The 70,460-nt window shown below is 48.2% G+C and overlaps 5 protein-coding genes across 5 annotated transcripts; 2 read left to right on the top strand and 3 right to left on the bottom strand.

Moving 5' to 3' along the window:
* The first annotated feature begins 15,826 nt into the window (after positions 1-15,826).
* Positions 15,827-21,901, top strand: LOC125543202 (ABC transporter C family member 3-like). The gene is made up of 10 exons (XM_048706469.1): positions 15,827-18,379; positions 18,452-18,538; positions 18,623-19,252; positions 19,338-19,502; positions 19,588-19,882; positions 19,986-20,200; positions 20,415-20,720; positions 20,827-20,890; positions 21,062-21,301; positions 21,416-21,901. Exons 1-10 carry the CDS (start codon positions 15,995-15,997, stop codon positions 21,517-21,519), a joined length of 4,491 nt encoding a protein of 1,496 aa, XP_048562426.1. The 5' UTR covers positions 15,827-15,994; the 3' UTR covers positions 21,520-21,901.
* Positions 21,902-22,490: 589 nt separating this feature from the next.
* Positions 22,491-23,823, bottom strand: LOC125543203 (transcription factor HY5-like). The gene is made up of 3 exons (XM_048706470.1): positions 23,421-23,823; positions 22,956-23,287; positions 22,491-22,862 (listed from the first exon to the last, which is right to left on the bottom strand). Exons 1-3 carry the CDS (start codon positions 23,527-23,529, stop codon positions 22,767-22,769), a joined length of 537 nt encoding a protein of 178 aa, XP_048562427.1. The 5' UTR covers positions 23,530-23,823; the 3' UTR covers positions 22,491-22,766.
* Positions 23,824-32,732: 8,909 nt separating this feature from the next.
* LOC125543201 (MAPK kinase substrate protein At1g80180-like) lies at positions 32,733-33,486 on the bottom strand. The gene has a single exon (XM_048706468.1). The coding sequence runs from the start codon at positions 33,425-33,427 to the stop codon at positions 33,098-33,100; it is 330 nt and encodes a 109-aa protein (XP_048562425.1). The 5' UTR covers positions 33,428-33,486; the 3' UTR covers positions 32,733-33,097.
* A 950-nt stretch (positions 33,487-34,436) lies between these two features.
* Positions 34,437-36,455, bottom strand: LOC125543200 (FBD-associated F-box protein At4g10400-like). Its single transcript, XM_048706466.1, has 3 exons — positions 35,457-36,455; positions 35,136-35,279; positions 34,437-35,017 (listed from the first exon to the last, which is right to left on the bottom strand). Exons 1-3 carry the CDS (start codon positions 36,381-36,383, stop codon positions 34,622-34,624), a joined length of 1,467 nt encoding a protein of 488 aa, XP_048562423.1. The 5' UTR covers positions 36,384-36,455; the 3' UTR covers positions 34,437-34,621.
* Positions 36,456-39,488: 3,033 nt separating this feature from the next.
* LOC125548124 (BTB/POZ and MATH domain-containing protein 1-like) lies at positions 39,489-40,898 on the top strand. The gene is made up of 2 exons (XM_048711801.1): positions 39,489-40,539; positions 40,597-40,898. The coding sequence occupies exons 1-2, from the start codon at positions 39,589-39,591 to the stop codon at positions 40,681-40,683; spliced, it is 1,038 nt and encodes a 345-aa protein (XP_048567758.1). The 5' UTR covers positions 39,489-39,588; the 3' UTR covers positions 40,684-40,898.
* The last annotated feature ends 29,562 nt before the right edge of the window (positions 40,899-70,460 follow it).

Genomic DNA, 70,460 nt, shown 5'->3' with positions numbered 1-70,460 from the left:
ATTCCTTTGCAGCAACCCATGTCGTTTTGGGGTACTGCTCAGGTTTCCAGTAAGAGCCATCAGCATTCATTTTCCTTACGAACCCAACACCCTCTTTCCTCGGGTTTCGGTTCAAGATCTGCTTTTTGAGGACATCACACAGTGTCTGATGCCCTTTAAGACTTTTGTACATCCCTGTTTCAAGCAATGTCTTCAACCTAGCATTCTCATCAGCAATAGCAGTGGAATCCTCAGTAGAGGGGTTAGTTCCCACATCAACAGTTGAAGATATTGCAACAGTAGTAGCAGTAGAACATTCAGCAACAGTAGTAGCATTATCACGCTCAATGCATTTAAGACATGGTGGTTCAAATCCTTCCTGAGTGGAACTGATCTGTTTGGCGTGAAGTGACTCATTTTCCTTTTGAAGATCTTCATGAGCCGCTCTCAATTTCTCAAGACCTTGCTTCCTTTGAAGATAATCATAGGAAAGCTTTTCATGAGTTGTTGAGAGCGTTTCATGATGACTTTCAAGTTCCTCATACTTAACGTGAAGATTTTTTATGTCTTCAATTAAGGACTCGGATCGAGTCATTTCAGCGCCTAACAGATCATCGCTTTTGTCTAACAGTTTTTGAATATGTTCCATGGCTTTCTGTTGTTCAGTTGCAATTTTAGCAAGTGTTTTGTAGCTGGGTTTTGAACCACAATCAGAGTCATCGTCACTGGATGTTTGATAGTGAGTAGTGCGTGTGTTTACCTTGGCACCGCGTGCCATGAAGTAGTAGGTAGGAGCGGAGTAGTCCTTGTCATTTGCATCGGTGTCGGTGATGAGGTCATTGTCTTCAGTGTTGAAGATGGACTTGGCAACGTATGCTGTAGCCAGACTTGCGACGCCAGAATCGGACTCCTCCTCAGACTCCACCTCCGCCTCCTCAGAAGCGGACTCCTCCTCTGAATCCATTTCTTTGCCAACAAACGCACGTGCCTTGCCAGATGAGCTCTTCTTGTGTGATGAAGACTTTGAAGAAGACTTGGAAGAAGACTTTGAGTATTTCTTCTTCTTCTTGTCGTCAGAGTCATATTCCTTGCTCTTCTTCTTCTTTTTGTTCTCATTGTCCCACTGCGGACATTCAGAGATGAAGTGGCCGGGTTTCTTGCACTTGTGACATGTTTTCTTCTTGTAGTCATGAGCAAAAACTTCATCATTTCTTGAGCTTGATCGGGAAGACTTTCTGAAGCCTTTCTTCTTGGTGAATTTTTGGAACTTCTTCACAAGCATAGCAAGTTCCCTTCCAATGTCTTCAGGATCATCAGAACTGCTGTCAGATTCTTCTTCAGATGAGGAGACAGCTTTTGCCTTCAAGGCACGAGTTCGCCCGTAGTTTGGACCGTAGATATCTCTTTTCTCAGAAAGCTGAAACTCATGTGTGTTGAGCCTCTCAAGTATGTCAGACGGATCGAGTGTCTTGAAATCAGTACGTTCTTGAATCATCAGGGCTAGGGTGTCAAACGAACTGTCAAGTGATCTCAGTAGTGTCTTGACGACTTCATGCTTGGTGATCTCAGTAGCGCCAAGGGCTTGAAGCTCATTTGTGATGTCAGTGAGTCGATCAAATGTAAGCTGGACATTCTCATTGTCATTTCTCTTGAAGCGGTTGAAGAGGTTGCGAAGGACACTGATTCTCTGATCTCTCTGGGTTGAGACGCCTTCGTTGACCTTGGAGAGCCAGTCCCAGACTAGCTTAGAAGTTTCCAAAGCACTTACGCGGCCATACTGTCCTTTGGTCAGATGACCATAGATGATATTCTTGGCAGTAGAGTCCAGTTGAACGAACTTCTTGACGTCAGCAGCAGTGACACCTTCTCTAGCCTTGGGAACGCCGTTCTTGACGACATACCATAGGTCGACGTCAATGGCTTCAAGATGCATGCGCATCTTATTCTTCCAGTAGGGATATTCAGTTCCATCGAAGACGGGGCACGCAGCGGAGACTTTGATTATCCCTGCAGTCGACATAGCTAAAACTCCAGGTGGTTAAACTGAATCACACAGAACAAGGGAGTACCTTGCTCTGATACCAATTGAAAGTGCGTATATCGACTAGAGGGGGGTAAATAGGCGATTTTTATGAAAGTCTTCAAAACATGGAAGTTATGAAGACAAACGATAGAAATAAACCTATTACCCTGCAGCGGAAGGTAGACTACACTAGGCAAGCCATAGTCAAGTATTCAATAGAGTAAAAGCACAATGGCTAATAGCAGCAATGTAGTAAGGATCAGGTAGGAAGATATTATGAAGCCAAACAGAACACGCAGTCACTCAGTGAAGATAAAAGATAGTGCAATCATACAATGACTTCACAAGGAGTAACAGTAAGTAAAGAGAAGGGAAGGATGAAACCAGTGACTCGTTGAAGATAATGATGTGTTGGACCAGTTTCAGTTGTTGTGACAACTGTACGTCTGGTTAGGGCGGCTAGGTATTTAAACCTGAGGACACACAGTCCCGGACACCCAGTCCTGAACACGCAGCTCAGGACACCCAGTCCTCACCGTATTCCCCTTGAGCTAAGGTCACACAGACCTCGCCCAATCACTCTGGTAAGTCTTCAAGGTAGACTCCCAAACCTTCACAGACTTCGTTCATCGGCAATCCACAATGTCTCTTGGATGCTCAGAACGCGACGCCTAACCGGCTGGAGGATTCACAGTCCTCAAGTGTAATAAGTCTTCAGATCAGACAAGAAGACTTAAGTGATGCCTAATTCTCTTTGGCTCTGGGTGGTTAGGGCTTTATCCTCGCAAGGAATTCTCTCTCAAAGGCTTCGAGGTGGGTTGCTCTCAAACGACAAAAGCCGTATATTAACTCTGAGCAGCCAACCGTTTATGGTTGCAGGGGGTGGGCTATTTATAGCCACTAGGCAACCCGACCTGATTTGTCCGAAATGACCCTGGGTCACTAAGGAACTGACACGTGTTCCAACGGTCAGATTTCAAACTCACACGGTAACTTTACTTGGGCTACAAGCAAAGCTGACTTGTCCGACTCTGGACAAGATTCGCTCTCATAGTCTTCACTCGAAGACATAGGTTTTGGTTAGGCATCACTTCAGTCATTCTGACTGGTTCTCTTGGACCCCACTTAACAGTACGGTGGTTCCTATGACTCAACAAAGAAGAAGAAAAAGAACTACGAAAGATCTAAGTCTTCGAGCTTCATAGGCTTCATGCGATGTCTTCTCTTGTCATAGTCTTCAATGTGAATATCTTCATATACCACCTTTGACTTCAATGTCTTCATACATTTTTAGGGGTCATCTCTGGTAGGAAAACCGAATCAATGAGGGACTTCTACCTGTGTTATCCTGCAATTCTCACAAACACATTAGTCCCTCAACTAGGTTTGCCGTCAATACTCCAAAACCAACTAGGGGTGGCACTAGATGCACTTACAAACCCCAAGAGTTGCTACACCCCCGTCTCACCAAGAAGCTATTCTCGAGGAGAACGTGTCTGTGCCTGACCCTCCAGCTCATCAAGTGGAGGTAGAAAATTTTGAGGCTGTCACCACCAACACGAATGAAGCCAATGACGTAGTCATGGCTGAAGCAAATGTGGAGTCTACACCAACCCATGAACCAGAAGTCAGTGAAGCCAATGACGCTACTGCTTCTGTTCCTGCGCCTGCTGCTGGTCCTCAGTTTGACTATCATGTTGAGCATAGGCCTCAGGTACAGAAGCCAATGCCAAGATTGCCCAGGTTTCCAGGTCCTGCATCGGCACCTGGATCATTTAATGTCAACGGCTTCAAAGAAGACAACACCTTTTTCAATAGCTCCAAGAACCCCTACTCAAGGGAAAGAATATCTTCTGATCGGTTCTAGAGCTATCCGCAGCGAAGTTATTACTCATGCATTCTGTACAATCAAGGTCGCATCTTCCCTCATATGCGTCTTGACACCGAAGCAATAACTGGTCTGCCCTGCTTGGAAGAAGCTCTGGATTGCTTCAAAGAGGTTGGATTGTTGCCTTTCGTCACCGACCAAGAGCACTGGAACGAAGAGTTGCTGCTCCAATTTTATGCCACTCTTCACATTCGTGGCTACAACAGAGATCCGAAGACTTGGGTCCTTGAGTGGATGACCGGAAATGTTCATCACTGAAAGTGCAACTATCCCTAGGTGGTTTTGGTAATTCATAACAACATATAGCTCATTGAGCTAATGCTATTCCAAGATGACTATTTTAGGAAAGCTCAATGATTGGCATGGCATGGATGTAAAAATGGAACCCTCAAAATGCTAAGGACAAAGGATTGGCTCCAGCTCAAAAGCTCAAGACTCTTCATTTTATATTTTAGTGATCCAAGATCACATTGAGTCTTTAGGAAAATCCAATACTATCAAGGAGGGATGAGGTGTTGCTTAATGAGCCTCTTGCTTCATGTGCCTAGTGATATGCTCCAAAACCCTCAACTACTTTCCCATATCCACATATGACCTAAACCCTAAGCCAAACTCGGTCCTACCGATTCTTTCTATCCGGTGCCATCGAGTTTCACTTGTCATAAGCCACTGCCAAACCCTAGCAAATCGTTTCTACCGATAGGGATCTCGGTCTCACCGAGATGGGATTGCAAACTCTCTGTTTCCCTTTCGTAAATTTTCGGTCTCACCGAAAGAGCGGATCGGTCCCACCGAGATTGCAATGTAAATTCAGTGTTTCCTTTTTGTAACTTTTCGGTCTCACCGAAAGAGCAAATCGGTCCCACCGAGTTTGCCTGACCAACTCTCTGGTTAGCTAATTACCAAAATCGGTCTCACCGAGTTGCATGTCAGTCCCACCGAAAATCTCTAACGGTCACTAGGTTTACCTTTTCGGTCCGACCGAGTTTGTTGATTCGGTCCCACCGAGATTGGAAAACTGTGTGTAACGGTTGGATTTTGTGTGGAGGCTATATATACCCCTCCACCTCCTCTTCATTCGTGGAGAGAACCATCAGAACACATACACAATTCCAACTCATATGTTCTGAGAGAGAACCACCTACTCATGTGTTGAGACCAAGATATTCCATTCCTACCATATGAATCTTGATCTCTAGCCTTCCCCAAGTTGCTTTCCACTCAAATCTTCTTTCCACAAAATCCAAATACTATGAGAGAGAGTTGAGTGTTGGGGAGACTATCATTTGAAGCACAAGAGCAAGGAGTTCATTACCTGCACACCATTTGTTACTTCTTGGAGAGTGGTGTCTCCTAGATTGGCTAGGTGTCACTTGGGAGCCTCCGACAAGATTGTGGAGTTGAACCAAGGAGTTTGTAAGGGCAAGGAGATCGCCTACTTCGTGAAGATCTACCGCTAGTGAGGCAAGTCCTTCATGGGCGATGGCCATGGTGGGATAGACAAGGTTGCTTCTTCCTGGACCCTTCGTGGGTGGTTGCTTCTTCATGGACCCTTCGTGGGTGGAGCCCTTCGTGGACTCGCGCAACCATTGCCCTTCGTGGGTGGAGCCCTCCGTGGACTCGCGCAACCGTTATCCTTCGTGGGTTGAAGTCTCCATCAACGTGGATGTAGGATAGCACCACCTATCCGAACCACGGGAAAAACATCCGTGTCTCCACTTGCGTTTGAATTCTCCAAACCCTTCCCTTTACATTCTTGCAAGTTGCATGCTTTACTTTCCGCTGCCAATATACTTTTTGCATGCTTGCTTGAATTGTGTGATGATTGCTTGACTTGTCCTACAATAGCTAAAATCTGCCAAGAACTAAAATTGGGAAAAGGTTAAGTTTTTATTTGGTCAAGTAGTCTAATCACCCCCCCTCTAGACATACTTTCGATCCTACAATCACGAAGCCAAAGCCTTTGATATTATTGAGCTCACTGGTCTGCCCACTCCTGGAGATCTCTATGAACTTGGCTGTCAGCTTCACAGTGAAGCTATGCAGAGCATCTTTCAGAAGTCTGAACCGAACATGAGTCAGATGCTCAGTATGATGAAGCCTTTGCCTCCAGATGCTGCATATCCTAAGGAGTTCTTTGTTGAAGACCTTGAGTATCTGCCACGGACTATCTATCACATTATAAGGTGAACTCTCTGGCCCATCTAAGGACATTCTTCACATGCAAAGCTGGAAGGTGCAATGAAGACTTTGGTCTTCTATATTCTTCACGGCAAATGCTTCAACGCACAAGACTTCTTCATCCGCCAACTTGCTGCATCAGGATCTGATCTTTTTGGCTTGAAGTTCTACGCTCCATGGATAATGCGGCTGATTAAACTCCACTCATCTATCTCATATCAGCCATCTGCTCGCAATCATCGGATCTTTCTGCCTGACGTGGATATGTCCGTTGAAGCCATTTATCCAGAGCCTGCCAAGGAGCCTCTTAGTCTTCAGAATGCTGAGCATCAAAGTTTCTCTCAGAACATTGAAGGAGTTGAAGCAGTCACTTGTGTTTATCCTCTAGCTGGTACTACACGTGCACCTCATCGTGCCCTCACTGAAGCCACTGAAAGCACTATTGCCCAACGGCCCAAGAAGCGATCTCGTGTTCTCAATGACCGAGAGCTTCTGGTTGCTCTTCATCAGAAACAGGATAGGCATCATGACTGGCTGAAGCGCCAAATGCAAAGCCTCTTGGTGGATGTCAACCGCATTCGCAATCTTGCCACCAAGAATGCCTTTGTTGCCCATGAAACCTGTCGGCGTACATGGAAAGGGCTGACTCTTATGTGTTCTGAGGATGATCTTCAAGAGGATGGCTTCTCTGAACGTTTCAAGTTTGACTCCACACCTCCCCGAAGGACTGTGTTGTGACGAACTCCATCTCTTGAAGACTCTGAGTTCTCTTCCTCTGCGGCAACTGTGAATGCCAGAGTGATCGAGGACGAAGACGATGCTACTTCACCGCCCCCTACTTCTGCACGCATCGACACTGCTCCAAGTTCTTCTGCACCGCCGAACACCACCGACGACCTTGCTGCTTCACCTACTCTTCATGGGAACGAGTAGATGCTCTATGTCTTCAAACCTTTTTGGTCCTCACTGACAAAAGGGGGAGAAGCATATGAGTTTGATAGTCTTCAAGCGGGTCCATATGGGCGGTTACTTTATGTTTTGCCTAGTGTTTACAACTCCCGTTTTGATACATTTGGTTCTTTGAGTTGTAACACTTAAACTCGATGATCGTCTGCTACTTATTTGCTATTTTGTGATGCGACGATAAATTCCGCATGTGCGACGATAAATTCCGCACTTAGATCATTTTGCAGACGTCCATTATGCATGTCATTATCTTCACATACTTTTCATGCATGATGAATTGTCATCATAAGTTGAAGAGGATCTCCACAAGTACAACCTGCCATGTGCATTTGCATTCCAAAAGCAAATTACTTATATGCACATCTTCAGGGGGAGCCCTTGCAACTTATGAAGACAATTCATTATCCTTTACAATTTCACATATTATATTCCCCGTTGAAAACTTCAACTAGTTTGTCATCAATCACCAAAAAGGGGGAGATTGTAAGTGCATCTAGTGCCACCCCTAGTTGGTTTTGGAGTATTGACGACAAACCTAGTTGAGGGATTAATGAGTTTATGAGAATTGCAGGATAACACAGGTAGAAGTCCCTTATTGATTCGGTTTTCCTACCAGAGATGACCCCTAAAAATGTATGAAGACATTGAAGTCAAAGGTGGTATGTGAAGACATTCACATTAAAGACTATGACAAGAGAAGACATCGCATGAAGACTATGGAGCGCGAAGACTTAGATCTTTCGTAGTTCTTTTTCTTCTTTGTTGAGTCATAGGAACCACCGTACTGTTAAGTGGGGTCCAAGAAAACCAGTCAGAATGACTGAAGTGATGCTTAAATAAAATCCTATGTCTTCGAGTGAAGACTATGAGAGCGAATATTGTTCAGAGTTGGACAAGTCAGCTTTGCTTGTAGCCCAAGTAAAGTTGTCGTGTGTGTTTGAAATCTGACCGTTAGAACACGTGTCAGTTCCTTAGTGACCCAGGGTCATTTCGGACAAATCAGGTCGGGTTGCCTAGTGGCTATAAATAGCCCACCCCCTACAACCATAAACGGTTGGCTGCTCAGAGTTAAAGTACGGCTTTTGTCGTTTGAGAGCAACCCACCTCGAAGCCTTTGAGAGAGAATTCCTTAAGAGGATAAAGCCCTAACCACCCAGAGCCAAAGAGTGTTAGGCATCACTTAAGTCTTCTTGTCTGTGTGATCTGAAGACTTATTACACTTGAGGACTGTGAATCCTCCAGCCGGTTAGGCGTCGCGTTCTGAGCATCCAAGAGTCATTGTGGATCGCTGGTGAACGAAGTCTGTGATGGTTTGGAAGTCTATCTTGAAGACTTACCAAAGTGATTGGGCGAGGTCTGTGTGACCTTAGTTCAAGGGGAATACGGTGAGGACTAAGTGTCTTGAGATGCGTGCTCAGGACTAAGTGTCCGGAACTGAGTGTCCTCAGGTTTAAATACCTATCCGCCCTAACCAGACGTACAACTGTCACCGCAGTTGGAACTGGTCTACCAAACCTTTGTCTTCATCACGCACACTGGTTCTATTCTTCTCATCTCTTTATTTACAGTTGGCCTTGTGAAGTCAGTGCTTATTTTCTTTATCTATTTGTCTTCATTGTGTACCTGATCCTTACTACCTAGCTGCTATTAGTCATTGTGGTTTCACTTTATTGAATGCTTGACTATGGTCTGCCTAGTGTAGTCTACCTTCTGCTGCATGGTAATAGGTTCATTTCTATCATTTGTCTTCGAAACTTCCATGTTTTGAAGACTTTCATAAAAATCGCCTATTCGACCCCCCCCCTCTAGTCGATATAACACACTTTCAACCAGACGAAGGGTTAGAGGGACACTGCAGCAGGAATGAGCATCGTCGCTTATGTCAGGACAACCAAGAGGACGGGGGAGAAAGCACCATCTCTCCACACATGTTGCCGGAGGGGAGACCACTATCTCCAGTCGCCCCAAACAAGAGCACCATCACCGACCAGCATCCCCACAGTGTCGATGTACAACAAACCACAACGGCAGAAGCGGGAAGGTGATCTCACGCCCACCACCAATGACGCTCAACAGGAAACACTCTGGCGCCGCCGACACAGATGACTCAGAGCACATCCACTACACTCTACCCATCCCAAGGCAGCATCTTCAAGAAGATCACGACGCCGGAGCGCCGCCGTCGCCCGACCACACAAGGCCAAGGTTTTTACTCGGGATTTGGGGGGAGGAGGTGGGGGGAGGAGAGGAATCAAGCGCCCCCTCAAGAGAGGAATGTTGCCGGAGCCACTGCCGGCGTCAAGGTCGATGGGAGGTCGACCATGGGTTTCTCCCATCCCAAGCCATCCCCACAGGTCGGAGGGATCCACAGCCGGTGAGAACGGATGATGCAGAGAAGAAGCATCAGGATCCAGATCCGATGCAGCTGCCGGAGCAGAGCACGCCATGAGGAGCCATCGCTGCCCAACCGCTGCCCACCCCACCGGAGGAGCCAGCGCCAACACCCGCAAGGCCGCAACGCCACCTGTCGGACGAGGTCAATGCTGCCATCACACCCAGGGCCGCCGCCCTGGCATCCAGAGCTCCCCGAAGTGACTCGGGGTAGCAAAAGCCTCGCCGCCACTTTCACCGACAGCCGCGCGGGGCGACCACCTCGGGGGGGGGGGGGGGGGGGGGGGAGGGAGGGAGAGGGCTAGGGGGTCTAGGGTTCGTCATCCTCGAGTCACCCGTGAGGGGAATAGATATACCTAGTTCAAAAGTTTACTAATCTGGTCGATTCATATTCCTATGTAGGTATGTAGGATAGAAATCAATCCTTCACTTTTCAAAGAAAAAAAACATCAGCATAAACTCAATGGAAAAAAATCCTATCATATGTAAATAAATGGCATCTCTTTTCCTATAGAAATTGAGAGACATGTTATCTCATTTTTTTTATGATTTATGTATTCCTACTATCTTATGTTTAGTCCTTCGTTGATGATCTACTGATATATCTTTACTTAACTATAGCCATATTAGATTATGGGACGAAGGGAGTGCTGAATAAACTAACAAAAGCTGAGCAAGTGACGGGTACGTTATATCGGGACAACCCGCATGTGGTTGCAGCGTCAGATGAACTCGCGGACACGGAGTGGGACACGCGCGCACCTACTACATTTGGAAGCTGCTGCTACTTGACGCAGAGTGACGGATACTCCACCACTGAACTTGTCTTTTTTTTCCTTTTGTAGTTCCAGATTCTCCTCTGATCAAAGCTGCCTCCGATCAAGGCCCCGATCGAAGCTGCATTAATTTTTATGCACAGAGCACTACACGCACACTGACACAGAAGCGTCTCGTCGTCGCATTTTGGAAGGAGTACACATTTTTGTTTTTCAAACCGAAGAAGAACAGTACGGCTCCTGGGGGCGGAAGAGGCGAGTCAGAACCCCGGACTCCGGGATAATTAATCTCCTCGACTGCCGCCACCGCTTGTTTCCGGGGCCAAAAACGGTTCAATCGGTCGGGAGGCTTCCTTCAATTGCAGGAATTTAAAATACGAAAACGTAATATTGAAATGCCATGTCATATGAATTTCTACAGAAAATTTAGACCCTGAAAGTTTTTTCCGAGAAAATTTGCAACCCATACATCGAAAGTAAAAATTACATTCAGGTCCATAGACCACCTAGCGACGATTACAAGCACTAGAGCGAGCCGAAGGCGTGCCGCCGTCATTGACCCTACCTCATGGAAGTCGGACAAGCATTGTTGTAGTAGACAATCGGAATGCCGTCGTGCTAGGGCCCAGAGAAACTGTGCATCAGAACAGCAACCGGCGCCAATGAAGAGAAGCGTAGATCGGAAGGGTCCAACCTGAAGACACACATATGTAGATGAACGAAGACTGGATCCCGACGGATCCACCAAAGACAAACGCCGACCGGATCCCACGAGATCCAAAGACACACCTCCACACGCCCTCCGATGATGCTAGAAGCATCGCCTGGACGGGGGCTAGATGGGAAGAACCTTATTCCATCTTCAAGAAGCCGTCGCCGCCTCGTCTTCTTAAGCATGACACAAACCCTAACAAAACTCGAAAAAACACCTAAAAATGCAGCCGTCCTGTCGACAAGGGCTGGGATCCACCGCATCTCCATGGTCCAAGGACGATATGAGACGAGGCGGACCGACGCCGATGAGAGGCAGGGAAACCCTATATGAGAGTTCGCAGAGGCAGAAGTGAAGAAGTACAAGGCGGTCAAAACGTCGAATTTTATAAGATGTATCTATAGATGGTGTACATGAAATGAACATGGAAATTTGAAGGAATTGAGTAAAAAGACAGAGTGTCAATGCATTATAGACTTCTCAAATAAAATGACACTTGAGTCATGTTTAGGGATTCTTTGGTTCGCATGGTTCTAAAAGCGCAAAAATGGGAAAAACACATAAATATGGTAGAAATGCATGCTTAAAACATAGGATTTCTGTCAACTTGGATTTTTGGTTCATAGGATTTGAAAAAACACAAAAGTCCTAAAAAACATGGTCCAAATCAAAATCAAACCACATGAAAATGTAGAAATTTTATATAATAGGATTCCTATAATAAAATTTCGTTTTGAGCTCTTTGGTTTGTAGGAATGGATTTCTATTTCTATGTAGGATTTGTTCCAGTCCTTCACATTTCAAAGAAAACAAAACATTAGCTCAGGCATGACAAAAAAATCTTATCATGTGAAGCAAATGATATCTCTTTTCCTATAGGAATGGGGATACGTGTCATCTCATTTCCTATGATGTTCCAATTCTTATGATACTCCTATCTTATGAACCAAAGGACACCATATAAATAGAATGTTATTATGCCACTAAGTATCTTAGTCTCGTTCTTCATGCATAGAAAGTTGGAAAGGAGATACAGGTGGATGTCAGAATTACTATGTTTTCCCTCTGAAATTGAGATCAAAGAAACTTTTTATCCTTTTTTCCCTTTAGCCCATTCCTTTAAATCAAAGACATGAATAGTACACCATAAGAAAATTTGTTATTTCTACTGTTCTCCTAAACTACTATTTGAAGGGCTCCTTTGGTTCAAAGGAAATTCATAGGAATTTGGGGGCATTTAGATCCTCATGATTTTTTTCATACGACGACCGTTTTATCGCGTGATTGGAATCCTTAGTTTTTTCATATGATTCATTTGCACTACATTTTAGAGGAAAATTACCATCTACTCAACCCTCTTGGTAGAATTCCTTTGTTTTTCATATACTATCAAACACCTTTCGTCCAAATTCTTGTAGTTTTGTAATCCTGTAGGAGTCAAGAGGTCATGGCACACTGAGAGTCTCTTTGATTCAAAGGATCTTTATAGAATTTTTGAAGGATTGGAATCCTTAGGAATTTTTCCTACGTTGGTTGTTTGATTCGTAGGATTGAATCTTGTAGGATTTTTTCCTAAGGATTTATTTGTACTACATTTCACAGGAATTCTAACATCCACTCCAACCTCTTGGAAGAAATCCTTTGCTTTCCCCATGCCACAATCAAACAAACTCAAATCCTATAGGGATGCAATGGACATGCCATTTCAATCCTACGTTTTTCCTATTCCTGTGTTTTTGCAATCCTACAAATCAAAGAGGCCCTGATTCCTACGCCTTTTCTATTCCTATGTTTTGAGAATCCTAATCAAGAGGCATGAACCTAAGGAGCCTTTGGATTTCTATGGAATGGTGGGTACATGAATCTATTCCATAACATCTTGGTGAACCATTCCTGTGATACAAAGGGCTTCCATAGAGAAAATTCATATGGATTGGAATCCTACAAGATTTATATGAAATTCCTACAAGCCAAATAAGGCCTCCCCCCTTCCGCCGCTTTGATCCCATCAATCACCCCCTCCTCCATCCTCCCCAATTGTATTGGATTAATCGAGGCGCAGAGGTGAAAAGGGATCCTCCGTCGCAGCCCCCCTTCATCGCAGCCAACCTAGGTGGGTGGCCACACTAGTAAAACGAACGGAGGGTAGGGAGGTGTTTTGCACCCCAAGGAGATGGCCCCACGTTGCAACCACCCCCTTGACTGCCATCGTTGTCACAATCCTCCCCCACTCCTGCCATGCATGCGGCGCCGGCTATATAACACTAAGAGATGAAGTGGTGAAGGCTCCACTTTGGCGATGTCCTCTAAGTGGAACTAAGCGCAATCATGGAAGGTGTGTCGTTAACCTCGCGACGATCGGAGCTTCCTGTCCACCTGAAACAGACACGACTGTTGCTTTGCAAGCTCTCACTAGCATTTCACTGGTTGGGTCTAGGAATAGCCATTTGATGGCTGAGATCAAGTCTTTCTTGGAGAATCAAGCTTTTTATCCCCCGTAAAACTAGTCATGGTCAAAATAGAGTGGCTCATGAATTAGCTATATGTGTTAGAATTGGGGTGCACCTGTGTTTGGTTGCATAATACTCCCTCCGTTCGGAATTATTTGTCGCAAAAATGAATGTATCTAGATGTAGTTTAGTTCTAGATACATCCATATCCGAGACAAGTAATTCCGAACGGAGGGAATACACCCGATTGGAAAAAACAAGCAGAAAAACTGTTATATACTACTCCTAGTAGTACATTTACAGAAGAAGTGAGAACCGACAAAGCTGGGCAGCGATATTATCAGGAGAGAGTCTCTATCGTACGAACCCGCATGTGGTTCCAGCGTGAGATCGATCGATGAACTTTTTTTTGAAAGATCCGGGGTCACCGGCTTCATTGATTTAGAAGAAAGCAACGGGAAATACAAGGATAATCAAGTGATCGTGGTTTACCAGAAATTGGGAGATCTCGCTTCCCAAACTAAAAGAAACGAAGGGTTTTATCTCGCTACATTTTCCCCGAACGGGGGCTCAAGACATCTTGCTCCTACAAGCCGTCAGAGCTCCAGCGTGCTCCTAATGGCTCACAGAACATCCTCCGTCTGTGGCGTTTTTCCCCTGAAGACACATGCGTTCCTCTCTTTCCAAAGCTCCCAGGTGATCAACAGCAACATTGTCTTGAGGCCCTTTCTGCAGCTCTGAGGCGTCATGGAGACGAGCCGTTCCCAGTGTCTAAGAGAGCTGTGGTTCGATTCCCGCTCTTCTTTCAGTGTTGCACAGCCGAATCTAGTAGACGTCGTCTGCCAGACTGATCGAGCGATGAACTGACTTGCCTTCCTTTTTCCCGATTACAAGAGGGGCACACACTACGTTCACCAATACAGTATGGTGGAAACAAAAATGTCGCTGGACTTAACTTGTGGGAAAAAAAGCAGATGCAAGGATGCTGCTGGACTTGCTACCTCTAGCTGACGATCATCATGAAGCTGCAAGGCGCCCAACATTATTTTGGAAGGACAGATGGATCGAGAGACAGTCTGTGGCTGATGTTGCACCCTTGGTTCTCGCGCTAGTACGCACACAAATCATCAACAGGCGAACGGTCAGTGAAGCTCTATCTTCTCACCGTTGGGCTGACGACATATCTGGAAGCCCTTCCGCGGATGCCATGATCCAGATCATTCACCTCTGGGAAATCATGATTGAGATTATCCTGGTGCCGACACAAACTAATGTCCCCATCTGGAGATGGAATACTGGAGGCTCATACACCTCAAAATCAGCCTATGAGATGATGTGGCAGGGAAGCATCCGTTTTGCACCAGCTATGGCGATTTGGAAATGTTGGGCGCCTTTGTCGTGCAAGCTATTCATGTGGCTGGCCACTCATTACAGACTATGGACATCAGATCGGCGCCTGCGTCACGGACTGCAAGACCAAATCTCACCTTGCTACATTTATGATCAGGAGGAAGACTCAGTGGACCACATCTTGCTCCGATGTGTCTTCGCTCGGCAAGTCTGGCACTGCTGCTTCTTGAGAGCCAGCATCAACATCATGCTTGTGCCTACAACCAACGACTCCATTATATCTTGGTGGATGGAGACCCGCAAGAGGATGCCGAAGGAGAACAGAAAGGGGTTTGACTCACTTATCATGATTGTTTGTTGGCACCTTTGGAAGCATCGCAACGGAATGGTCTTCGGCCCTAGGAGAGAAGTGTCTACTGTAGCAACTTTCATCTCTCAAGTGTTCGATGAGCTGCAAACTTGGGTTAGGGCGGGAGGTACCGGAGTCAATGTATTTTGTGAGTAGTCGAGTTTAGTGCTAGGAGTGGAGTCTTCGGGCCGGAGGGTGGCCTAGTGTGTGCCGCCTGGACTCTTTGTATCACATTCTTGTACATATTTCTGCCTTCTATAAAGCTAAGGTACGCGATTGCGTACTCTTAAAAAAAATTAAAAAAAACTGCGCACAGTCCATATTAAACTGAGGTAATAATTACACAAAGCCATTATATCTGGGCTACGGTAATAACAGGATGCTAGTGCCACATTTCGGGGGGGGGGGGGGACCCAACAGAGCCACCACCTTTTATTATCTCGTCGTCGGATTTTGCGAAGGAGATTTTTAAACCGTGCGGTGGAAGATACTCTTAACAAATTGCTCTTGGGGCGGGGGAGGGAGGCGTGGTCAAAACCCCGGCCGTGCCGGGCCGGGATTCTGCAGCTCATTTATCTCGACTGCCGCCCCGCCAGTCGCCACCGCTTGTTCCGATCGCCCGGGGGCACCGCCACAACCAAAACCCCAATTTTGATTCACTCACCTCTCCCCCCTCCGCTCTCCGGCGATCCTCCATCCTTGGCTCCCCTCCGGCGCGGCCGCGGCGGGACGTGGGTGGGTGGGGACGCGGGGGGTGGTGGGGTGGGCTGGAGGGAGGTGTCTTGGACCCCAAGGACCCGCGCCGCGCCGCAGCCGCAGCCGCCCCGTCGCCGTCACGACTCTTCCCCGCGCACGTGTCGCCGCCCGGCCCCCTATATAACCCCCGCCCGCCCGCTCCGGCGCTCCACTCACCCAGCCTGCGCCCGTCCATGCCCACCGCGGCGTCGTCGTCGTCGTCGCCTTTCGCGGCAGCGATGGCGGAGCCGGCCGCCCTCCCCGTCTTCCTGCGGCCGCTTCTCCTCCACGGCCTCGGCGCCGGGGCCCACCTCCTGCTCGCACTCGCCGTCGCGGCCCGCCTCCTCTTCGCCGCCGCCCCCCGCGGCAAGGAATCAGCCGCTGCGGCGAGAGGCGGCCGCGCCGGGTTCCGGTGGGGCCTGTTCGCGGTGCGCGCCACGTGGGCTCTGGCGGCGTCCGAGGTCTTCCTCGGCGCGTACTCGCTCGTCTCGTGGTACCTCGACAACAGCGGGGCCGGGTGGGGGGCGCCCGACGCGGTGGCCGACCAGGCGGACGCCGCGGCGCGCGCGGTGGCGTGGCTGCTGCTCGCGGCCTACCTGCAGCTCCAGTACCGGAGCCACGGGGAGGAGAGGTTCGCCGCGCCGCTCAAGCTCTGGTGGGCGCTCTTTCTGCTCCTCTCCGTGCTCGCCCTCGCCGTCCACGCCGCGACGAGCCTCTGCTACGGGGTCCCCGTGCCCGCGCTTCCGTGGGCGCGCGACGCCGTTGAGGTCCTCGCAGCCGTGGCGCTACTCGTCGCCGGGTTCTCGGCCAAGACGACGGGCGGCTCTGCTTCCGAGGAGCCTCTGCTCAACGGCGCGAGCGAGAGCCGCGGCGACGACACCGTCGACGCTTCCCTCTTCACGAGCGCCGGCTTCCTCAGCGTCCTCACCTTCTCCTGGATGGGGCCCCTGCTCGCCGTCGGCTACAAGAAGGCCCTCGGCCTCGACGACGTCCCGGACCTTGATCATGCCGACAGCGTGGCCGGCCTGCTCCCCTCGTTCAAGACGAACCTGGAAGCTCAAGCCGGCGACGGCTCTGGCCCCAAGTTCACCGCGTTCAAGCTCACCAAGGCCCTTGTGCGCACCGTGTGGTGGCACATCGCGGTGACCGCGCTCTACGCGCTCATCTACAACCTGGCCACCTACGTTGGCCCGTACCTCATAGACTCCCTGGTGCAGTACCTCAACGGCGACGAGAGGTACGCCAGCAAGGGGAAGCTCCTTGTTGTCACCTTCATCGTAGCCAAGGTGTTTGAGTGCTTGTCACAACGGCACTGGTTCTTCCGGCTGCAGCAAGCCGGGATACGTGCTCGCTCCGCGCTCGTCTCCGTCGTGTACCAGAAAGGGCTCTCTCTGTCCAGCACCTCCAGACAGAGCCGCACGAGCGGCGAGATGATCAACATCATCAGCGTGGACGCCGACCGAGTCGGCCTCTTCTCATGGTACATGCACGATCTCTGGTTGGTACCACTCCAAGTAGGCATGGCATTGTTCATCTTGTACTCCACCCTGGGGGTAGCGTCGCTTGCGGCGCTCGGTGCCACCATTGTGGTCATGCTTGCAAATGTGCCTCCCATGAAAATGCAGGAGAAGTTCCAGCAGAAGCTCATGGACTGCAAGGATGTCAGGATGAAGGCGACATCTGAGATCCTGCGCAACATGAGAATTCTTAAACTGCAGGGGTGGGAGATGAAGTTCTTGTCCAAGATCATTGACCTCAGGACGACAGAGACAAGCTGGCTCAAGAAGTACCTTTACACATCGACCGCGGCCACCTTCGTGTTCTGGGGTGCCCCGACCTTTGTCGCTGTGGTAACCTTCGGAGCTTGCATGCTCTTAGGGATACCATTGGAGTCAGGGAAGGTGCTGTCTGCATTGGCCACGTTCCGGGTGCTTCAAGAACCAATATACAACCTTCCTGACACAATCTCGATGATGATTCAGACCAAGGTGTCTCTTGACAGGATAGCATCTTTCCTATGCCTTGAGGAGTTGCCGACGGATGCTGTGGAGAGGCTACCAAGTGGTAGCTCCAATGTTGCAATTGAGGTCAGCAATGGGTGCTTCTCCTGGGACGGCTCACCTGAGCTGCCAACGCTGAAGGACCTGAACTTTCAAGCTCAGCAAGGCATGCGTGTTGCAGTCTGTGGGACGGTCGGCTCTGGAAAATCAAGCTTGCTCTCTTGCATTCTTGGTGAGGTGCCAAAGCTATCAGGAGAGGTCAAGACTTGTGGAACAATGGCATATGTCAGCCAGACGGCATGGATACAGAGCGGCAAAATTCAGGACAACATACTGTTCGGCAAGGAGATGGACAGTGAGAAATATGACAGGGTTCTTGAGTGGTGTTCGCTGAAGAAAGACTTGGAGATCTTGCCATTCGGTGACAAGACAGTCATTGGAGAGCGAGGCATAAATCTTAGTGGCGGACAGAAGCAAAGGATTCAGATAGCCCGAGCTTTGTATCAGGACGCCGACATCTATTTGTTTGATGATCCGTTCAGCGCAGTCGATGCCCATACAGGATCCCACCTTTTCAAGGTATAATAATTTTTTTTGTTCAATATAGGAGTTTGAGAACATGTTGCTTATTAAGGTTTCTTCCATTTGCAGGAATGCTTGCTTGGGGCTTTGGCTTCAAAAACAGTGGTTTATGTCACTCACCAGATTGAATTCCTGCCTTCAGCTGATCTTATTCTGGTGAGAATTTCACTGGAAAATGTTTCATGTAAATTTTATTGCCATAAATTGTTCGGTTCTCCTTACAAGATAATTTTAATGTAGGTAATGAAGGGTGGGAGGATAGCACAAGCAGGCAAATACAACGATATACTTGGTTCAGGGGAAGAGCTAATGGAACTGGTTGGTGCTCACCAAGATGCTCTCACAGCATTGGACGTGATTGATGTTGCTAATGGAGGCAGTGAAACGATCTCTTTAAGCCTATCCAGGTCATTGTCATCATCTGAAGAGAAAGATAAACAAAATGGCAAAGACGACGGTGACAAGGTTCAGAGTGGGCAGCTGGTGCAGGAAGAAGAAAGGGAAAAGGGCAGGGTGGGGTTCTGGGTCTACTGGAAGTACCTCACATTGGCTTACGGCGGAGCTCTCGTACCATTCGTGTTGATAGCACAGCTACTTTTCCAAGTACTTCAGATTGCTAGCAATTACTGGATGGCTTGGGCTTCTCCTGTGTCGAAAGACGCCAAGCCTCCAGTGAGCACGTCGACACTGATCTATGTCTTTGTGGCATTGGCTGTTGCAAGTTCGCTGTGCATCCTCATAAGGGCACTGTTTCTTGTGACAGCTGCATACAAAACAGCAACTCTGTTGTTCAACAAGATGCATATGGCCATATTCAGAGCTCCTATGTCTTTCTTCGATTCCACTCCAAGTGGGCGCATCTTGAATAGAGTAAGTCATCTGCATCTCCTCAGATTTCCTGGAAAGTTTGATTTGTTTACTTCGATTATCGCTCACTCAAGATTGAACTGTTTAGGCTTCAACTGATCAAAGCGAAGTGGATACAAACATCGCTTACCAGATGGGTTCTGTTGCGTTTTCCATCATACAACTAGTTGGAATTATTGCGGTGATGTCTCAGGTAGCATGGCAGGTGTTTCTTGTGTTCGTTCCTGTGATCATTATCTGCTTCTACTACCAGGTAATTTAATCTATTTAATATTTACTATTCTTCATTTTTTTTTTAACTGCAAGATCAGCACCTTATTACATCTATCATCTTGCAGCGCTACTACATTGAGACGGCCAGAGAGCTGCAAAGGCTGGTAGGGGTTTGCAAAGCTCCTATCATACAACATTTTGCTGAATCAATTACTGGATCAACCACCATCAGAAGTTTTGGCAAAGAAAATCAGTTTGTATCAACTAATAGCCATCTAATGGATGCCTACTCTCGACCGAAATTCTACAATGCTGCAGCAATGGAGTGGCTTTGTTTCCGCTTGGATACACTGTCGTCCTTTACATTTGCATTCGCTTTGGTATTTCTTATCAGTCTACCAACTGGTATCATCGATCCAGGTTAGAATGTTACTAGTTCGGAACAATATTTATACCGAGTAATGGTAGAAGATTAGACGTGACTTGATATGGGCTTGCAACTAAATCTACATCCTGCTTTCAGGTATTGCTGGTCTCGCGGTCACATATGGGCTTAACTTGAACATGCTGCAAGCATGGGTTGTGTGGAGCATGTGCAATTTGGAGAACAAGATCATATCAGTAGAAAGAATTCTGCAATACATAAGCATTCCTGAAGAACCCCCACTTACAATGTCAGAAGATAAGTTGCCCCATAACTGGCCGTCAGAGGGAGAAATTCAGCTTTGTGACGTCCATGTAAGTACTCTTTCCTTTTTTCCTCCAGTTTAATTATGTTCTCCTTTCCTTTTACCGTGTTGTTGTGCAGAAATTTCATATTTTTGCCATTGCAAGTGAACTATTATAAATCCAGTCTGATGAGAAACGAATTGCAGATTCAGCTTTTTATCAAATGAGAAATAACCAATTTATTCTAGATAGTGCTGGTCCTTAACTTGTCAAATTTCTGCAGGTGAGATATGCTCCACAACTACCATTTGTTCTGAAGGGCCTTAACGTCACTTTTCCTGGAGGCATGAAGACCGGTATTGTTGGAAGAACAGGCAGTGGTAAATCAACACTCATACAGGCCCTTTTCCGAATTGTCGAGCCTACTGTCGGTCAGATACTGGTAGATGGTGTTGACATCTGCACCATCGGGCTGCACGATCTGAGATCTAGACTTAGCATCATTCCACAAGATCCAACGATGTTTGAGGGAACTGTGAGGAGCAACCTTGACCCTCTTAACGAGTACAATGACGATCAAATCTGGGAGGTAGTTTCGCCTTCACATGCTTCATTTCTTGTCAGTCGTCAAATACTTCCAAAATAGTCGAGAACCTCTTGGAAAGTTGCAGTCTGAATCTTTTGCTCCATTTCAGGCCTTGGATAACTGTCAGCTGGGAGATGAGGTCAGGAAGAAGGAGCTGAAACTCGACTCGCCAGGTCTGATATCTGATATGTTTATTTTCAGTCATGCAGTTGAAAGTCTGAAACTCAGTTTGCTCACCGTTCGCACATTTCCCAATACCAGCTCTTCTCTTCCAAGATTTGAAAATTATATAACACGTGCCACTGCTTCTGTAAACTGAAAATTCATGCTATTTTCCCTTGCAGTGATCGAGAACGGAGAGAACTGGAGCGTGGGCCAGCGCCAGCTAGTCTGTCTCGGAAGAGTGATTCTGAAACGGACCAAGATACTGGTTCTGGACGAAGCCACTGCCTCAGTGGATACCGCGACAGACAACATGATCCAGAAAACGCTGCGTGAGAACTTCTCGGAGGCGACGGTCATCACGATTGCGCATCGAATCACGTCGGTCCTCGACAGCGACATGGTTCTGCTCCTCGACAACGGTCAGCAATCACACCATTAAAACAAATCACGATCGCGCCTCGCTAATTCTTCTGCTAATCCCATGTGCTTGGCACATCTGTTGGTCTGATAAACCCCGTGCCAATCTTATGCAGGTGTGGCCGTGGAGCATGACACGCCGGCCAAGCTGCTGGAGAACAAGTCGTCCCTGTTCTCAAAGCTTGTGGCAGAGTACACGATGAGGGCGACGCATACATAGCCTACGAGTGGATCCTCCAGCCGTTCTTCCACGCCGTTGAGGCTTCCTGAGCGAGTCTTGGCCGTCGATAATGCCGAAAAATTACTGGTAGTAGATGTGATGTGAAGTGCTCCCGGATCGGATCTACCACGGTGTTGGTGCTGCTGATGCTCGCACGGTAACTTTACATGTTCTGAAGGAAAAGGCTGAGAAGGTGGTCAAGAGTCTCGGTTAAAGTTTAGTGTTTGAAGAAAGTAGTTCGTTAAGGATCATGTAGAAAGAACTGAACCCTGGTAGTAGTCGCTCGCTTTACGGCGGACCATACACGCCGGAAAAGTTTTGGGGCTTAGTAATTTGATGTACTGTGTGATACCTGGATGAATAAATGAAGTGGGTCAGCTTAGCACTGTTGTATCAGGGCCCCCTCCCTGACTGTTCCTATTGACACCGTGGGTCTGTGTTGGGTTGGGTACAAGAATGCCAAGCATGAACAGCCGTTGCATCTTCTTGTAAACTCTCTCATATTTTCTCCCTCTGCATATTTCAAGTCAAATTCCTCTAGAATACCTCCTCATTGTGCAGCTTATTCATCAGGTGCTTGCAAGTCATGTAGCTCCTCGGCTGTTCTGAATTCAGAGGTGAATTCGCCAGTAACTGCTTGCATTTTCAGGGCAGCTGTTCTTTGACTAAGCACAGGGAGCGCCTTTGGCTGATTCTTTTTTCCTTGTGGCCTTGTGACATGTACAAACACGAAAATCTAGGCAAATAATAGAAACGCTGTTGCCTCCCATCATCAGCGAGACGCTGATCCTCGAAGCCGCTGTGCCTCCTCCCGGTTTACACTTATAAGGAGAGATTTCACTTGGGCCATCGGATTTGAACTGAAATTCATCTTTTGAAGCTCTTTCCCTGCGCAGCTTCAGCGACCAGCTTTGCGAAGAAGCCAAATTGCAACGGTGGAGAAGAGAAGAGAAGAGAGCAGCACAGTACAATACACAACCAATGTTCACATAGATCAACATTCCTAACAACAAGCTACAATGGACAGGGCACACACAACAGTGGCAGTGAGACATCAAAAGCGGGCGGGCGACCGAGCAACCGTGGAGAAGAGAAGAGAAGAGAAGGGTGAAAAAGAAGAAGAAGACAAGCCAAGCGTCAAACTGCGGCGGCAAACAACAACAGCAGTGTCCTAACAATGGTCAGATGAGCAGACGTCCGGTGGTTCCTAGCAACAACCATCGTCGCAGCAGAGCAGAGAAGCTCTGCTAGCCCTTGCCGAAGTGGTGGTGCTTCTTGCCGCCGTCTCCCCCCTTGCCGCCGCTCGGCTTCTTCCCGGCGTGCGCCGTCGTGTTCTTCAGTATCTGCACACACACGCGCATGCAAGATTCAGTATCGCCATGGCCAGTGACAAGAAAGACAATTCTGCTGGGAGGATCTAGGCTAAGGTATGGTACCTGGCGGAGCGTGTTGTTCTCGTTCTGGAGGGTGGAGACCTTCTGCTCCAGCTCGGCATTGCGGAGCTCGAGGTCCTTGGCCTTCACCTCCAGCTCCGTCATGTAGGCCTTCTTCCGCTCGCGGGCCTGCTGCGCCGACACGCGGTTCCGCAGCAGCCGCTTCAGCCGGTTCTGCTCCTTGTCCCCGGCGGCGCGCCCGCGCTTCTTCCCCGCCGGGGCCTGCCCGCCCCCGGCCGCCGCCAGCTGCAGCTGCTTGCCGTCCCCCGCGCCCGACGACGCCGACCCGCCGCCCATCTCCGGCACCCGCCGTATCTCCTCGTCGCTCTCCGCGCCTGCCACCACATCACACACATAGGTACACACGCGTCGTCAGCGTCTCCACTCTCGAGCTGAGCTGCCGGATTCAGTCAGCGAGCGAGCAAAAGAGCGGCGGGGTGGGCGGGGAGACGGAGAGACGGTGGGTACCTCCTTCCTTGAGGTTGTTGGGGCCGGAGCTGGAGGAGCGGTCGCTGCTGGACGGCAGCGAGCTGGTGGTGCTCGTCTTGGCCTGCTGCTCCTGCTCTTGCGCCGCCATCTCGCCTCCCCGCGTCTTCAAGCTCCAAGAACCGAGGCGGATCGAGCTAGATCTCCCTGAATCTCCCGCCGCCCCACCACCACTCCACCGCCGCCGCTCCGACGAAAAGAAACACAAATCTTGACACTGCCGAGAACGAAGGGAGAAGAAAAAAACGAGAAGGCGGGGAGAGAAGGGGGCCGGGGCAGATGCAGATCGGACGAGGGAGGGAGGGACAGAGCAACGGGAAGTCGGGAAGCGGGAGGAGAGAGAAAGGGAGGGAGGCCGCGTCCGCGTGCGGGGGTGAGAGAAGAAATGGCGAGGAGTCCGGCCGGGTCGGGCCGGGTCGGTGGGGGGGTTTTGGATGAGGCGCGATCCCCGCCGTGCACGGCACGCCCATCGGACGGCGGCGGCGCGGGCAGCGTGGCGCGGCGCGGCGCCATAAACGCGCCCGCCGCATCTGACGGTGCCCGCCGAGGGTGCGTGGCCGCGCGCCCGTCCATCCGATTATCCCCACGCCAACCTTCCTTTTCTTTTTGCCGTTTGAGCGAGACAAAACCAACACGTGACAAATCCCGAGCTGCTTTGCCACAGGATCCGAAAGGTGTTGGACACGTTTCTCTCCGCTGCACTGCATATATTCGCATAACGTACGTGCCGCGTGGAAATGATGCTACTTGCGCTTTGTGGGCTCGGCCTAACCTGCTTTTCTCATCACCGTGTGAATCCCACATATGACGTGACAAAGAAAGAAAATGAGTAGATTGTCAAAAAAAAAAAACGAGTTCGGTGTCATTTTTACCATCCTTTGTGGAACGCGTGCGTGTGGGTGTTTGATTTGTTTACGGAGATGAACGGATATTTCGAGATCAAAATCATGAATTTGGCACATATGTCGCGAGCGATATCAATTCCTCGGAGGGGTACGAGTATGGTGGCAATAACACGTAAACGTGGTATTTCTCAGAAAGTGGGTGGGGTTTGGGGAAGCTTGCCGAAAATGGCATCGACACGGTAGCAAGTGCGGTGGAAGATCATGCCGTTCCTCGACTTCCAATAACCCTAAAGAGCGGTAGCGGTGGGGATGATACCATGACCTAGCGAAGATGACGTCGACGTCGTAGCAAACGTTATTGAAGATCATGTCGTTCCTCGACTTCCGGATAACCCAACAGAGCGGTAGCGGTGGGGTGATGCCATGACCTAGCGAAGGTGATGCCAACATCGTAGCAGACGTGTCATTCCTCAACTTCTAGACAAGTCGAATACAAGAGGACCGGTTTAGATATGAGCAAGCATTTACGTCGAGGCTCATTCCAATCTGATGCAAGCACACTATTTACATGCTTAAATTGCTGTACCATGCACTTGTTTGAGGCAAATTGCTAAATAGCATTTCTGTCAAAGAATTTATCATATAAGCAAAAAAGAAAATGACTGTTTTATTCTAAGCACCTCACAAAACACGTGCAATGCACATACACATATACTTGGACCTCTAAAAGTCCAAATCAGGGCACCTGTTTTTCTTGATGTCCATAACAAGGATGTGAATTATATTATATAGTGGCACCCATACCACCAACCAGTCATGCGTCTTAGCTCATCTTTCCTTCTTGAGAGGCCATCTAGCTAATCTAATTTTAAGAGTCTAAGACATGTGACATCTCAATAGATTTTTGTGTCATATGCCCCTGATGACAGTCTTAAACAATAATTAGGGTGTCCCCTCTTATATTTGAGGGAAAGGTGTTTGGTCAAAGATCCTTGCTTTTCTTCTGGAAATGAAAGCGACTTAGGGGCTGTTTGGTTCCTAGCCACACATTACCACACTTTGCCACACCTAACCTTAAGCAAGTTTGATCAAGTTAGGTAGGTGTTTGGTTCTAGCCACACTTGAGACAAGGAATTTTTTATGAGCAGTGAACCCCACATGTCATATACACAAAAAGTATGGCAAGATTTCCTTAGGCAAGTCAAAGTATGGCTAACAATTTGAGCAACTCAAGTAAGACAAGTGTGACAAATATGGCAAAAATCATGTGGCAACATATGGCAAAGATAGTCACAATCCAAACAGCCCCTTATTCCTGCAATCCGAACCCTCTACACCTTTCCCTTTTAATGGCATTGACTGCATAGATCGATGCATGACCCACATTGCTTTGAGAACCTTGATGCTCCAATATTGTGGCTACCCAAGTACTCATCACTCTACTAATCTGACTTAAACTTGACCAAAAAAAGCAACTGAACTACATCTTGAGATGCTATTAACAGTGCGGCATGAATTTTAGCAGGTGCGGTGCTTTTCATTACCATTGCAGACGACATAAACAAGGGTAGGATGCACATCTTTCTGGGTAATATACATACCGTAGCATGTTCAAGTATCAAATCTTGTGGGCTTTTTTTCTCTTTTGAAATGGGCAAGCACTTAAACGAACAATATGCGCATATGATACTAGGGCCGTCAAATCCATTATCCTGGATATATTCTTTTACAAACTAGATGGATATGGTACTGAAAATAGTTCCTTTTAGAGAAAAGATGCATTATTGATACTTGACATGTAGCCGTAGTAGCCTAGAGGGTTGCACAGTGATGTCTACTACGCAACTTTATCCTTGTAGAAGTTGTTGGGCCTTCAAGTGCAGAGTTTTGTAGGACAATAGCAATTTTTTCTCAAGTGGATGACCTAAGGTTTATCAATCTGTGGGAGGCGTAGGATGGAGATGGTCTCTCTCAAGCAACCCTGTAACCAAATAACAAAGAGTCTCTTGTGTTCCCAACACACCAATACAACAGTAAATTGTATATGTGCACTAGTTCGGTGAAGAGATGGTGAATAAAGTGCAATATGGATGGTAGATATAGGTTTTTGTAATCCGAAAATATAAAAACAACAAGATAGTAAATGGTAAAAGTGAGCGAAAACGGTATTGCAATGCTTCAAAATAAGGCCCAGGGTTCATACTTTTACTAGTGCAAATTCTCTTAACAATGATACATAATTAGATCATATAACAATCCCTCAACGTGCAACAAAGAGTCACTCCAAAGTAACTAATAGCGGACAGTAAACGAAGAGATTATTATAGGATACGAAACCACCTCAAAGTTATTCTTTCTGATCGATCTATTGGACTATTCCTATAAGTGTCATAAATAGCCTTAAAGTTCGTACTAAAATAACACCTTAAGACATATTGCTCAGATTCATCCATTCAAACCAACACAAAGAACTTCAAAGAGTGCCCCAAAGTTTCTACCGGAGAGTCAAGACGAAAACGTGTGCCAACCCCTATGCATAAGTTCACAAGGTCACAGAACCCGCAAGTTGATCACCAAAACATACATCAAGTAGGTCACGTGAATATCTCATTGTCACCACAAATAAACACATACAAGACATACATCAAGTGTTCTCAAATTCTTAAAGACTCAATCCGATAAGATAACTTCAAAGGAAAAACTCAATCCATTACAAGAAGGTAGAGAGGGAGAAATATCATAAGATCCAACTATAATAGCAAAGCTCGTGGTACATCAAGATCGTGCCATATCAAGAACACGAGAGAGAGATCAAACACATAGCTATTGGTACATACCCTTAGCCCCGAGGGTGAACTACTCCCTCCTCGTAATGGAGAGCGCCGGGATGATGAAGATGGCCACCGATGATGGATTCCCCCTCTGGCAGGGTGCCGGAACGGGTCCCAATTGATTTTTGATGGCTACAGAGGCTTGCGGCGGCGGAACTCCCGATCTAGATTTCTTTTCGAGGTTTCTGTACTTATAAGAATTTTTGGCGTCGATTTCACGTCAGGGGGGTCCACGAGTAGCCCACAAGGTTGGAGGGCGTGCCTAGGGGGTGGGGGCGCCCTCCACCCTTGTGGAGGCCCCGTGGCTTCTCTGACTCAACTTTTTTGCTTCGGAGGGCTTCTTGTGGTCCATAAAAAATCACCGTAAATTTTCAGGTCAATTGGACTCCGTTTGATATTCCTTTTCTGCAAACTCAAAAACGAGGAGAAAAACAGAAATTGGTCCTGGCTCTAGGTTAATAGGTTAGTCCCAAAAATCATATAAAATAGCATATAAATGCATATAAAACATCCAAGATAGATAATATAATAGCATGGAACAATTAAAAAATATAGATACGGTGGAGACGTATCACGCGGCCCCATGCGCCCCTACACTCATGGCGTGTCCGTGTACGTGCTTGCGTTACATGTTAGTCATGCATGTAAATTCTCCTCTTCTAACAATGAAAAGATATGCAGTCCTTTTGCATATTCGCGAAAAAAGAAAAGATGCATTATGCTGACTTATCACCCATAAAATTAAGTTGCAAATGTCTTCGCTATGCTCTAGTCACGGGCTGGGTGGGAGAGGTCACTATTGTCTTGTAAACCAAGTCAGTAATCCAATATCAACATAGTTGTTTTGAATGAAGGCTCGAGACGAGCTCGACTTCTAAATAACAAAGCCATAAACTGGTCAGGATTATAGTGAATCATATTTTACAATAAAAGATAAGGTAAAGAAAATAGAGGATGCAATCCTAAGCCGCCGACACAAAGAGTTGAATAAAGACTACCAGGCCATGGACAAACATGCAAAAAGCTACAACATTGCGGGCCCTAGTCCAGCAATACTCACAGGGGAGCGAGGGACAAAGTTCTTGAGGGGAGTCACACCACCGGAAATGGATCATGCCTTCGAACCCTTCCCATTGATGATACGTCGTCACAGTGCCATTCGCCCCCACCTCCGGAGAAAACCCCTACCCTGGATAAAAGGGCGCCACATAGTCGGCAAGGTAGAATTGCTCACCGAGAGCACGCAATGAAGACTGAACAAGTTGTACGTTAACGGAACGTGAAACACAACCACCTCACGTAGCAGATTGCATGTGGATCAAAGTTGTCGCCTACATCACTGGTCGTGTCGAATGCAAGCTTTAGAAATGAGATCACCTAAAGAAAACATGACCAAAGGATGGGCTAGAGCTTGCCAAGACCACAAACCCTCATCATCACCGTCGCATCGTTGTCTTAAGGGCTACACTATCCCCTCTCACCCAAGCTCAAGGGCGTTGAACTGCCGGACAAAATGGACCACAAGGGGAAGAAGAGCACAACGAGTCGAAGAGGAAAGTGACCCTCCATGGAACCCAAACAAGTTGGGGTAGGATAGAGGTGAAACCCATAAGATCTCACAGCCAGCTCATGGTTCTAGCACACATGGATAGCAAGGTTCCACACATCCCTGTCCATGGTTAGTTCTTTGGTGATACTCCAGTCCTTCAGATCTCTCTTTACGGGCTCCTCCCATGTCAAGTTTGGTCTACCCTGACCTCTGTTAACATTATCAGCACACTTTAGCCATACGCTATGCACTGGCGCTTCTAAAGGCCTGCGCTGAATATGCCCAAACCATCTCAGACGATGTTGAACAAGTTTCTCTTCAATCGATGCTACCCCAACTCTATCTCATATATCATCATTCCGGATTCAGTTCCTCCCTGTGTGGCCGCACATCCATCCCAACATGAACATTTCTAGTGCATCACCACTAGAAAATGAATCAAGCCGCCAACAGGAGCACACAACTGCCCTCACGTAGTCCCACAGTTCTAAAATAGCGCCTCCAAAAGGAGGTGACAACGCCATAACGCCATTGCCACCCAATCCCACGGATCGAGAGTTTTCTCCCTAGTAAAGGAGAAGGAGGAAAAGGGGAGATGTACCTCGGCGTCGTCTCCAAGGGGGAAACGTGGCCCATAGCATAGTCGACGTCGTGGCCGTCGTCGTTGGCTAGGAAATTCTCCCAGTCTAGGGCTCCCAACCCATCTCCTGTCTAGCCAACCATTAGATCTGGCCGGACCCGACTGGGTGGACTAAGTAGCACACGACGAAGGCGTCATCTTCAGGTCTGGCGTCGGGGGACTATGGGGCACCCTCCGTACCGCGATCCATGCTCACCGCTTCCTCGCTCCCACCCAGCCGAGGGGAACAACCCCTAGCACCAGCGCACACCACCCGCCTCCGGATGTAGGCCACCCTCTCCGATCGAGGCCGCCGCCTCAGTGTCGGTAGCCCTGTCTCGAGAAGCAGAGTATCTGAAAGCATATGCGGAAGGTAGGGGTTGGCGGCATGGCGGAACCCTAGTCGTCGCTTGGATACAGAAATTACTCAAACATATCAAATCCTAAATAAGAGCAAATATACATAAATGACTTGTATATTCGCAATGCTTCCATTTTGTAAACGTTCTCTTATCTTAGAAAGATCATTGAACTTTAACCCACTTTAGAGTGTAATCATCATGGCAAATCATCAAATTGAATGTAACAAGGGTTGCGCTACGCGTCCTTCGGCTGATGTTTTTAAAATATCAGCCTGGCACGAGCAGTCAGATTTGACGCAATCCAGCAGCCGACGTTATCATCCACCATTGCAACACATGCCTTGTTGCGAAAAATTCTTGCAACAGACATCTTGTTACAGAACTTTTTGCAATAGATTTCTTGTTGCTAAAAAAATTACAACATACATTTTGTAGCTTATATTTTTTAGATTTTTTCTGCAACAACCGTCTTGTTGCGCTTCTTTTGCAACTGAAGACTTGTTGCAGGATTATTTCTACAAAATGAAGCCACGTCGCATCACAGTAGTTGTTCAAACAACAACAACAAAGCCTTTAGTCCCAAACAAATTGGGGTAGACTAGAGGTGAAACCCATAAGATCTCGCAACCAACTCATGACTCGGGCACATGGATAGCAAGCTTCCACGCACCCCTGTCCATAGCTAGCTCTTTGGTGATACTCCAATCATTCAGGTCTCTCTTAACGGACTCCTCCCATGTCAAATTCGGTCTACCCCGCCCTCTCTTGACATTCTCCGCACGCTTTAGTTGTTCGCTATGCACTGGAGCTTCTGGAGGCCTGCGCTAAATATGCCCAAACCATCTCAGACGATGTTGGACAAATTTCTCTTCAATTGGTGCTACCCCAACTCTATCTCTATATCATCATTTCGCATTCGAACCTTCCTCGTGTGGTCACACATCCATCTCAACGTACGCTTCTCGGCCACACCTAACTGTTGAACATGCCGCCTTTTAGTCGGCCAACACTCAGCGCCATACAATATTGCGGGTTAAGATTTGCCGTCAAGAGTTGCAACAACACCGTTGTTGTTGAAATAGGTGCTTGCACTTGCCTTTATGCTGAGGACGTGTGGCACGCAGCGGAGGCCGCGGACGTAGCGTGATTATCAGCCGGCTGACGGAAATCGTTTCCCGTGTAACAAACGGACCCTCTGATGTAAACTAAAACCACGGCTGCACACCCGTGCAAGCATACACGACGAAAACTCTTACTAGTAGAGGCCTAAATGGGCACAATTTCTACTAGCAAGTGAATCAAAACAGTTAGGAACACAAAACTTAGGCAAACGAAAAGTTTGGATGGGTGGAGGTAAAGCAAGTGCTTGTCTTTTCATGCGACTAGCTAGCTGAGAATGTAGACGACAGTAAGTGCCAGAAAGCTCTAGGGGTGCGGTGGCATGAAGGTCAAAGGATAGTGACAGGAACCTACACAAAAGCAAAGCAATTATAACACGTTCATCTAGTCTTTGCTCAACATGCAAATTTTGTTTCTTCCATTTAATATATGGACGTCCCAACTATGTGCCTGCAAATCGGTATAACTGTGAAGACAAGACAGTGAGAACCTCCTCTCCTTTTCTTTTCAATCTATGACCTCATTACCAAAAGGCTGTCATAATTCTAGGATTATCTGAAGTTTCAGTACTACTTCTAGAAACCTGAACCTGGAGATGGCCATACAGCTTCGTGCTAAAAGCAAATGAGTACTACACGTAACAAGCCACATCACTCCAACCAAATGTGAAGTGCATCAGGTCAACTTGTCCACCCGGATACCACTCATGGATAAGCTTTATTAGTGCACATACCAGTCTTGTCCCTCAATTATGGGCACATACTCTACTAATTGACGTCAAATCCCGCCTAGGGCCCAGAATTACCAGCATGACTTTCAGGATTTTCCCAGGTTAAGCCGCTGGCCAACCGAACCATATTTTGGACCACCAGCATGACTATAGCAAGATTGTCATACTCCCTCGAAGTTAATACGTACAAAGTTAAGACACTTATTTTGAGACGGAGGAAGTAATAAAGAATTAAGCAAATACTGACGTTTTGTCTACATCTCCATCAGCCATGCAAGCCACAAGAATTAGCACTATAGCAGGCTGCTAAAGCATCCATAACAAACTTCTGAACTTGGAATAGAAGAGCACCAAATTTGAAAAGGCATCAATATCAGAGGGTGGGGTGCATTCAGTACACACGGCATTCAATCTATACAAAATAGGGAAATAACCTCCAGATTTGTACTCCCTCCGTCCCGGAAAAGCTTGTCCCTCAGATGGATGTATCTAGCATCAAGTTAGTGCTAGATATATCCATTTGAGGGACAAGCTTTTTCGTACGGAGGAAGTACTTAGGTATGGATCATAATTGCTCATTTCAATCACTGTTTAGGCAAACCACCAGAACCGCTAAACCTACTCGCGGTCTATGCATCGCCTTTCCTCCTTCATAATCAACAATTAGGCCCACTTTACCTACGTAATCAGTGTTCACAGCACTCAAATTCTCAACGACCTCTCTTTGGTAACAATTCTCAACCTAGAATCCCATCTCAAGCAGCACAGAGCTTGCCCAGCCGAAAAAAAGTGCAGACAGTTCAGGAAAAAAATCAGTTGAAATTTATGAGATGAAAATTCGGTTAATTGATCATATGGAAGAGATAAAAACATTTCAAGAGACATAATAAGAACCAATCAAATTCATGGAATACCTCCTCACATCGCAAATGTAGGTCGATTCATACATTGGCTCATGGATGTGCACCATACGGATATAGTGACCTCCAAACAAGACAAATACACGGACAACATTTACAAATATAGTCACCTTTAGACGATCCAGATACAGAACCAAATGAAAACATCATGTTCATGTACAGTGGCTTATACAAGATATGTGCTGCAGCCGACATGCACAATTTCTATCATGCGCACAAAGCTAGACGAGGCGGTCACTCAAGAAAGCAGTTGCATCAGCAAACTATCAAGTGGTAGAGAAATCAGCAAAAATATGCATAACACCTTAATAAACAGATATGCTCAAACTTATCCAAACTGCATGCAACTATACGAGCGTATCACTGAGTACTACTCCCTCAATTCCATATCAAGTGTTGTACTTTTTTTAGAACGAAGGCTCGAGACAGAGCCCGGCTTTGAATTAACAAAGCCATCAACCAGCCAGGAAATTACAACTAAAGAGCAGAAAATAAAACTGGGGATACCAGGTACAGATACAAGCACAGAGGTGGGCAGCTGAAGAATCAAGTGTTGTACTAAATCAGTGACACTTAATATGGAACGGAGGGAGTAGCATGTATATACTCAATGGAGCTGAACTTCACAAGCTCCAGAACCAGGTAACCCAGTCACACATACGGTCGATGAATACACAGATCACTCTAGTGGTACCTTCTGGCCTTAGATGGCTGTGAAGGTGCTGTCTTCCTGAAAATCCCACAGAAGATGCAGCCAGGAACCTTGGGCGACGGTGGATCCATGGCCGGGGCTACGCGCCGTGTCCGGAACGCCTGGCCGCCACGCTCGGTGCCATCGTTGCGCCTGCGCTGCGCCCCGACGGACCCAACGCTGCGGGAGTGCCGTAGCTCCCTGAACTCTGGTTCCCCCGAGGTCCACTGGCTATGCTCATCCGACATGAGCCTCTCGCCCCAGACCATGCCTGATGATCCTGACCTCCTGAATGTCCGTGAAGACCTCTGCAGCCCAGCCATGGATGTAATATTCCCTGCCCTTCTTCTGGGTTTGTATCTAGGTGGGTTTTATGGATGTGCAATGAGGGCTGCATATCCACAGGTTGGAAAATGCAGCAAATTGTTGGGATAAGGGTCAGACGATGGTGACAGGCACATACACAGATACTGGTGAGGATTAGGATGCTTGGAAGGCGTGGCTGCACACTGAGTTGACATGAAGCAATCATTGAGGCAAAAATATTTGACTGAACTATTTACAACATCGGTAGAATTTAAACTTGAACACTACTGCGACTCGCTCAGCTGCAGATACCTTACAGAATGTAATCTCTGATTTCACGCTTTGGATCTTTAGGTTCAAAGACCCTGTTAGTAGGGACGCCGCCATGTCTTGGCACCTATTCCTCTCCTCTCATTGTACTCTCTGATGTAACGCAGGCCTGCCCCCCACCCCCCGGTGGTTGTTCAAAAAAAATTTGGACAGTACTGATGTGTGTAATTTATTGAGTGAAAATATGACCGTCACAGGCATCTCCCCAACTTGTTTTTTCTTCTTCAGAAAATGGTCCTCAAGGTCAAGGTCTAGACAAGTGTTATGTACTGCTGCAACTTCTTTTCTGAGGCGAATATATGCTGCTACTGCTCATCGCTAGCATCATCAGCACATCAAACCAATTGATTCGTACCTACCCTAACAAGCCCCGATCGAGTCCTCCTGATCACACAGAATAAGCTTAAACAAACATCCATGATAGTTTTGCTTGCCAAACACTAGAGAAAATAGTCAAGGCATGTATTACAAGCCTATGGAGCAACCAAGAAAACTAAAACTCAGCCAGCAGCACAGTGGACCTAACCATGATCCAGGGGCTAATTCATCAACCTGTCTAGAGCATTGTATACTCTGGGTTGAATTGGCAGAGGTGATCGGCACATATATGATATCTGCAAGCCATGGAATGCTGCCTAGCCAGTGCTGGATGAAACAGAAAAAGGAGCACTACAAAGAAAAATGATACTAGGATAGTAAAAGCAATATAAATTCTCAAGATGTAACTAACTGCATGTCTTTTACTTCTATCAGCATCAAAGGCAGATCAATGTTGATAACACACAGTGCATAACATGTCAAATTAAACATCAGTTTCAGCTAACTTGAACACTTGCAGCTGTTCATGGTACCTGAAGGAGTGCTCTGCTTCTTCAAGTGCATCAGCGGAAAGGGTCCTTAACACAGGGATCAAACGCTCTGCGGAAGTTCCAACCATCCACCACTTTAGGACCCGCCACCACCAGTTGACAGTCCTCGCAGGCCCATGCTCCACGCGTCAGAGCCCCTGCTTTGACAATCACCTCATTCACCTCATTTGGCAATGAAATTGAGAAATCCCATGCCGACGCAAACATTTCTTGGGTAATCACAACAAGCAAAGACCGCAGCTTCTCTGCAATGCTGCTAACAAACTTGAGGAATTCGTTTTCGCCTTGTTTTCCGCGGAATTCATGGATAACCACCTTCTTGACATGTGACTTCACACATTCGATAGGATGGACCTCTTGCCAGAACTCGGCATGGTGCATTCCAGTGGGTTCATCGGCCGTGACAGACTGCAAAATGGTAAAAATGGACAGTAGTTTAATCACCTCAGTGATAGATAATCTGTTATATGAATGCTGAATGGCTGACTGAAGGAATGTGCAGTGCAGGAGGATACGAAGAAGTCACCTCAATGTGCAGCCTGTCAACTTCAGGAAAGCATCTGAGGACGCTGGCCAGCATCTTGACCTCCTCAAAGACACCAAAGTTCACCTTCAAGGCCAATGTCTTGACGCTTGGAAACACGGTGCTTGGGCTCACCATTGTATCAGGCTGCAATGCAATGCACCAAGAGAAAGAGAGATCATACTTCATTCCGTTGGTACAATGATCACATACAAGATTCACGCATAATGAAGAGGCCATGCTCCTTCTATTATCTTAAAATGTGGATACAGATTGGAATATGGAATGCCATTACTGAAAGTGAGATGCATTGAAAGGTAGTACCTTGATGACATTCTCGCCAATCTGCAGCTGGTGAATTCTCGGCTCCAAGTAACCCAGCACCCGCAGCTTGGGCGCGTCAGCAATGCTGACCCTCACAGCCACCGGTTCGTCCTCACCATCAATGGTTTTCCACAGAATGAGCCGCTCCAGGAGCGGGGCGTCCATGACGAGGACCTCCTTCAGGAAGCACTCCCAGAGGAGCACGCACTTGAGGCTTTGGCTGCGGAGGTGGACGCGCTCGCAGGTTGGGCTGAGGACGAGCGCGAGGGTGTCGAGAACGGGGCTGGAAGCGAGCAAGCGGTCGAGGTCGCCGCCGAGCATGTCGTCGGTGCCGAACAAGGTGAGTTCCCGGAGGTGTGGAAATCCGTCTGCGCCTCCACCGGGTGGGCTGACGCCGGTGTCCGGGAACGTCCAGAACCCCAGGAAGAGGCGCCGGAGCGAGGCGCAGCGGAGGATGTCGGCGGGGACGACGGGGAGGCGTTCGTCGTCGGCGGGCTTGTTGACGAGGACGAGGTCCTGGACGCCCTTGGCGGCGAGGAGGCGCGGCCACTCGGCGAGCTCGCGCTCGTGCGACGCGAAATTGCAGCAGGTGATGCTGACGGTGCGGAAGGGGCCCGGGTGGTCGGCGAGGATGCGGGCGACGGCGGCGACGCGCGCGGGGTCGCCGGCCGGGAGGAGGTGGGCGTCGTACATGACGAGCGGCGTGGAGCGCCAGAGGTGGCGCCAGCGGGAGGCTAGCGCGGCCGTGCGGGCGGCGTCCTTGACGGGGAGGCGGGACACGATGTCGCGGAGGAGGTGGTCTTGGAGGGCGCTGATGCGGTCCTCGCCGGCGTAGCCCGGGACGGCGGAGAGGGAGGCGACCCTGATTCTGGTGATGGCTTCGATGCCGGGGAACCACCCAAGGACTTGCTCGACGCTCGCGGCCATGGCGGCGACCGGAGGCGAGGGTTTTGGCCGGAATGGAGGGGGAGCTCCGGTGTGGAGGTGGCTGGTGGAGGAGTAAGAAACCTTGGGCCTACCAAATCTCGGAAAGCTGGTTGCCCAGCGGCCCATGAAGCTGCATTCGTGGCCGGTCCACCGAGATGGAGTGTTCTTGCTCATCTAAAAAAAAGCAGAAGACCCCCTCAAAAAAAGAAAGCAAAAGAAGATGAAATGTTCTTGCCGTCATTTTACAAAAAGAATGTTCTTGCCGAGCATGCTGGGTTTCATGTAATTTTAAAACAATATTCAGATCATTTAATGGAAATAATTTAATGTACAAAGTGTTTATGCAATTACAAAAATATTCATGTAATTAAAAAGGTTTTTGAAACATTATTGCAAAAACAGTTTGAAACATTAATTCATGTAATTTAAAAAGTGTTCAAACTATTTGAAAAAGTTTTGTAACTTTAGAACTGTCTGATGAATTTCAAAATGTTTAAGTAATTATTAAAAACTGATTGAATTAAAAAAGTGTTTGCTACATTTTTTAAAACAAGTTAATGTACTTAAATTAATATTTGGTTCATTCTTTATGCAATTATAAAAACACTCATGTAATTAAAATAATGATCAACAAGTTTTTTTAAAATGTTCATGCCATTCAAAAAAGTGTTCCAACCATTTAAGAAATCATGTAATTCCAAATTGTTCATGTATTTTAAAAATTACTTAATAAATTATAAAATTATTCATATGGATGAAAAAGATGTTTGAAACATCTTTGAAAATACATTCATGTAATTAGAGAAAGGGTCCGGACCATTTTAAAAATTGTATGTAGTTGAAAAAATCAAGGCATTAAAAAGAAGCGATTAGAAAAGTAATTATGCAATTAAGAAGTGTTTGAAAGAAAAAATCATGTATTTAAAAGGGTGGTGCAATCATTCAAGAAAGTTCGTGTAATTTGAAAAGTGTCCAATACATTTTAAAAATGTTTATGCAATTATAAATCTTAATGTAGTTACAAAAAGTGTTTGGCATATTCTTTGGAAAAATCTTCATGTCATTTAGAAAATTGTTCGACACATATTGGCCAAAATATTCATGTAATTAAAAGAAGTGTTTGATGCATTTTGATGATTGTCTATGAATCCTCATCACTGTAAGGCTGGGAAGGCGAAGAGGAGGGCCTCTCCCAACCCTACCGCCCGCTACTCCACCGTCGGTGAGCCTCATCGTTGCCACCTTCCCTGTTTCCTGTTTCCCATCTCTCTCTCTCTCTCTCTCTCTCTCTCTCTCTCCCTCCCTCCCTCCCTCTCTCTCTCTCTGATTCGATAGGTAGACTCCACCTGTCAGCGTGTTATAACATGTCAAGTCGTGAATACGTTTGTCCTCAAGGAAAAGCAAAGCATAATAGCTTTTCTGTTATAGACATATACCCGTTTGTTGACTAAAGACGTATTTCCATCTCGCGCTTTTAACGTTAGTCCCCCCAGCATGTTCCGTAGTTTGGGACGCCAGTTCGGCCCATATGAACAATATCCTTTTCATTTTTCATAATTCAGAAAAACTTTGGAAAATCATAATTGAATATCCACAACTCCAAATGCATTAATTCATTAATTCATTTTCCTAAGTCCATCTAACCCTGTTTTCGATGATACTAATTTTATAATTTTAGGAGTCCACGTATGCAATGTTTATTTATTATGTGTTGTTTTAATTTTTTCTAGCGAGTAGAAAAACGAACATTCTAAAGGATTTGAGGATGTTAAAGAATTGACCTGAGGACATTGAAGACCTTGTTGAGCCTGGTAAACACTCACTTCGATCATGTTCAACTCATACATGCATTATACTGGTCTAAACTATTTTTATGCACAAAAGACTATTTTCGAGAGAAAATTATATTGATAGTTGGATTAGTTATGTCCCATTTTCTTGATGGTAATGAAACCCCTTTGATATTGCTAATACCATACGTGGGGACCCCCAACCAAGCTGACGGAAGCCTCATGCGCGTCCTACATCGATGTTATGATCGGTGTATCACTGCGCACGGTCAAACTAATATCGAAAGAACATTCATACATACCGAGCTTATCTATACATATTCGCGCCCATTTGGCCAGGGTGATGAACACCACTTCAAGCATTTGGTCGGTGGATCCCAATTTAGAACTTGCCTCTAAAACTTGTGGATGATCTAAGAGAACACCTCGCGACAACGTATTTCGGGGCATGAGGTTGTCGAAGCCATTGGCATTCGCGATGGGAACCGAGGAAGAAACTTTGTTGGATGGAGAAGCATGTTAGGGTGTTACGATTTGGGTTGGGGGGGGGGGAGGATGGTGGAGGCAAAAGCGCAAGTGTATTGTTTAATAGTAGATTTAATTGTGCTACAAATGTACTGTAGTTACTTCACTCCATTCACAAACGGTATCGAAGGGGAAAACATTTTGGCTCCAGGATGAATAGTGTAACTGTAAAAAAGATTGTTTTCTACAACACACATGTTCATGTCTCTTATCTGCCTGTGAAGTTTCGTGAACAAATAAGTGTGTAATCTAGGCAAAAGAAAAATTGTACTCTAGAAAGGCTCTTTTAGGACCAATAGACTATTTTTCTTAGTACACTTTGCGCTTGTGTTTTTTTCATGAAAAATCAGACACGGAAAAGGACATGAACATATACATGACAATATTTTCTCATTTTTTTACATTCATAATTTAACTTTTTCACCTGCGAACATATGCTCCTTGGCGCCGTTTTGAATATTCGTAAAGGTCGGATTTATTTTTCTTAGTAGACTTTTTCTTAGCACGGTTCACAATACTAGTGTTTTTTCCATCAAAATTCACAGACACGAACATATAGATTTCAATTTCTGTTGACATTGAGAAATTTACCTTTTTTTCACCCAGGAACATATGCTCCTTGGGGCCATTTTGAATATCCGTAAAGGTCTGTTTTCTCTTTCATTTGAATTTATTTGAGAAAAACGTAAGGCCCATTGAGTAACCTTTTTATCACTAAAGCCCATTTGCTCGAACGAAATTGCGAAGGCCCGTGTTTAGAAGAGTCCCGATCCAGAACCTTTCCCAGAATAGAAAGGTTCGTCGTCCTCGCGTTCCCCTCCTCCACTCCCCACTCCATCCCTGCCGAATCCCAGTAGCTCTGCGCGGCGCTACGCCAGAGGCTCGCCGCAATGTCGTCCAGCGCCTCCGAGATCGTCGCCGACACGACGCACGGGCGCCACCACCTGAAGATCGACGGCTACTCGATCACCAAGGCCACCCTGCCCACGGGGGAGTTCCTCAAGTCCCAGCCTTTCTCCGTCGGCGGCCGCCGCTGGGCCATCCAGTACTACCCCAACGGCGACCCGTCCTCGCACAAGGGCCACATATCCCTCCACCTCGTCCTCGACGACGCCGTCGCCGGAGAGGTGCGCGCGCAGGTCCAGTTCCGCTTTAAGGCCGAAAAGAAGCACGCGCTCTCCTTTCTCCAGAGCTGGGGCCGTAAGCCCGCGCCGCTGAAGCTCGGCAGGGTGGAGGCCGGCGAAGATGGCGTCTGGGAGTGCCCGAATTTCGTCAAGAGGAAGACCCTGGAGGAATCGGACCATCTCAAGGACGATTCCTTCACCATCCGCTGCGACATCATCGTCGTCAACGAGTTCCGCGCCGATGGGGGCCCGCCGCCGGCCCCCGCGCCAAGATCCGTCCCTGTGCCCCCGTCCGACCTTGGCCAGCAGCTCGGCGACCTCCTCGCGGCCTACAAGGGCGCCGACGTCGTCTTCGAGGTCGGCGGCCAGACGTTCGCCGCGCACCGGTGGCTGCTCGCGGCCCGGTCGCCGGTCTTGAGCGCGGAGCTCTTCGGCTCGATGAGGGAGGGCGGCGCCGCCGGCGCGGTCCGCGTGGCCGACATGGAGGCGCAGGTCTTCAAGGCGCTGCTCCGCTTCATGTACACGGACTCGTGGCCGCTGGAGACGGCGGAAGAAGAGGAATTCGCCATGGCCCAGCATCTGCTCGTGGCGGCCGACAAGTACCGCATGGAGAGGCTCAAGCTGATCTGCGAGGACAAGCTGTGCAAGAACATCGCGGCGGGCACGGCGGCGAGCATCCTGGCGTTAGCTGAGGTGCACCACTGCCATGAGCTCAAAGGCGCATGCTTCCATTTCCTCAGCTCTCCGAAGAACCTGACGGCAGCCATGGCCGGCGACGACTTCGAGAATCTGCGCTCAAGCTTCCCCTCTATTGTCAAGGAGCTGATTGCCAAGTGCTCGATCGATGCCCCAGCTCAGTGATGGTTGATTCTTGATTGATCCTAGGATGCTACATACCGTTGGGAACCATCAAGCTACTAGCTACATATGCATGCTCTCTCTTGTTTCAGCAATGGTACTCTGGCATTTAATTTTCTTGTCATGTTCAAAGTGACCACATCCTACTATCATTGCATTATGTGCAACCTTACCAATCAATTAATCAGTAATGAAGGGCATTGTGAGTTATCAGATGACATTGCAGTTGAATCTCCATTTGTTCTGCATTTTTGTGTGTGGAGAAACGTCTGTTCTGCAAATTATATGGCTAACCCGTTGTGTTCTCCTCTAATAAAGTAAAAGTGTTTCGGATATACGTATAACGCATGAATTTTTCCTTAATGGTTTTACTAACCCAAGTCGTCTGCGATTTTCTTTTGTAAGTCGATTTCTGAATAGGGTGACTTTAATTTGCTGATGCACACATAACATTTTCATCCGGTTGCACTTTTAATGGAAGAACATTACTTGGGAGATCTTATTACCGTCGATCCTTGAGTTCAAGGTTATGTATGATCTCCAGTTTGCACTTATTGTATCCTCAATGGAGGAATTAATGATCTCGCAAATCCATTGTCCGTCGGTGCAATTTTTGGGCTGGTCTGATGGCGGTAAAGAAACATCTTTTCCGTTTCGGATTCTTCGCGATAAAGGATGGCTCGGAGATATGCTTTTGGGAGGACAAGTGGCTAGGAAATACCACTCTCCGAGAACAGTACCTAGCCTTGTACCGCATTGTACGCGATAAGAACGATACTCTTGCGCATGTGATGACCACTTCTCCGCCAGATATATCATTTCGGAGGGATTTGGTTGGGACCCGTCTTGTGTCATGGCAATATCTTCTATCCCGTTTGGATTCGATTAACTTGACACAAGGCCGGGATGTCTTTCGCTGGAATCTTACTACATTTGAAGGTTTTCATTAGACTTTATTACAAAGTTAGAAACCAGTAAATTAGGATGTCATTTTTCTTCAGTAAACTATTACTTTTGAAGGTTTTTCGACAAATCACGGCGATAAGACCCACCACAACATGTGTATTGATTTTGAATTATTTGAATCATTGGAAGCTATGATTTTGTCTTCCGTTATTATCTAGAAAAACACAACCTCTTGCATTTGAATGCGTTGTTGACCTGACGGATTTCATACTCTCTGAATGGGCATACAGTAGTAAACTTAACCTTTGAAGAGATTTCAGATTACATACACCCGGTGAAGTCTAATCTAAATTTAAACTGAAGCAGCAAGGGCAACACATAGGAGAAATCCACCTGTTGAGTGCTATGCTAGCTTGTGAGATCATGGCTTGTCTCAAATTCTCACTTCATCCATTCAGTGTTGTAAAGAGAAAAGGCCTGGTTAAAACAACAAAACCAACCAGTCGGCCTCAGGTTATTCAGTTGTCCTGGCAACACATACAGATAACAAAAATTGCAAAGAGAGCCTTGGCTCAATGGTTAGGCATGCAGTTGTGTAGCCTAACGACCCGAGTTCAACTCCTAGAATTGACAGGTGATGCATAGGGGTTTTTCTCCCATTTATTGAGGATCAAGCTTGGTGTATGGTGGAACCACTCATCAAGAAATATCTTGATATTCATTTAAAATATTCTTGAGGACCATGTTTATCTTGGCACTCATACTATAATGGTCGTATGCATCCCTAGTTGGTGCGGTTGGGGCGGGAGTTGTTCGCAGTGACCAGGGTGGCGCACCTGTTGTGCGGCGGCCCCGCTACCCTTCATGACCCACGGGATCCAAGATCTCCGGCGATGCTGGGCTGATCTGGATCCCACCCAGATCCGTCGCCAACTCTTCATGTGGATGGTTGGCGGCGCGATGAGGGCTCCGCCGAGGGGATGGAGGATCTCCGCCGGAGAATCGGTGGCGGCATACGTCTGCATGGAAAAGCTCTGCGCATTTCCATCCAGCCGCGAGATCGTGACGACGCGGCTTTCGGTGAAAACCGCGCTTGACTACGATCTTGGCAGACGATTGTGGCGTCTCTGACGCCGTTTTTTTTTCTCGCGGCATCGTTGTTGCAGGTCATGTCAACTCGATCGGGATGTTCTGGGGGAAATCCTAGATTTGGGTCTACCAGATCGGACGATGATTGCGCCTTCGGTGTCGTTCTCCCTCCTAGGGGCATTGTTTTGGAGCAAGTGCTGACTGGAGGGGACAAGAGGAGGAGGAGGAGCATTACATCTACCGCAAGACCGACGACGGATCCCGGCGGCATGGCGCTGCAGAATTTGACGACGGGCGCGTGTAGATGGATACGTGCAGGACGGTGGCGTTGTCTGGCACCGTGGTGGCATCGATGACAGGCCAACCAAGGTTGGTGCGTCTGTACCTAATCTGGAGATGGATCAATGGAAGACGGCAGCGGCGGCCTCTGAGAGTGTGCCTGGCCGGTGTGTGACCCAGTCCCCGCTTTGTGGCTTGGCTGGGGCATCCGGCTTTAGATGTTAGACTTTGGTACAATGTCTGTTTGGTATTCGGTTAGGACATTCGGCATCCCTTCATCAAGGGGATAGGAGTAGCGATAGGTGTTACCAAGATGGTGGCTTCAGACTTATTGATGTATTACTTTACAAGGTCTATGTGAATAAGTAGTAAAATGGTTGCATGCATCGCCCAGATACAGGGGCCAGGGTATATCCTCCTTTTCTTAAAAAAGAAGAAATTCAGCTGCGGTTTATTTCATTACCATGGAGGCAGCAAACATGTTAGTCAGCGCCCCTACGTTTCTGCGACCGACTCAAAATTTGTATACCATCTCTGTCGTGCATCGTAAATCTTTTCGAAGGTTAGTAACCTGCAAAGAAACCAAATTCGATTGATGAAGCGGCTAGAAGAAAATAAGTAAACAATGTCAATATTGTGACGCCCCCGATTTGACCGTACACTAATCATACACGCAAACGTGTACGATCAGGATCAGAAACTCACGGGAAGATATCACAACACAACTCTACAAATAAAATAAGTCATACAAGCATCATATTGCAAGCCAGGGGCCTCGAGAGCTCGAATACATGAGCTCGATCATGGACGAGTCAGCGGAAGCAACAATATCTGAGTACATACATAAGTTAAACAAGTTTGCCTTAAGAAGGCTAGCACAAACTGGGATACAAATCGAAAGAGACGCAGGCCTCCTGCATGGGATCCTCCTAAACTACTCCTGGTCGTCGTCAGCAGCCTGCACGTAGTAGTAGGCACCTCCCAAGTAGTAGCAGTCGTCATCGACAGTGGCGTCTGGCTCCTGGACTTCATCGTCTGGTCGCAACAATCGGGTATAGAAAGGGAGAAAAGGGGGAGCAAAGCAACCATGAGTACTCATCCAAAGTACTCGCAAGCAAGGAGATACACTACATATGCATGCATTGGTATCAAATGGAAAAGGGGTAGCATATGTGGACTGAACTGCAGAATGCCGGAATAAGAAGGGGATAGCTAGTCCTATCGAAGACTGCGCTTCTGGTAACTTCCATCTTGCAGCAGAAGAGAATAGATGGTAAGTTCACCAAGTAACATTGCATAGCATAATCCTACCCGATGATCCTCTCGTCATCGCCATGTGAGAGAGCGATCACCGTTTGTATCTGGCACTTGAAATGATGTGTTTTATTAAGTATCCGGTTCTAGTTGTCATAAGGTCAAGGTAAAACTCCAAGTCTTCCTGTTACCGAAGATCACGGCTATTCGAATAGATTAACTTCCCTGCAGGGGTGCACCACATTTCCCAACACGCTCGATCCCCTTTGTTCGGACACACTTTCCTGGGTCATGCTCGGCCTCGGAAGATCAACACGTCGCAGCCCTACCTAGGCACAACATAGAGGTCAGCACGCCGGTCAAAATCCTATGGCGCAGGGGTCTGGGCCCATCGCCCATTGCACACCTACACGTTGCGACGCGGCCGGTGAGCAGACCTAGCCTCCTTTATACAAGAGCATGCGTTCCAGTCCAACCCGGCGCGCACCGCTCAGTCGCTGACGTCACGAAGGCTTCGGCTGATACTACGACGTCGAGTGCCCATAACTGTTCCCGCGTAGTTGGTTAGTGCGTATAGGCTAGTAGCCAGACTCAGATCAAATACCCAGATCTCGTTAAGCGTGTTAATTGAATTAACCGCGGACGCCGACCAGGGCCAGGCCTACCTCTCTCCTAGGCGGTCTCAACCTGCCCTATCGCTCCGCCACAAAGATCCACTCAGAGGGCCGTCGGGACAAACGTCCTTTCGGACCCAATCCGTGAATCACTCGCGGGTACTCTACGAGCCGACCCGACTTTAGTCATCACAAGTATCATATAATATGTATGTAAGTATACACCCGTGATCACCTCCCGAGTGATCACGGCCCGATAGTATACCATGGCAGACGGACAAGAATGTAGGGCCACTGATGGTAAACTAGCATCCTATACTAAGCATTTATGATTACAGGTAAGGTATCAATAACTGTAGCAACAATGACAGGCTATGCATCAGAATAGGATAAACGGAAAGCAGTAACATGCTACACTACTCTAATGCAAGTAGTAGAGAGAAGAATAGGCGATATCTGGTGCTCAAGGGGGGGCTTGCCTGGTTGCTCTGGCAAGAAAGAGGGGTCGTCAACAGTGTAGTCGATCGGGGCACCAGCAATGGCGTCAGTCTCGTAGTCTATCGGAGAGAAGAGGGGAAAGAAACAATGAATATAATGCAAACAGATCCATAGCGATGCATGACATGACAAGTAGCGGTGCTAGGGGTGCCTTAACGCGGTATGAGGTGATACCGGTGAAGGGGAGAAACATCCGGGAAAGTATCCCCGGTGTTTCGCGTTTTCGGACAGATGAATTGGAGGGGAAAAGTTACTTGTTCGCTATGCCAGGGATGCGTGGCGGACGAACGGGTTGCGTATCCGGGTTCGTCTCATCGTTTTGAGCAACTTCCATGTACAAAGTTTTTCCATCGAAGCTACGGTTTATTTTATATTAATTTTAAAAGATTTAAATCATTTTTAGGATTTATTTAATTATTTTGATTCAACATTATCCAAAACAGTGCTTGTTGACGTCAGCAGTCAACAGGGTTGACTGGTCAACCTGACCAGTGGGTCCCACTGGTCAGTGACACATTTTAATTAACCATTTATAATTAACCTAATCATGATTAATTAGGGGTGGGCTTCACTGTCATTGGTTGATTAATTAACTAATAGTAGTTAGTTTAATTAGTTATTAGATTAATCTAACTATGATTAATTAGTTTAATTAATTGTTTAGTTTAATTAATCAAAATTAATTAAGTTAATTATTTAATTATTATTTATTATTATTATTATTTATTAAAAAACATTCTAGAGGGAGGCCTAGCGGGTTTGGCCGCGGGTAACGGGCGAGCGAACCCGCCCGAACGGTCACGGGCGAAGGGGCGCGCCAAGGCGCCAGTGCCGGTCGCGGGAGATGGCCGCGGGGGGTGCGCGACCAGCGGCCACGGCCGGCCGGAGCAAGCGCGGCGGGGCGAGGGGACAGGGCGGCGCCGACAGCGGTGGGCGGCAGGGCTAGCGAGCGGAGGCCGCGGTCGGGCTGCAGCAGCGCGGCGGCAGGCGCGCGTGGGGGCGGACAGCAGCGCGGGCAGGGGTCAGGCGCGTGGCAAGTTGCGGGGCTGCGACGGCGAGCGTCGGCGCGGGGCCGCAGTTGGAGGCGGCGGTGGGTACGAGCGTCTGGAGAGAAGGCCGGAGGAGGCGCGGGCGGTTGAGGGCGCAGCCGCGGCAGCGAGCTCAGTGCGCGGGCGGCGACTGCGGGGCGGTGGCGTGCGGCTTGGCGCGGCAGCGGGCACGCGCAACGGCACGCCGGGCGGGGCGAGGCCGCGGTGAGCGCGCGAGCTCGGGCGCGGCGAGGCGACATGCAATAGGGAGGGGGAGAAGAGGAGAGGGAGGTCGTGGCCTCACCGGCGGTGTAGGGACTAGGCAACGGGAGTCGAGGAGGAGGTGCGGCGTCGAGGAGGCGTTCCGGCTGGGTCCGACGACGACGCGAGGTGGCAGCGACGTTGACGGCATCGAGCAGGCGCCGGGCCACGAGGGAGAGGGGACGGGGCCGCGAGGAGGACGACGATGAGGTGGTGGGGTGATGCTGGGGTTGGGCGCCAGCGGCGGGGCGCGAGACGACGCGGTCGCCGGTGTCCGCTGCCCCGATCTGGATCGGGGAGGAGGGGTGAAGAGGGAGCAAGGGGATCGTGGGGAGTGGGGGAAGTGGAGGTGGGGATAGGGTTACGGAGGGTGGGGGGCTTTGTAGGTGGGGGTGGTTGGGCCAGTTCGGCTGGGCCAAGTTGGCCGAGTTGGCCGGGTGTTTCCTTTTTACTATTTTGTTTTACTTTTTCTTTTACTTATTTTTTATTAGTAGTTTTCTATTTTATTCTCTATTTAATTTTGTTTTATAAAATACACATACAATACCTAAATTAGTGGTTATAATATACTATTGCCACAATAATTCTTAACCCAAAATAAAACAGTTTAATATTTTATAAAAATCGAAAGGCCTTATTTGGTGGTTTTAACTACTATTTTATTTATTATATAGCCTTTAATTATATTATAAAGATGTGGATTCTCCACTGTCGGTGTCAAAACCGGCGGATCTCGGGTAGGGGGTCCCGAACTGTGCGTCTAAGACAGATGGTAACAGGAGGCAGGGGACACGATGTTTTACCCAGGTTTGGGCCCTCTTGATGGAGGTAAAACTCTACGTCCTGCTCGATTTATTCTTGATGATATGAGTATTACAAGAGTTGATCTACCACGAGATCAGAGAGGCTAAACCCTAGAAGCTAGCCTATGGTATGATTGTATGTTGTCCTACGGACTAAAACCCTCCGGTTTATATAGACACCAGAGGGGGCTAGGGTTACACAAGGTCGGTTACAAAGGAGGAGATATACATATCCGTATTGCCTAGCTTGCCTTCCACGCCAAGTAGAGTCCCATCCGGACACGAGACGAAGTCTTCAATCTTGTATCTTCATAGTCCAACAGTCCGGCTGTCCAGAGACCCCCTAATCCAGGACTCCCTCAGTAGCCCCTGAACTAGGCTTCAATGACGATGAGTCCGGCACACAGTGTTGTCTTCGGCATTGCAAGGCGGGTTATTCTCCAATTTTTGAGTGTTCGTAAAGCAGTGTCCGGTCCCATAAATGTTCGGACCTCTTGGCTTCTGTGCCCAATAAGGGCTATCTCCCACGCGTTGAATGAATACGAGGCGCCAGGGCATTTTTACATTTGCCCCCTAGCCAGACAAATAAATTGTCTATTAAAGGGATGTGAATTGTTAGATCCGATCCATACCATCCTCCCCCCAGCGAGAATCCATCAGAGCGCGTTTCGGGAGGATCCATTCCAGCATGGCCGACCTCCGCAGCTCTTCCTCCCGCCCCCGTAGCCCTAAGCCCGGTGATTGGGAGAGGTGTTCAGTCCCACACAGTCGATCGGTCGAACTGCAGACCAAGGGATTTCTCCCTCCGGCGTATATGGTGCCCGTCCGAGCCGGGCTCGCCACCTACAATGGCAGGGAGCAAGCGGAGAGCTTCCCCGGCCCCTCTATGGGGGAGCGGGTATGCCTTGTCCCCTATCTATTGAGGGGACTCGGATTTCCAATTCATCCGTTCCTCTGCGGGCTCCTGGAGTTCTACGGCCTCCAATTACACAATTTCACCCCTGCCTCCATTCTACATATCGCCGGCTATGTTGCTCTCTGCGAGTTGTTCCTGGGCTGCGAGGCTCACTTCAAGCTGTGGAAAAGGCTATTTTGCCTCGTCCCTTGCACACAGAGGGGATCACTTTATCAAGTGGGCGGAGCCGAAATATGGCGCATCGCTGGTACCGGATACCTGTCCGGTACCCCGAAGAAGTCGTCCGAAGACTGGCCTTCGGAATGGTTTTATATGGAGGATGTTCCCCTTCCAGACCCTGTTCGGCGGGGTCTTCGTAAGTTCAGCAATGCTCCTCTGAAGAAACGCCGAAGTTGGCGCCCATGGAGCCCCCAGGTGGAAGACAATGGAGAAGTCCTCTACCTGATGAACCGGATTAAAGCACTGGCTCAATCAGGATTGACAGTAATCGAAGTCATGTAAATTTGCATAATGCGGGGAGTGCAACCACTTCAATATCGTGGGCACCCCTTGTGGTGTTTTAACGGGGCGGATGATGCCACCCGCTGCGGGCGTGAGGGTCCGGACAATGCTGCCGCTTTAGCAAAAAATATGCCCGAATTGTTCAAGGGAGAGGAAGAGGAGTTCATCCGCATCAAGCCACGGGATGGATTCTCCATGTACAATCCTCCAAGCTGGGTAAGTTATATTTCCTTACTCCCATTTTTCCCGCATTATTTGTCGTAAGTATTCACCTTGCCACTTTGCGGCATGAACTGCGAAAAGCCATAAAGGAGGTCAGCAGCCCTTCTCCACAACCAGAGGACCCTGACCGGGCCCTCGACTCCGGACTTGAAGAAGATCCGGTTATATTCATGGAGCTGATAGACCGGCAGTTCTATCAGTTACGCTGTGATGATGCCATGGTGGCCATGACGGCCGACTATCCCGGACGGCTTCCCGCATCGCATGTAAGAAAACCAAAAAATCCCAACTCCAAAAACTAGGATCCCCTTTTAGACACTTCACCTACCATATACATATGACGTTTTCTATACGGAAGGCATTCGGGACGCCCTGCCGAACCCGCAGCAACTCGCCAACAAGAGGCACCGAGGCCGGGCAGGCCAAAAAGGAAGGCGGTCAGGACGGAGACGCCGGCGCAAAGGTATAACAGAAACCCCGCTCTGTGGTTGTCGTCTTTCTCGAAATGTAATGACGCCCGTGCTTCTTTAATAGAAAAAACGCTCGCCGAAATGTGTCCGGCGATGTTAGTAATCACGCTTCCGCTAGCTGGGCACCAGGACCGGACATAGAGGCGGAAGCCGATATGGGGCGGGCGCAGGATAATCCTCCTACAGAGGATGCGGATAGATTATCCGCCACGAATTCAGAGGTGGAAAGCGCCATGAATCATAGGCGCCGCCGGCCCGTACTTCGCGATGCTTGTTTCTCACCAGAGGCATTTGATGCCTTCAATTATGGAGAGGCGTACCTCCGTGCTACTCAAGATGGTCTAGCCAGAGCCACAGGTCAGTATGTAAAGGATGTATGGGTAAGTAAATCTGACGATTATATGTATCAATAGCCCCTGAGACTTGAAATAGTTAGCAGAACTGATTTAAGGATCATCTTTATTGTCCAGGTTCTTACAGAGAAGAATACTCGGCTATCACAGGAGCTGGAGGAATGCAAGGCCCAACTACGGGCCGCTGCTGCCGCATTGAAGGAACCGAAAAAGTCCCCCGCTGGTAACATTTAAAGAATGATAGTTAACATATAGTGTGCGGCGTGGCTGCAGATCTAACAATAGATGTTGCAGATGAATCCGGAGGAAATCCGGAGAACCAGCACGTCGTGCGATAGCTACAGGCTGGCGAGCGCGTGCTGACTCAGGTGAGGCGGGAGAAAAACAATCTCCAAGACGCCAATACCAAGCTGAGTGTGGAACTAAAAGACGTTTGAGCCCAGCTTGCCTACTCCGAAAAGGAGAATAAGCGGCTTCGACGCGGCATTTTCAGTAAGTGCTTGAACGAATCCTTTGGAAGGAGTTCGGCGAAGAAGTCGACTAACAGCGTTATGTCTGTAGGTATGCTGACGGGTTGTCCCGCGGAGGAAATGCCCAGGTCTGCGGGTGATCTTCTATCCGAGCTCTCACAACTGCACGGACAAGTTCGGCAGGTGATGCAAGGTATTGCCCAGGCCTTATGGCCATCCATCTCCTTGTCAGAAGGTGTTGTAGAGCTTACGGAGAAGCTCAAAGGAGCACGGCGGCGCTTCTGATTATGGAAGATATCGGCCTGCCGTCAAGGTGCCAGGGAGGCCTGGGCCATGGTGAAGACGCGGTATACCAAGACTAACCTGAATCACATGGCCGAGGTCGGACCTGTGGGGCCCGACGGGAAAGAGATCCCTGTTAGCTTAGTTTATGGGCAAGTAGAATTAGCCGCAAAGTATTCCCAACAGGATTGTAAGCTAGACCGCCTGTTGGATGGTATAGAAGAGGAATTTAGTCAGTCTGCATGACTATGTAATTAAAGTGACATGTATAATGCCTTCTAGCCAGATTGTAGATCATTTGTCATGGCGGACCTTTTCGCTTCAACCTCGGGACCCGATAGTCCGGAGTGTATCCGAATACCCGCTCAGTTATATAAGAACCGGGGTATGCATGGAGACCAGGCGTAGGGGTCATTAGTGCTTGAACAGACAAGTGCCCAACTAGTTATGTTATATTACATGGGTAGTAAGAAACATCTTCCAGGGAGAATAGTTCCGTTAAGGGTTCCTTTCCTTGGGTACGCATGCCCTAAAGTGCATGTCTGGACTGCGATAGGAAACGCAGGAAAGAACATCTGGGGGCATATATGGAAAATAAATAAAAATCATCTTTTGTTCACCGACCGAATATCCCCTTAAGAACGCTAGCTTTCGGCTTCATCCAGTCTGAGGTACACATCCGGCTGACCCGACAGTAACAATCGTAGAGGTGCTCCCCTTATGCCCTAGCCGAATTAACGGGAACGTAGGGAATAAATACAAGAGCCAGGCAACCCAGCTTGGCCAAAACTTAAGTCATATCGATGCATATAATGGCGAAAAAAGGTACATGCGGAAGTATAACACATGTGCGGGGCATGAGGCCCAGATAAATAATTTAAGCTTCTGTGAAAGAAGCCCCCAGGTATGATGAGCGCGGCTAGCGCATCTATAATGTGCGAGCGAGGCACAAGTTGGCCCTTGAAGGCCTAGAGAAAGAATAAAAGAAAGAAAGAAAAACAAGACAGATAATGTATATGCAAAAAATGGACAGAGGAAGGGGACGAACATAGAGTCCGGCGCTAGGCGTAGAATCTTTGGAGCCTGGCCGCGTTCCATGGGTTCGGCTCTAGTCGATTAGTCGATGCATCCCGCAGTCGGTACGCTCCACCGGTCAGAACTTGGTCAATAATGAAGGGACCTTCCCACTTGGGTTCGAGCTTGTTCTTTTTCTTATCCGGCTGGCGTAGAACTAGTTCACCAACATTATAAGTTTTGGCCCGTACTTCTCTGCTTTGGTATCTGCGAGCCTGTTGCTGATAAAATGCGGAACGGGCTTTTGCTATGTCGCGCTCCTCCTCCAGGGTGTCCAGACTGTCCTGCCGATCGAGCTCGGCTTCTCTTTCTTCGTACATGCGCACTCGAGGTGAGTCATGAATTATGTCACAGGGCAAGACTGCCTCTGCGCCGTACACCATAAAGAAGGGTGTATATCCGGTACTACGATTCGGCGTGGTCCGTAGCCCCCAGAGTACGGAGTCGAGCTCCTCTACCTAGTGTGTGTTAGACTCCGTTAAGGAACGCACTAATCTGGGTTTAATGCCGCTCATTATAAGACCGTTTGCTTGCTCAACTTGGCTGTTGGTTTGTGGATGATAGACTGAAGCATAATCGAGCTTGATGCGCATTTTGCCGCACCAGAGTTTCACCTCATCGGTAGTGAAGTTCGTGCCGTTGTCAGTTATGATGCTGTGGGGGACGCCATAACGGTGTATGACCCCGGATATGAAGTCTATCACTGGTCCGAATTCGGCTGTTTTAACAGGTTTGGCCTCTATCCATTTGGTGAATTTATCCACCATGACCAGTAAGTATTTTTTCTTGTGGGTTCCCCCTTTAAGGGGTCCAACCATGTCAAGCCCCCAGACCGCGAAGGGCCACGTAATGGGGATTGTTTGGAGGGCGGTGGGTGGCATGTGGCTTTGATTTGCAAAGAGCTGGCAACCGGCGCAACGTTGGACCAAGTCCTGTGCATCTGCCCGGGCCGTTGGCCAATAGAATCTTGTATGGAAGGCCTTGCTTACAAGAGCCTGGGCTACGGCGTTGTGGGAGTCTTGGATTAGGGGGTCTCCGGACAGCCGGACTATCTCCATTGGCCGGACTGTTAGACTATGAAGATACAAGATTGAAGACTTTGTCTCGTGTCCAGATGGGACTCTACTTGGCGTGGAAGGCAAGCTAGGCAATACGGATATGGATATCTCCTCCTTTGTAACTGACCTTGTGTAACCCTAACCCTCTCCAGTGTCTATATAAACCGGAGGGTTTTACTCCGTAGGACACAACAATTACAACATACAATCATACCATAGGCTAGCTTCTAGGGTTTTAGCCTCTCTGATCTCGTGGTAGATCTACTCTTGTACTACCCACATCATCAATATTAATCAAGCAGGACGTAGGGTTTTACCTCCATCAAGAGGGCCCGAACCTGGGTAAAACATCGTGTCCCCTGCCTCTTGTTACCATCCGCCTTAGACGCGCAGTTCGGGACCCCCTACCCGAGATCCGCCGGTTTTGACACCGACATTGGTGCTTTCATTGAGAGTTCCTCTGTGCCGTTGCCAGAAGGAAGGATGTCTCGTCTCGTCTTTAAAGACGGTACTACTGTCGGGGGAGCTTTGGCTGTCGGCCAAACTCTCCGGCTAGGCGGGTTCATCATGACCGCCTGTTCAGCCGCCGCGCCGACGATGAATTCTCGGGTCATCGAAAACAGCCTCCACGTCAAATCGGCACTCGCTGAACAGATGGATCCAATGGATCTCTCCTCCTTAAACGAGCTCTTGGATCGCATCGCCGCCTTGGGAGTCGCTATGGACTATGATCGGATTGGGCTTAAACCCGATCAAAGGGAGATTAACTCTCCACCGGCCACCCATCATATTGCAGTGGTGGAGGAACAATGCGGTGACCTTTCCTCTATCCTGAGGACCAAATATGTCCGGATTCCTGAGCTCTCCGAGCTGGACGCCCGTTCGCGGGAGGACAACACCCAATCCCTGAACTTAGAGTCAGGCAGCGGGCCAGGATTATCGGGTCACACCCCGGAACCGAAACTTTCAAAATTGGAAATTCCTCGGCCCCTGGATCCCAGATCAGGTGAGGGTTCAGATTCAATTCCACCCACCCACCCAAACATAAGTGATCTTTCCCACATCAGGCAAGAGCCCCAGGAAACAGTACATCACTATTGGGCCAGATTCCTCCTTGCGATCAACAAGGTTAAGGACTGTCGCGAGGAAGACGCAATCCTATTTTTATGCAATAATTGCACGAACAAGGGAATCCTTAACGCCATAAATCGCCATGAGATAACACGCTTCGCTGACTTGGCGTCCATAGTACGAAAGTACTGTGCGATGGAAAGTGCCTGGAAAACCGAAGTAAACTTTTGGGATAATCCGGCCCTGAATACAAACCCAGTCCGAAACAAAAGGGTGCATTATCGCAATACACCCGGGTCAACTATCAAAACACAAAAACCCTCTACAAGGTATGGAACCGTACTGGAAGGATGGCTCAACGGACCCTGCAAAATTCATAGTACAGCGGATACAATACCAACACACAGCCTTAGAGCATGTTGGATACTTCGGCAGGTGGCCAAAAGTGGTGAGGATCTTTGGCCTTAAACCATGGAGCACCATCCAGTGGATAACAATACGGTGTTAACAGTGTTCGAGACCTTTGCGTCAAATAACAGGCGCAAGCGAACACTCCGCAGCATGGATGAAATCTGTCACGTAGCAGAAACAAATCCAAAAGCTAACTCGATGCGTGGCGGCTCTAAGCTGCTTTATCTCCCGCTTGGGAGAAAAGGCTTTACCCCTTTATCGCCTCCTTCGGCGCACCGAACACTTCAAGTGGACGAACACGGCCACAGCCGGATTGGAAGAAATAAAGGCCATTCTGGCAACCAACCCGATCCTGGCCGCACCAAACATCGGCGAACCAATGATGTTGTACATTGCGGCAACTCATCAAGTTGTAAGCGCGATGCTCGTTGTCGAACGGGAAGCGGACGGACACAAATTCCCTCTTCAAAAGCTGGTATACTATGTATCCACTGTCCTCACTCCATGCAAATCACGGTACCCGCATTACCACAAAATAGCATATGCGGTATTCATGGCATCGTGGAAACTGCGACACTACTTTCAAGAGTGTTCGATTACAGTAGCCTCGGAAGTGCCACTTAATGATATTATCAACAACCGCGACGCTACAGGCCGGATTGCCAAATGGGCTATTGAGCTCCTCCCATTCGACATAACATACAAACCTCGCCGAGCCATTAAATCGCAAGTACTGGACGACTTCGTCGCCGAATGGACGGAGGCCGAACTCCCTAAAGAGTACGACACATACTCCAATTGGATCATTCACTTCAACGGTTCTAAAATGCTGGCCAGTCTAGGGGCTGGCGTCGTCCTGACGTCCCCAACCGGAGATACCATTCGGTACATACTACAAATATTGTATACAGATTCCAACAATGCAGCCGAATACGAAGCTCTATTGCATGGTCTTCGGATGACGGTCTCCATGGGCATTCAACGCCTGGAGGTGCGTGGGGATTCAAACCTCTCAATATCCCAAATAAACGGAGATTTTGACGCCAAGGATCCGAAAATGGCGGCCTATCGAAATGCCGTCCTAAAAATGTCAGCTCGGTTCGAGGGACTCGAATTTCATCATGTGGCTCGGGAAAACAATCAGGCGGCGGATATCCTCGCCCGCATCGGCGCAAAACGCGACACGGTCCCCCCCAACATATTTCTGGAGAGGCTCTTCAAGCCATCCGTAGCATGGGAAGGGGACACCGGTAATAACAGTCCGGACCCGGCCAAAATACCCGATACCGAACTCTCTGACACAATCGGAGGCTCCGCCACCGAAATAACACCTTTAGCCCATGAAATAATGGCCATTATTTCCCCGTGGATAGAACCATTCCTGGCCTACCTAACTAGACAGGAACTTCCGGAGGACCAAAATGAGGCACGCTGCATAGTGCGGCGATCCAAGGCCTACAGGGTCCATGAGGGAGAATTGTACAAGAAAAGCACTACCGGAGTCCTTCAAAGGTGCATCTCCGAAGAGGAAGGGCGGAATCTTTTGGCAGAAATTCACGCCGGACTCGGCGGTCATCACGCCGCAGCCCGGGCTCTTGTAAGCAAGGCCTTCCGTACAGGATTCTATTGGCCAACGGCCCGGGCAGATGCACAGGACTTGGTCCAACGTTGTGCCGGTTGCCAGCTTTTTGCAAATCAAAGCTACATGCCACCCACCGTCCTCCAAGCAATCCCCATTACATGGCCCTTTGCGGTCTGGGGGCTTGACATGGTTGGACCCCTTAAAGGGGGAACCCACAAGAAAAACTACTTATTGGTCATGGTGGATAAATTCACCAAATGGATAGAGGCCAAACCGGTTAAAACAGCTGAATCCGGACCGGTGATAGATTTCATATCCGGGGTTGTACACCGTTATGGCGTCCCCCACAGCATCATCACTGATAATGGCACGAACTTCACGGCCGACGAGGTAAAACTCTGGTGCAGCAAAATGGGCATCAAGCTCGATTATGCCTCAGTCTATCACCCACAAACCAACGGTCAAGTCGAGCGAGCAAACGGTCTTATAATGAGCGGCATTAAACCTAGATTAGTGCGTTCCTTAACAAAGTCTAACACACACTGGGCAGAGGAGCTCGACTCCGTACTCTGGGGGCTACGGACCACGCCGAATCGTAGTACAGGATATACACCCTTCTTTATGGTGTACGGCGCAGAGGCAGTCTTGCCCTGTGACATAATTCATGACTCACCTAGAGTGTGCATGTACGAAGAAAGAGAAGCCGAGCTCGATCGGTAGGACAGTCTGGACACCTTGGAGGAGGAGCGCGATGTAGCCAAAGCCTGTTCCGCATTTTACCAGCAACAGGCTCACAGATACCAAAGCAGAGAAGTACGGGCCAAAACTTATAACGTTGGCGAACTAGTTCTACGCCTGCCGGATAAGAAAAAGAACAAGCTCGAGCCCAAATGGGAAGGTCCCTTCATTATTGACCAAGTTCTGACCGGTGGAGCGTACCGACTGCGGGATGCATCGACTAGTCGGCTCGAGCCGAACCCATGGAACGCGGCCAGGCTCCAAAGATTCTACGCCTAGCACCGGACTCTATGTTAGTCCCCTCCCTTTGTCCATTTTTTTCACAAATACATTATCTGTCTTGTTTTCCTTTCTTTATTTCTTTTCTTATTTCTCTAGGCCTTCACGGGTCACCTTGTGCCCTGTTTGCACACTACAGATGCGCTAGCCGCACTCTTTATACCTGGGGGCTTCTTTCACAGAAGCTTAAATTATTTATCCGGGCTTCATGCCCAACACATGTGTTCTACTTCCGCATGTACCTTTTTTCACCATTATATGCATTGATATGACTTAAGTTTTGGCCAAGCTGGGTTGCCTAGCTCTTGTATTTATTCCCTACGTTCCCGTTAATTCGGCTAGGGCATAAGGGGAGCACCTCTGTGATTGTTACTGCCGGGTCAGCCGGATGTGTACCTCAGACTGGGTGAAGCCGAAAGCTAGCGTTCTTAAGGGAATATTCGGTCGGTGAACAAAAGATGATTTTTATTTATTGTCCATATCTGCCCCAGATGCTTTTTCTGCGTTTCTTATCGCAGTCCGGACATGCACTTTAGGGCATGCTTACCCAGGTAAAGGAACCCTTAATGGAACTATTCTCCCTGGAAGATGTTTCTTACTACCCATGTAATATAACATAACTAGTTGGACACTTGTCTGATAAAGCACTAATGACCCCTACGCCTGGTCTCCACGCATACCTCGGTTCTTATATAACTGAGCGGGTATTCGGAGTCACTCCGGACTATCGGGCCCGGAGGTTGAAGCGAAAAGGTCCGCAACGACAAATGAACTACAATCCGGCTAGAAGGCATTATACATGTCACTTTCATTACATAGTCATGCAGACTGACTAAACTCCTCTTCTATACCATCCAACAGGCGGTCTAGCTTACAATCCTGTTGGGAATACTTTGCGGCTAATTCTACTTGCCCATAAACTAAGCTAACGGGGATCTCTTTTCCGTCGGGTCCCACAGGTCCGACCTCGGCCATGTGATTTGGGTCTGCCTTGGTATACCGAGTCTTCACCATAGCCCAGGCCTCTCTGGCACCCTGTCGGCAGGCCGATATCTTCCATAATCGGAGGCGCCGCCGTTGTAACACCCCGGATGTTATTTACCTTATCTGTACTCCAACTCTTGCCGTTTCCGGCCTCAGTTATTTTATTTTCCTCGGTGTCGGGGTTTTTGTCTCCGTGTGTTGTTGCCTTTGTCATGCATCTCATATCATGTCGTCATGTGCATTGCATTGGATACATGTTTGTCTCATGCATCCGAGCTTTTTCCCCGTTGTCCGTTTTGCATTCCGGCGCTCCTATCTCCTCCGGTGGTCCTTTCTACCTCTTTTCGTGTGTGGGGGTTAAACATTTCTGGATTGGAATGAGACTTGCAAGCGGCCTTGGTTTACTACCGGTAGACCGCCTGTCAAGTTTCGTACCATTTGGACTTCCTTTGATACTCCAACGGTTAACCGAGGGATCGAAAAGGCCTCGTGAGTGTTGCAGCCCAACACCCTTCCAATTTGGCCCAAAACCCACCAGAAATCTTTCCATCATCTAGAGCGTTCGATCACGATCGCGTGGCCGCAAACCGTGCTCAATTTGGAGCCTCCTAGCTCCTCCTACCTATAAAACTAGGTCTTCCCCGAAATTTTCGGGTCTTCCCTACCCTAAACCTAGATCCTCTCCCTCTTGCCGCGCCGGACACGTCCGGTCCGGCCGAACACCACCGTGCCGCCGCCCCGCACCAGTGGCATCCTGCCACATGGCACCGCCGCCCTCCTCCGCCGCGAGGCCCGCTGGGCCCGAGTCGGGCCCCCGGGCCCAACATCCCCCGCCGCCGTCTTCCTCCCGTCCGGCCGCCCGAAGCGCCCGGCGCCCGCCGCCCGCCATCTCCGACCGCCCACGCCGCCGCCTCAGCTCGCCGCCCGCCAGCGCCAACTCCGGCGAGCCGCGCCCTGCTGCCCGCGCCGGCGACCGCGTCAGCCAGCTCCGACGTCCTCCTCCCGCTCCACTCCGGCGGCTCCACCGCCCGGATCCGGTACCAAGCTCCAAGTCCGGCGACCTCCGACCTCCACCTCCGGCGAACCTCGAAAGTCGTGCTCCGGTGAACAGTACACGCGCCAGATCCGATCCAAATCTGAGGGTTGACCTAATTCTTTTGACCTAATCCCCTTATTTTTTTGCAATCTTTGGCATGTCATAACTCTCTCATCGTAGATCCGATTCGCGCGTGTAGCATATCAAAATGTTCGTCTCGATGAGTACATCATTTAATATCATTGCATCATTTTCATTTGAGCTCATCTTGATGCCCGAAATGCTGTTGGAAGAGGGCTATGTGATAATTTTGTCAGATCTGTTTCAGCAAATAGCTATTTGTCATTTTTGCCATTATTAATGTGTGCATGATATGACCTGAGCTCTACATGAGTTTTGTTATATGCCATGCCATATTTACAGAGGTGCATTCCATATGTTTTTGTGATATTTGTGATGACTAGCACAAGCTTGCAAAGTAGCGTAATCGGTAATGCTGATTTCAGGGACTTAGAATTTCACTAAGTCCTTGTTCCGTTTTTGTCGGTATGCCATATGTTCATGTTGTTTCCTAGTGATCCGTGCCTCTTTTGAGGATGATCAGTAAGGATGTTTTGTTAACATTATGGTGCTCTATCCATCCATGTCTTTGTTTGCATTTACGGATCACCCTAGCTTGAGTCAATCGAGCTCTACTTTTGCTATAAAGTGAATCCTGGCAGATTGTTGACATGTTTACCGATTTTGCCGAGGATGTTGCTATTGATCCGTGCATGCTATGTTGTTCTTCTTGCCATATATAGCTCCTATGCCATGTCTTCTTGATGGGTGTATGCTTAGTTTGTCATGCCATGCTCTGTAGTGAGTGCATCGAGCTCGTAAATATGCCTACTCGTTAACTGATTTGCATGCTCCAGTTTTTCACTAAGTCTGAATCTGTTTATGTTTTTGCCATGTTCACATGCTTGCAATTGTATTTTCTGATCCCTTTTGGCTCAAGGTCACTAAGATACATTTGTTAAGTGCTTTGAGTATCTTCATGCCATGCCTTGCTTGTCCATGTTAAGTTCTTGCAGCATGTACTTTTCATGCTCTAAAGTGTGCTTCCTGATGATAAATTCCAGACTTGTGTTAATTTCACTGTCTGAAACCTGTTATCATTTGCACTTTTGCCATGCTTGTTTGAACCTGTTAATGGATGAATTAGCCGTAGCTCAGTGTTCATATTTTATCAAGCTTCATGAGTGGATCCCTGCCATATATTTTGTTGTCATGTTTGAGTGTTTTAGCATATTTATCTTGATGCATTTATTTGGTCACTTGCTGATTATCGCAGACCGGTGCCATATTTGTTTTGCTTGTCATTTCCAAACTGTGCATCTGATTTCAGTGATCTTTATATCGATTTCAATCGAAATCACCTCACCTTTCCAGTGGCACTCTTGGATATCCAAGTTGAGTCCAGGTTCAATCATTCCTTGTCAAATCTTGCATATGCATCGCATACCGCATACCGCATCCCGCATATCACACCATGTTTGCATCATGTTGTTTGAGCATTGCACATGGTTGATTGTGTTCTGTTTGCTTGTTGTTCTTGTTTTGGTAGAGCCGGGAGACGAGTTCGTGAACGAGGAGCCCGTTGAGTTCTCTTACGAGGATCAGGTCAACTCTGACAACTTTGCAGGCAAGATGACCATACCCTTGAAATCACTTCTATCTTTGCTTGCTAGATGCTCGCTCTTTTGCTATGCCTATGCTACGATACTACCACTTGCTTATCATGCCTCCCAAATTGCCATGTCAAACCTCTAACCCACCATGTCCTAGCAAACCGTTGATTGGCTATGTTACCGCTTTGCTCAGCCCCTCTTATAGCGTTGCTAGTTGCAGGTGAAGATTGGAGATCGTTCCTTGTTGGAACATTGTTTATTATTGGGATATCACCTTATTATCTTGTTTATCTTAATGCATTTATATACTTGGTAAAGGGTGGAAGGCTCGGCCTTTTGCCTAGTGTTTTGTTCCACTCTTGCCGCCCTAGTTTCCGTCATATCGGTGTTATGTTCCCGAATTTTGCGTTCCTTACGTGGTTGGGTTATAATGGGAACCCCTTTACAGTTCGCCTTGAATAAAACTCCTCCACCAATGCCCAACCTTGGTTTTACCATTTGCCACCTAGCCTCTTTTTCCCTTGGGTTTCCGGAGCCCAAGGGTCATCTTATTTAAACCCCCCTGGGCCAGTGCTCCTCTGAGTGTTGGTCCGAACTGGGCAGCCTACGGGGCCACCTCGGGGAAACTCGAGGGTTGGTTTTACTCGTAGCTTGACCTATCTGAGTGTGCCCTGAGAACGAGATATGTGCAGCTCCTATCGGGATTTGTCGGCACATTCGGGCGGTGTTGCTGGACTTGTTTTACCATTGTCGAGGATGTCTTGTAACCGGGATGCCGAGTCTGATCGGAATGTCTCGGGAGAAGGAATATCCTTCGTTGACCGTGAGAGCTTGTGATGGGCTAAGTTGGGACTCCCCTGTAGGGATTTGAACTTTTGAAAGCCTTGCCCGCGGTTATGGGCAGATGGGAATTTGTTAATGTCCGGTTGTAGATAACATGAAACTTAACTTAATTAAAATGAATCAACCGCGTGTGTAACCGTGATGGTCTCTTCTCGGCGGAGTCCGGGAAGTGAGCACGGTGTTGGAGTAATGCTTGATGTAGGTCGTTTTAGGATCACTTCTTGATCATAGTTATTTGTCCGTGCTTTGCCTTCTCTTCTCGCTCTCATTTGCGTATGTTAGCCACCATATATGCTAGTCGCTTGCTGTAGCTCCACATCATACCTTGCCTTACCTATAAGCTTAAATAGTCTTGATCGCGAGGGTGTGAGATTGTTGAGTCCCCGTGACTCACAGATTACTTCCAAACCAGATGTAGGGACCGATGATACCGTTCCAGACGATGCGCTTGAGCTCAAGTGGGAGTTCGATGAAGACTCTCGTCGTTACTATGTGTCTTTCCCAGATGATCAGTAGTGGTGCCCAGTTGGGGCGATCGGGGACTTTGTCGCATGTGGGGTTTGATCTTTAGTTTGGTACCATAGTCGGACCATGAGTGTATTGGATGATTGTAATGTTATTCATGTATTTGTGTGACATGGCGAGTGTAAGCCAACTATGTATCCTTTCCCCTTTTATCTATTTACATGGGTTGTTGTGTAGATTACCTTACTTGCGACATTGCTTTCAATGCGGTTATGCCTCTAAGTCGTGCTTCGACACGTAGGAGATATAGCCGCATCGAGGGCGTTACAAGTTGGTAATCAGAGCCTTCCCCGACCTTAGGAGCCCCCTGCTTGATCGAATCGTTGGCATTGTTGAGTCTAGAAAAATGTTTCGAGTCATTTAGGATTATATATATCAGAGAGTTTAGGAATTCTTTTTACTCCCCAGCCCCTTCATCGCTCTGGTAAGGCATCCTGACGTAGAGTTTTGACTCTTCTCTTCTCAAATTTCACTAAATTTTTTTTAGGATCACACGGGTATCTTGTAATCGTTCCGATCGATTTGTGACGAGAACATTGTTCTTAGTGCCTCCTGTCATTTAGGGGTTGTGGCAGTGTCCCGGGGAGTTGAGCTCCGAGGTGTTGTCGTCACAATTTTATCGTTGAGATTCTGGAATACCTGAGTTTCGCCGACATCGAAAATCTCTTTTATGCAGTTGTTGGTGAGATAACCTCGACGCCACCCAGTACTGGGGCGGGAGTTCGGGAGTATTGCCATAACTTGTATAACGGATGCTTTTCGAAGGTTGAGGTAGATGGTTTCTGAAGTTTTTCTCGGTTATGTGTTAAAGGATGGATACACCTGGATGTAGGATTTGCTAGATTTGGGTGAGATATTATGCTTCCCCTGTATCCCCAACACCCGATTGCATAACCGGAAAGGTTCGGGAGTTTCATAGGTGGGAATTCTTGTAGCTCTAGTTCTTCTTCCACGGATATTTGGTTTGGGATTGGGTAATCCTCACCAAGTATTCGTTCTTGTTCGTACCTTGTTGGTTTTATTCTTCTACCTCAATTCTAAGTGGCTTCTCAATTTATGGAAATGTGACCATTTCGATTGGAATGCATTCGTTCATTTGGTTCGGATGTGAAGACTATATGTTGCAATTTCAACCCGTTTGATTCAGCTTAAATATTTGTCTGTCAATGTGCTAACGGATGTCAACCTCTTCAGGATGGCTCCTCCAATGCGCACGACTCCGAATCCTGATCCGCCACCACCACCTCCACCTCTGGAGGCATGGCAAGCTGTGATGGCCGCTACCAATGCAAACACGCAACTGATCATGCAACTTCTTCAAGAGCGCAACCAAGGGAACCAGGGCCAGGGCAACAATCAGAATCAGTTTGCTACACTCAACCAGTTCCTTGCTAACCATCCAAAGACCTTCAGGAATTGTGTTGAGGCAACAGATGCTGATGATTGGCTCGTGGAAATATGCAAGCATTTCGAGTGCAGTAACGTCAGGCCTGAGGACTTTGTCAAGTTCGCCTCCTTCCAACTCAAAGACCAAGCTGCAGAATGGTTTCAGCAGTACAAAGATTCCAGAGGAGGCCGTGTGATTACCTGGGATGAATTCCGTCAAGACTTCAAAGCTCATCATATTCCTCAGAGTGTGGTTGAAAGCAAGCGTGAGGAATTCCGCAACCTGAAGCAAGGCTCTATGTCTGTTTATGAGTACAACAAAATGTTTCAGAAGCTCGCCCGTTTTGCTAAGCAAGACGTCCCTGACGAGAGGAGCATGATTTACCAGTTCAGGGGTGGTCCTAGAGAAGAAATCCAGCTAGCTCTCATCCTCTTTGAGCCCAAGAGGTACGGTGAGTTTTACAACATGGCAATGAAGCAAGAGACTGCTCAACTGAAGTGCGATGCTTCCAAGAAGCGAGTCAGAGATGCAACTCCTTCTTCCTCTACTCAAGTGGTTAAGCAGCAAAAGTATTGGCTTCCTCCTCCTCCGTTCCGTCAGCCTTATCAGCAGAAGAGCAAAGGTGGCAGTGGATCTTCCCCCCCCCCCCACCCCGGCTTTTTGAACAAGACTTCGTCTCAAGCTCCAGGATCAAGTGCTCCGTATCACCGTCCGCTTTCAGAGGTTACGTGCAAAAAGTGCCAACAGAAGGGTCACTATGCCAACAAATGCTTCAATCAGAGGCGTCTCCCTCCTCCTCCTCCTGTGAGATCGGCAAGTACGGTAGTGGTCAAGCATAACCCCAAGCACGCCAAGGCAACTTGATGAATGCTGCTCAGGCAGAGGACTCGTCAGATGTCATCATGGGTAACCTTCCCGTTAACGATGTTCCTGCAAAAGTACTTTTTGATACTGGTGCATCGCATTGTTTCATGTCAAAGCCATTTTTTGCCAAGAATGAATTCGTTTCTTCTTTGGGCAAACAAATGGATATCGTTTCTCCTGGCAAATGTTTGAGTGCAAGTTTGGAGGTTCCAGATGTTACTATCACATTGGGCGATTACAAGTTTCTTTCTTCTCCAATGGTCCTTGGTAACTCGGATATTGATCTTATTCTTGGAATGGACTGGCTTTCTAAGCACAAGGCTCAGCTTGATTGTGCAGCCAGGCAGATTCAATTGACTCATTCGTCTGAGGATGTAATTGTCTTTGCCGCTCGGGATAATACCATCCCTCTGTTTTCTCTCAATGAGAAGGATGAACTAGATGCCATCTCTCAAATTCTAGTCGTTTGCGAATATCAAGATGTCTTTCCAGAAGAGCTTCCAGGAATGCCTCTGCACCAGCTAGTTGAATTTGTCGTTGATCTTGAGCCTGGCACAGAACCTGTTTGCAAACGTCCTTGCAAGCTGGGACCTAAAGAGTTGAAGGAGCTGAAGAAGCAACTCGATGAACACGAGCGTATGGGTCTCATCTGACCTAGTTCTTCTCCGTGGGGTTGTGGAGTTCTTTTTGTGAAGAAGGATGGAACGGACCGACTTTGTGTTGACTACCGTCCATTGAACAAGAAGACTATAAAGAACAAGTACCCACTTCCCAACATCAACGAGCTGTTTGAACAACTCAAAGGTGCTCAAGTATTCTCCAAGCTTGATCTCCGTATGGGCTATCACCAGATTCAAATTCGTGAGCAAGATATCCCCAAGACAGCATTCAGAACAAGCTATGGTTCATATGAATACACTGTCATGTCTTTTGGCCTCGTCAACGCTCCTCCGACTTTCTCTTGCATGATGAACTTCATCTTCAACCCCTACACAAATGATTTTGTCTTGGTCTACCTCGATGACATTTTGGTTTTTTCCAAGAACAAGGAAGATCATGCCAAGCATTTGCGTTTGGTGCTGGATAAGCTCAGAGAACATCAGTTCTACGCCAAATTTTCAAAGTGTGAGTTTTGGCTCGATGAGGTTCTCTATCTTGGGCATATCATCTGTACCAAGGGCATAGCGGTGAATCCCGAGAAGGTGTCTGCAATTGTGAATTGGGAACCACCTCAGAACGTGAAGCAACTCTGCAGCTTCCTTGGGCTCGCAAGCTATTGTCGAAGGTTCGTTGAGAACTTTTCAAAGATCGCGAAGCCTCTTTCCAACCTTCTCCAAAAGCACGTCAAGTACGTTTGGTCTCCTGAATGTGACATCGCTTTCAACACCCTGAAAGAGAAATTAGTCACTGCTCCAGTTCTGACTCCTCCTGATGAATCCAAACCTTTCGAGGTCTTCTGTGATGCCTCTCTTCAAGGTCTTGGTGCAGTGTTGGTGCAAGAGAAGAAAGTTGTGGCCTATACCTCTCGCCAGTTGAAGCCCAACGAGAAAAACTACCCCACTCACGACCTCGAGTTGGCGGCAGTTGTGCATGCTCTTTTGACTTGGAGACATCTCTTATCGGGAAGAAAAGTGGACATCTTCACTGACCACAAGAGTCTCAAGTACATCTTCACTCAGCCTAATCTCAACCTCAGGCAGACTCGTTGGGTCGAAATGATTCAAGAGTATAATCCGAGTATCGAATATACTCCAGGCAAGGCCAATGTAATTGCTGACGCTTTGAGCAGGAAGGCTTACTACAACAGTTTAATTCTCAAGCCTTACCAACCCGAGCTTTGTGAAGCTTTCCGCAAACTCAATCTGCAAGTTGTTCCTCAAGGTTTCCTCACCAACCTTCAAGTCTCTCCTACTTTGGAAGATCAGATTCGCGAGGCTCAACTTCTTGATGCTATGGTGAAGAAGGTGAAGATTGGGATTGCCAAGAGTCAATCCAAGTACAAGTGCTATCGCCTTGATGACAATGATACTCTCTTCTTCGAGGATCGCATTGTGGTGCCTAAAGGTGACCTTCCTAAAGTCATTATGAACGAGGCTCACAATTCACTCCTCTCTATCCACCCTGGAAGTACAAAGATGTACCATGACCTCAAGCAGGCGTATTGGTGGACTCGAATGAAGCGTGAGATTGCTCAGTTCGTGAATGAATGTGATGTCTGCAGAAGAGTGAAGGCAGAACACCAACGACCAGCTGGTCTCCTTGAACCTCTTGCCATTCCAGAATGGAAGTTTGACCACATTGAGATGGACTTCGTGACGGGATTTCCAAAGTCCAAGCGTGGCAATGATGCTATATTCGTTGTCATCGACAAACTCACTAAAGTGGCTCATTTCCTGCCTATCAAAGAGTCTATCACAGCAGCTCAATTGGCAGAGCTTTATACCTCTCGGATTGTCTCTCTGCACGGCATTCTGCAGTTGATATCTTCAGATCGTGGCAGCATCTTTACCTCCAAGTTTTGGGATTCTTTTCAGAAGGCCATGGGCACCAACATCCATTTCAGCACAGCTTTTCATCCTCAAACTAGCGGTCAAGTCGAGCGTGTCAATCAGATCCTTGAAGATATGCTCAGGGCTTGCGTTATCTCTTTCGGTATGAAGTTGGGGCGATCGGGGACTTTGTCGCATGTGGGGGTTGATCTTTATTTTGGTACCGTAGTCGGACCATGAGTGTATTGGATGATTGTAATGTTATTCATGTATTTGTGTGACGTGGCGAGTGTAAGCCAACTATGTATCCTTTCCCCTTTTATCTATTTACATGGGTTGTTGTGAAGATTACCTTACTTGCGACATTGATTTCAATGTGGTTATGCCTCTAAGTCGTGCTTCGACACGTAGGAGATATAGCCGCATCGAGGGTGTTACAGCTGTGCTCCCTTAAGCTTCTCCGTAAGCTGTGCAACGCCCTTTGGCAAGGAGACAAATGGCCACAAAGCCTGGGCAACACCTTGCATCACCTGCCGAACTTGTTCATGCAGATATGACAGCTCGGACAGAAGATCACCCGCAGACCCAGGAATTTCCTCCGTGGGACGACCCGTCAGCATACCTACAGACATAACACTCTTAGTCGACTTCTTCACCGAACTCCTTTAGGAGGATTCATTCAAGCACTTACTAAAAATGCCGCGCCGAAGCCGCTTATTCTCCTTCTCGGAGTCCGCAAGATGGCCCCGAACGTCTTTTAGTTCAACGCTCAGCTTAACATTGGCATCTTGGAGACTGTTTTTCTCCAGCATAACCTTACTCAGCACGCGTTTGCCAGCCTCTAGCTGTCACATAACATGCTGGTCCCCCGGACTTTCTCCGGACTCATCTGCAAAATCAATTGTTAGATCTGCAGACACGCCGCACACTATATGGTAACCACCATTCTTTAAAGTAAATGTTACCAGCGGGTGGCTTTTTCTGTTCCTGCAATGCGGCAAGAGCGGCCCCTAGTTGGGTCTTGCATTCCCCCAGCTCCTGGGACAGCCTAGTATTCTTCTCCGTAAGAACCTGCACGTTATAGATGATCCTTAAATTAGTTCTGCTAACTGTTTCAAGTCTCAAGGGCTACTGATACATATAAATCGTCAGATTTACTCACCCGTACATCCTTTACATATTGATCCGTGGCTCTGGCTAGACCATCTTGAGCAGCACAGAGGTACGCCTCTCCAGAATTGAAGGCGTCGAACGCCTCTGGTGAGAAACAAGCGTCGCGGAGTACGGCCCGGCGGCGCCTATGATTCATGGCGCTTTCCACTTCTGAGTTTGTAGCGGACAATCTATCCGCATCCTCTGTCGGGGGATTATCCGACGCCTGCCCCATATCGCCTTCCGCCTCTATGTCCGGCCCTAGCGCTCGACTGGTGGAAGCTTGATTGGCAGCATCGCCGGACATATTCTGGCGAGCGTTCTTTCTGTTAAAGAAACGCGGGCGTCATTACATTTTGAGAAAGACGACAACCACAGAGCAGGGTTTTTCCTATACCTTTGCATCGGCGTCTCCGTCCTGACCGCCTTCCTTTTTGGCCTGCCCGGCCTCGGCACCTCTTGTTGGCGAGTTGCCGCGGGTTCGGCGGGGCGTCCCGAATGCCTTCCCTGTAAAAGATGCCATGTGTATATGGTGGGTGAAGAGCCTAAAAGGGGATCCTAGTTTTGGAGTTGGGACTTTTTGTTTTTTCTTACCTGCGATGCAGGGAGTAGTCTGGGATAGTCGGCCGTAATGGCCACCGGGGCATCATCGCAGCTTAACTGATAGAACTGCCAGTCTATCAGTTCCACGGAGATAACCGGATCTTCTTCGAGTCCGGAATCGATGGCCCGGTCAGGGTCCTCTGGTTGTGGAGAAGGGCTGCTAACCTCCTTTATGGCTTTTTGCAGTTCCTGCCGCAAGGTGGCAAGGTGAATACTTACGACTAAGAATGCGGGAAAAATGGGAGTAGGGAAATATAACTTACCCAGCTTGGAGGATTGTACATAGAGAATCCATCCCGTGGCTTGATGCGAGTGAACTCCTCTTCCTCGCCCTTGAACAGTTCAGACAGAATCTTCGCTAGAGCAGCAGCATTGTCCGGACCCTTACGCCCGCAACGGGTGGCGTCATCCGCCCCGTTATAACACCACAAGGGGTGCCCATGATATTGGAGTGGCTACACTCCCCGCATTATGCAAATCGACATAACTTCGATTATTGTCAATCCGGATCGAGCTAGTGCTTTGATCCGGTTCATCAGATAGAGGACTTCTCCGTTGTCTTCTTCCTGGGGGCTCTGTGGGCACCAACTTCGGTGCTTCTTCAGAGGAGCATTGTTGAACTCAGGTAGACCCCGCCGAACAGGGTCTAGAAGGGGGACGTCCTCCATAGAAAACCATTCCGAGGGCTAGTATTCGGACGGCTTCTTCGGGGTACCGGACAGGTATCCGGTATCGACCATGCACCATATTTCGGCTTCGCCCACTTGATAAAGTGATTCCCTCTATGTGCGAGGGACAAGGCAGAATAGCCTTTTCCATAGTTCGAAGTGAGCCTCGCAGCCCAGGAACAACTCGCAGAGAGCAACATAGCCGACGATGTGTAGGATGGAGGCAGGGGTGAGATTGTGTAGTTGGAGGCCGTAGAACTCCAGGAGCCCGCGGAGGAACAGATGAATTGGAAATCCGAGTCCCCTTAGTAAGTAAGGAACAAGGCAAACCCGTTCCCCCATGGAGGGACAGGGAAAGTTCTCCGCTTGCTCCCCGCCATTGTAGGTGGCGAGCCCGGCTCGAACGGGCACCATGTACGCCGGAGGGAGAAATCCCTTAGTCTGCAGCTCGACTAATCGACTGTGTGGGACTGAACACCTCTCGCAATCACCAGGCTTAGGGCTACGAGGGCGGGAGGAGGAGTTGCGGAGGTCGGCCATGCTGGAATGGATCTTTCTGGAGCACGCTCTGATGAATTCTCGCTGGGGGAGGATGATATGGATTGGATCTAAGAATCCCCATCCCTTTAATAGACAATTTATTTATATGGCTAGGGGGGAGAATGTAAAAACACCCTGGCGCCTCGTATTCATTCGATGCATGGGAGATAGCCCTTATTGGGCATAGAAGCCAAGAGGTTCAACATTCATGGAGCCAGACACTGCTTACGAACACTTGAAAGTTGGAGAAGAACCCGCCTTGCAATGCCAAAGACAATACTGCGCGCCGGACTAATCGTCATTGAAGCCTGGTTCTAGGGCTACTGTGGGAGTCCTGGATTAGGGGGTCTCCGGATAGCCGGACTATCTCCATTGGCCGGACTGTTAGACTATGAAGATACAAGATTGAAGACTTCGTCTCGTGTCCGGATGGGACTCTACTTGGCGTGGAAGGCAAGCTAGGCAATACGGATGTGGATATCTTCTCCTTTGTAACCGACCTTGTGTAACCCTAACCCTCTCCGGTGTCTATATAAACCGGAGGGTTTTAGTCCGTAGGACACAACAACTACAACATACAATCATACCATAGGCTAGCTTCTAGGGTTTTAGCCTCTCTGATCTCGTGGTAGATCTACTCTTGTACTACCCATATCATCAATATTAATCAAGCAGGACGTAGGGTTTTACCTCCATCAAGAGGGCCCGAACCTGGGTAAAACATCGTATCCCCTGCCTCCTGTTACCATCCGCCTTAGACGCACAGTTCGGGACCCCCTACCCGAGATCCGCCGGTTTTGACACCGACAGGCGTGGTGACCGCCGAGTCCGGCGTGAATTTCTGCCAAAAGGTTCCG

The sequence above is a fragment of the Triticum urartu genome, chromosome 3, assembly GCF_003073215.2.
Source record: "Triticum urartu cultivar G1812 chromosome 3, Tu2.1, whole genome shotgun sequence".
Taxonomy (NCBI): domain Eukaryota; kingdom Viridiplantae; phylum Streptophyta; class Magnoliopsida; order Poales; family Poaceae; genus Triticum; species Triticum urartu.
This window is presented reverse-complemented; position numbering and strand designations above follow the sequence as displayed.

What these genes read in the sequence shown, in the direction of transcription:
- LOC125543201 (XM_048706468.1), bottom strand. Translation starts at nt 33,427, where the DNA reads ATGGCTGGGCTGCAGAGGTCTTCACGGACATTCAGGAGGTCAGGATCA.
- LOC125543202 (XM_048706469.1), top strand. Translation starts at nt 15,995, where the DNA reads ATGCCCACCGCGGCGTCGTCGTCGTCGTCGCCTTTCGCGGCAGCGATG. An exon ending in CAGGATCCCACCTTTTCAAG is followed by an intron (nt 18,380 to 18,451) that starts GTATAATAATTT and finishes TTCCATTTGCAG; the next exon opens with GAATGCTTGCTTGGGGCTTT. An exon ending in CTTCAGCTGATCTTATTCTG is followed by an intron (nt 18,539 to 18,622) that starts GTGAGAATTTCA and finishes ATTTTAATGTAG; the next exon opens with GTAATGAAGGGTGGGAGGAT.
- LOC125543200 (XM_048706466.1), bottom strand. Translation starts at nt 36,383, where the DNA reads ATGGCCGCGAGCGTCGAGCAAGTCCTTGGGTGGTTCCCCGGCATCGAA. An exon ending in TTGGCGAGAATGTCATCAAG is followed by an intron (nt 35,280 to 35,456) that starts GTACTACCTTTC and finishes ATTGCATTGCAG; the next exon opens with CCTGATACAATGGTGAGCCC. An exon ending in TTGACAGGCTGCACATTGAG is followed by an intron (nt 35,018 to 35,135) that starts GTGACTTCTTCG and finishes ACCATTTTGCAG; the next exon opens with TCTGTCACGGCCGATGAACC.
- LOC125548124 (XM_048711801.1), top strand. Translation starts at nt 39,589, where the DNA reads ATGTCGTCCAGCGCCTCCGAGATCGTCGCCGACACGACGCACGGGCGC. An exon ending in ACCACTGCCATGAGCTCAAA is followed by an intron (nt 40,540 to 40,596) that starts GGCGCATGCTTC and finishes GCCATGGCCGGC; the next exon opens with GACGACTTCGAGAATCTGCG.
- LOC125543203 (XM_048706470.1), bottom strand. Translation starts at nt 23,529, where the DNA reads ATGGCGGCGCAAGAGCAGGAGCAGCAGGCCAAGACGAGCACCACCAGC. An exon ending in CAACAACCTCAAGGAAGGAG is followed by an intron (nt 23,288 to 23,420) that starts GTACCCACCGTC and finishes ATGTGGTGGCAG; the next exon opens with GCGCGGAGAGCGACGAGGAG. An exon ending in AGAACAACACGCTCCGCCAG is followed by an intron (nt 22,863 to 22,955) that starts GTACCATACCTT and finishes GTGTGTGTGCAG; the next exon opens with ATACTGAAGAACACGACGGC.